The sequence below is a fragment of the Apodemus sylvaticus genome, chromosome 6 (genome assembly GCF_947179515.1).
Source record: "Apodemus sylvaticus chromosome 6, mApoSyl1.1, whole genome shotgun sequence".
NCBI lineage: Eukaryota > Metazoa > Chordata > Mammalia > Rodentia > Muridae > Apodemus > Apodemus sylvaticus.
In genome coordinates, this window is record NC_067477.1 from 99,399,753 (window position 1) to 99,469,653 (window position 69,901).

Genomic DNA, 69,901 nt, shown 5'->3' on the forward strand with positions numbered 1-69,901 from the left:
CTCTTCTGGTGTGTGTCTGAAGACAGCTACAGTGTAATCATATAAATAAAAATAAAATAAATCTTTGAAAAGAGAAATATGTGTTTATATGCAACTAAAGCAGTCTGTGTGGGGAGAAAAGACCTAGAGTCCAATTTAGTGTCAGAAGCCACTGCCTTCCTCAGCCTAATGGAGGCAAAAGCCAGGGGCCAGCTGCAGCTCTTCATGTTGAGGCATATGCATATATGTGCAAATCCATGTGTGCACATGTACATACACACATACCAGTGTATGTGCTATGACTTCTATGTTTGTATGTATGTGTGTGTATTTACACATATACATGTATGTATGCATGTATGTATGCATGTATGTATGTATATATGTATGTATGTATGTATGTATGTATTTATGTTATTGTCTTGGAGTACTATTGCTGCAATGAAACACCATAATCAAAGCAACTTTGAGGGAAAGGGTCTATTTGGCTTACTCTTCCATATCATTGGTCATCATAGAAGTCAGGTTAGGAACTCAAGCAGGGCAGGAACCTGGAGGCATCTGCTGACACAGAGGCAATGGAGGGGCGGGTGCTGCTTATTGGCTTGCTCAGCCTGCTTTCTTACAGAACCCAGAACCACCAGCCCAAGGATGGCACCACCCACAATGGGCTGGGCCCTCCCCTATCAATCACTAATTAAGAAAATGCTCTACTGACCTGGCCACAGCTGGATCTCTAGCTCGTGTCAAACTAGCCAGCATAACTATGAAAAATCAGCTTTGGAAAGATGCTCACTGCCAGTTGTCTTACGTGAAAACCACCAGGGAACACACTAGCCACTCACTGTGATAAGTCACATGTAAGTCTTGCCACATTATTGTTGGCACAAATGTGAAACCACCGGAACCCTCGCACAGCCACCATGTGACCTCCCTTGGGCATGTAAAATGGTGCAGTTCTGGACATGCTGACCACATGCGTTAGCACGGCACGCACGCTCACAGCTGCATTATCAGAGCACAAAGCAGCCGAGTGTCCTTCCATAGTGGATGAAGGCCTGAACAGACCTCGGTACGTCAGTCAAGGGTCTGCAACAGGGTGAGAGGAGGATCCAGTTACACACCAGAGCTGATGGATATCAGGGCACCTACACTAACCTGGGGGAGGCCTGAGAGAAGATACACCATAAGGATCTACTTCTGGGGCTGGAGAGCTGGCTCCACAGTTAGCACACACAACTGTTGCATAAGACCCAAGTTCTAGTCCAAGTACCCACATCATCTCAGGCTAACTGTCTATAACGCTAAGGGGTCCACACCTTATGGCCTCCAAATGCACCTGTATCCACAGATACCATACATATAAACATAATAAAAACAATTATCAGGGTGGTGGTATACATCCCTTTAATACCAGTACTCTGAAGACAGAAGCAGACAGATCTGAGTTCAAGGCCAGCCTGGTCTACAAAAGTGAATTCCAGGACAGCCAGGGCTACACAGAGAAACCTTGTCTTGAAAAACCTAAAACTGCCAGGAGGTGGTGGCGCATGCCTTTAATCCCAGCACTTGGGAAGCAGAGGCAGGCAGATTTCTGAGTTTGAGGCCAGCCTGGTCTACAAAGTGAGTCCCAGGACAGTCAGGGCTATACAGAGAAACCCTGCCTCAAAAAAGAAAAAAAAAGAAAGAAAAGAAAAAGAAAGAAAGAAAAACCCTAAAACTAATAAATAAATCTTTTTTAAAAAAATGTTCTACAACATGCAAACTAATTTCTAACCTGTGTGACAGACAACAGCCCAGGGGACACTTGCAAACAGGAGCAGAGGTAGGGTATATGCATAGGTGATAACATCTTTGAGAGAACTGTGGGGTGGGGAGATAGATGGTCATTGGCTCAGTGGTGATGGCCTTGTGGGAAGACATTTACATCAAACTTACTCAACAAAAGACTGAGGATCTAGCTCAGTGGTGGAGTGCTTGCCTAGCAAGTGGAAGGTCCTCGTTTCAGCCCCCAGAACTGTAAAACAAAGCAACCTTTTTTGTTGGGGTTTTGTTTGTTTGTTTGTTTTGTTTTTTGAAGACAGGGTTTCTCTGTGTAGCTCTGGCTGTCCTGGAACTCACTTTGTAGACCAGGCTGGCCTCGAACTCAGAAATCTGCCTGCCTCTGCCTCCCAAGTACTGGGATTAAAAGCGTGTGCCACCACCGTCCAGCCACAAAGCAACCTATTAGATGGTACACATTTGCTGTGTTCATCTGAGCTTGTGTGATGGGAGGGAGGTCCTCAAAGGATTGCCATCCGGTGAACTAAGCAAACCTTTCTTTTTGAAGTCAGCCTGCCTCTGGTGTTTCACTCTAGCGACAAAATGATACAGTATTAAACTAATACAACATTAAACAGGTACCAAGTGTTTTATATCAATTGTATATCGATAAGTCAGAAAAAGGAGAAAGAAAATCATCCCAAAGGAGGGAGAAAGCCAAACGGAATACGAACTGTCTTTGATGTATATGCCTCCAAGGAACACAAGAGACAGAAACTCCAAATCAAGCACAAGTCCAAGGGCTGCGGCTAAGCCAAAAACAGGGAGCAGGGCTTTGAGGAAGCAGCAATCAGAGGGCCCACTGCTCACCGGTGTCTCTTTGGCCTCAGGGACACACGGGCTCACAACCGGGGCGAGCCTGACTCAAGCAGAGTAAGCCATGGTTAGTTTTAACTGTACATGTGGAGATCCCAGGTAAACCATGACTGTCTGAAGCAAAGCGGGGAGGAGCAGAAGAAGGAGGAGGAGCAGGAGGAGCAGGGAGGGGAGGAGGGGGAGCCTTTGTTTCTGACAGCCCTAACACTGTGAGTGCTATGAGACTTGGTAGGACCTGGTCCCTCCTCAGGCAAAAGAGAAAAAGCATGCAGAATGAATCTACACAAAGCTGCCGTAGGAGTAGAAGAATAAAAAGGAGAAAAGGGCAGGAAAGGAAAGTGGCAGGTAACTAGTGAAAATGTCACCAGAACAGATGAAAACTGCCACTGGGCCTTTCACTGTTAATTAAACAAACAAAAAACTGAATAAAGCCGGCACCTAGAGAGCAGGAGAATTCAGGGGCGACTTCAGAGCTTGGGAGCTGAGGAGGTAGCTCACAGTTGGTAGAGTGCTCATCTAACATGTATGAAGCCGTGGGTTCAATCCTCTGCCCTATATGGATCAGGCACGGTGGGCACACTCGTAATCCCAGCACTAGTGAGGTGGAAGCAGCAAACCAACTGTTCAAGGTCTCAGCCAGCTACGCGGTAAATTCAATACTGCCTGAGCCACATGACCAAATGAGACCCTGTCTCGAAAACAAAACAAACTGGGCTTAGGGGCACACACCTTTAATCCCAGCACTGGAGGCAGGAACAGGTGGCTCTCTGAGTTCCAGGCCAGCCAGGCCTACACAGAGAAAGCCTGCCTTGAAAACTCAACCAATAAAACATACAAACAAACGAAAATAAACAAGCCAGTGATTTATATGAAATGCAAGTCTGATGGTGTGGCCTCGGCCTGAAGGATCTCAGAACACACTGTACAAACCTTCTCCATGGTTAGTTTTAACTGTACATTTAACACAACCAGGAATCATCCCAGGAAGAGAATCTTACTGGCAGCTCGTCCACATCCGTGGAGGACTATCTGAATTAGGTTGATTGATATGGGAAGAGCCAGCCCACTATGGGCGGCACCATTTCCTAGGCTAGGCGTCCTGATCTGTCTAAGAACGGAAAAATGAAGCTGAGGACAAACAGGCAAGCCATTGCACTCATTTCTCCTTGCTCTTGACTGGATGTGAAGTGACCAGCTATTTGAAGTCCCTGCCTCGACTTCCCCACAATGATGGACGGTAACCTGGAATTGTAATGAAATAAATGCATTTCTCTCTTAAGTTGCTTTTCTTGTCTGGGTATTTCATCACAGCAACAGATGAGTCTTTTCAGACCTGGCCCTGCCCCCCTTGCCCATTTGGTGCATGAGACAGTGACCACATTCCAGCCTTCCTCTTATACAGATTTCTACTTACCAACATCAGACCACTCTGTGCTCCAGTTAGTTTTCAAAAGTCACCATCAGCTGGACATGGTGGCACGGGCCTTTAATCCCATTATCAGGATGCGGAGACTGATGGGTCTCTGGGAGTTCTAGGCCAGCCTGGTCTACATAGTGAGGTCTAGGCCCTGTTCCAAAAAGTCACCATCACCCTGTGCTGCCACCCTCCAGCCTGAACATGAGTTTGCACACCTCCTCACCACCACACTCTCCCCCACCACCCCTCCCTCAATGCCGGAGCACATGAACGCTGATTGCTACTGCAGTCTTCCCCAGAGGACAACCCTCTCCTCCCACACATGCCTGCTGACTCTCCCTAGATAAAGATGACCTCCTGAAATCCACAGAAGCAAATATCTGGAAGCTTTCTGTTCCAATGTCTCCAACAACTTAGCTACTAACAATAGCAGTTCCACCTACAGGCCAATTTGTTGGGGATCACTGAAGGGCCAGAATTGCAAGTTTGCTTTTGTGCTTGGAGCCCAGAAGAAGCTGGGAGTTTGGAGATGATGGACAGCTGTCTGCAGCTGGAACTGCACCTCAAGGCCCCGGGAATCCAGAGTAGCCCAGGGATGCCACATGATGGTTTGCCAACAGTTCCATATAGCTCATTCCCCCTCACCCCCCATCATGCAGACACTTGTGCAAGTCCTGGTTCCCGAGAAAACTGCAGACGGAACAAACTGCTTCAGCAAGAGTTCCGTGAGCGAGCTTGCCTCCGCCCCTGGAAGAGCCCAAGGTGCAAGAGGAGAAAACTGACTACCACAAACGCTGGAACTAAGGACACTACACAGGCCTGGCCCAGAACTCAGGGACATGTGGAGAAGGACAAGCCAGGGGAGCAGGGACCCAGCCTTCACCTTAGCTTCCTGGCCCCACGACCTGAAGCTCCAGCTTCCAGCCACTGTGCAGGCTAAGGGGGCTGCCATAGCAGACCTGTGAAGAGATTCCAAAATGGGTATGTGCAGCGGGCACCCAGAGGGATGGCAGCGGGTAGGGACGCAGGGGAAGTGGAAAGCCAGAGTACCTACCACCCACTCTGGTGCCAGGGCTCTATGCTCGCAACTTCAGCTGGTCCCTACGGTGTGACCCTCATGCTGTGTCAGACACAGAAGCTTTCCCAGGCCAGGTGCTCAGTCGTCAGTCGTTCAGAAAGCAAGTAATGAGTCTCTCTTGGTGATAAATTTAGGTCTATACTGTTTTAAAGGCTCAGAGGTTACAAAGGGGGTCCTGACTCAGCCTGGGTAGGTTCTTAGTGGCCTCTATGTCGAGGCCTGAAGGGTTGATAGTTTACAACCAATGAAGAAATCCAGATAAACACAGGGAAGATGAGAAACGGCCCAGGCCAGGGAGATTCCAGGCAGGGTGGGGAAAAGCCCTGGACACAGGCAGTACTTGTGAAACATGATGTGGGGGGAGGAGGTCATGCAACATAGTGGCATCTGCCCTGCATCTGGACAGATGGATCATTCTGGACTAGAAGAGGGCAAAAGCTGGGCATGAAGCTGGGCCATGAGTGGGGACAGGCCGAGGTGGTGATGATATCTTGCAGACGGTACCTTGTAGGCAGATGCTGGCTGCCTGCTGAGGGACATGGGAAGGCAGGGGCTCCCTCTCCAGGCCACAGGTATAATAGCAGCTGCCAGCGAGGCCTGAATTAACCTTAGCCTGGAGGGTGTTCCATTTCTTGAACTGGGAAACAGGAGATAAGAGAGCAAAGCAGAAAAAGTGGGTCACACCTGTGGGCATCCCTTATTGTTGGGTCCACTCTTAAAGGGTGGGAAGAAATGGGGGCCATTCTAGCAAACTCTAGGGACAGTGATCCTGGCCCAGTCTACTTCCCCTTTGGGACATCCACTCAGCTCTTGCTTAGTGGCCCTGCTGCCAAGCTACTCACCAGAGAGGGGAGGAATGATCAGGACTCCACCACCTCTGCCTCCTCTCTGTCCTGGCAGGACATTTATGTAACCACATACTGATAACAAACAGATCTGGGAAGTCATAGGTGGCATAAGCACCTAGAATCAGGTGCGGCCTAGTGGCCACCTAGGAAGTGGTTTCAAGCCCTGGTCTAACACTGCTGTCTGGCCCAGCAAGCCCATGGTGAAGACCCAAGGATGGAGGAATGAAGGTCTAAGAGAGGAGGTGAGGGAGAGAAATCGAGAGAGGTCCTGAAATACTGGTATAGCGGTGCTCGCCTTTAATCCCAGCACTCAGGAAGCAGAGGCAGGCAGACCAGTCTGAAGCCAGCCTGATCTACAGAGGGAGTTCCAGGTCAGCCAGAACCACACAATGAGGAAGACCCTGTTTCAAAATGAAGAGGGGTGGGTATGGAGGTGGAGGACCAGCAGAAGACAATCCATGTGTTCCCTGGAGTTCTGACTTGCTCTAATTCCCCAGAGGCCCTAGAGAATTAGTACCTTAGAAACTCCTTGGAAGAGAATGTTCCATGCCTTTTTCTGGCCAGCAGAACCAAGGAAAACAGGAAGGTGTGGAGAACCCTAGTTCTTTTAATCTCCCTTCCTCCACCAAGAGGAAACTGAAGTCTGAAGCCCCAACTCTAGAATTCAGTGGGCAAAATCTCCCTGAGAAGTTATTTTACATATGAATCAGTTTTTTATGCAAAATAGTCTATTAGTCATCAAAGGGGGAAAAAAAACCTTCATTCCATAAAATGCACCAGCTCCCTGCCTGGCACTCCATTGCCACCTGTGGCTCTCTCACATTCTAAATGACCTCATAGAAATAAAATCTGACACCTTTGTCAATCATTGCTTCTGTCTGAAAGCTGCCAAGCCAACCCTAACACGTTAGCTAAACGGATCTGGGTTACCCATCGCTACAGAGGGAGACACAGCTGTATTCCCTCTTATGCCCAGACAGCAGGATGGTATCTATACCAGGGACTGTCTTATCTAAAGAGGCCATACATCATCCTTCTGTCACATACATTCAAAGCCTGGGACATCTTGCTAAACAGAACCATTATCAAGAGCTCCAGACTAAGAGTAGGGCCACTGTTGCCCAGGAAGAGATAGTCCCTCAGCCAAATGGCATTAGCAAATCATCTTTGTTTCACAAAAAGCAATTACTCTTAATGACCATGGCAATGCTTGGTGGCAAAGGGGAAGAGAGGGAAAGGTTTCACAGACCTGTCCTCAGTAGACAAGGTCTCTATTCCCATGCAATGAAATGCAGCCTTATATAAGCTTGTTAGAAAGAAAAAGAAAAAAAAAAAAAAAAAAAAAAACAACACTCAGGATGAATGCACATCCCACACTGAAAGTCCTTAGTTTGAACTTTATGTCAGGAAGTCTATATCTCTTCCATATCTAAATGCCTAAAATTTCATGGGGTGAGCTGATATGTTCCCCAAGTTGCACCCAAGATCAATTCAGTTAAGGCCAGGAGTATTCAGATAGCCTTTCCTCTAGGACACAAGCAAGGACTGCTTTATGACAACAGTAGAAACTAAGTCTCAGGTCTGTCCACTGCAAGTAGACAGGTCGTCATGAAGGTCCTTCCCCCAGTGGGTCTGCTCACAAGCTGGCTTTCCAGTTGTCAGTCATTATGGATACCACTGGGATACAAAGGCAGTGCACTCCCAGGCCTCCTCTTCGACAGACCTCAGTCCTTTTCTCATGCACCTGGCACTCAGCCTTGAAGGTCCCATGCTAGGCAGCATAGGTGTGCTGAGCATGGGGGGGGGGGGCTAGGGGGGGCAGAAGCCCCACCACCTCCACACCACTGTAGAAAACCATCACCTTCTTTTCCTCTTTGTACTTCAGCTTCTTTGTCAAGATTCACTTGCTCAGCAATTCTAAAATCCCTGGGGGGGGGGGGGGACTTCTGGGTCACCAAAGTCCAGAAGAGCCCAATAGGGCTGTTAGGTGAACCCAGCACGGCTTGACACAAGTCCTTGATCTCGAGAGATCAAGAAACGGCAAGTTGGACAGTATCTCAGTCCTCAGTGGCTGTAGAAGCAGTGGGGAGACAAGGGCAGACCCTTTGACAGAGACTGACCTGAATCCAGACACATACAAGCAGAGCTAGAAGCCCACTTGAAAGCCCCATAGCTGGACCCTTTGAATTGTGAAAGGGGCTTATGACCAAGGCGACCAGACCAAAAAACTCAACATTTGGAACCTAGAGGCAGAACCAGGAATTCAAGGTCATCCAAGTGAAACCTAAAGTGCTACACACCCGTAATCCCATCACAAGAGGCTAAAGCTAGCCTGGGCTATAGACATGGTTCCACTCCATACAGAGGCCCAGGACAATCTGTCTCACTGTCCTATGTAAGAAGAGGAAAAGGGCCCCAGAACTGACAAAAAAAAAAAAAAAAAGCTTCAAATGGGGGTTCAAATAAACCCCCAAAGCTTAAATGAAAAATTTTCTAAAAGCACAATGTAAATTTTGGAGGAATGTTCTCTGTGAGGGGTGGGGTGACCAATCAGGGGATCAGCATTTGGGATGTAAATAAAGAAATGCAAATTTTACCCAAAGAACTGACATTAAAGTTTCAGTTAAACCATTTAACACTTTTGTGCCATGCAATTTTGAGACTTGGAGTTTATTAATTTTAAGTAACAATAATTTATAAGGTACAATTGGTTCTCATATTACAGAAATATATCTATACAATAAAGAAAACTGACCAGGGTTATAGACCAATATATAATATCAGCTTAGGAGAAAAATAGAGATCATTGTGAATTACCTCAGGGAACACTTATTCTTGCTATTTTGATTTTAAGGAGAGTCCCACCTATGTACCCACACCTGGCCTCAAACTCGCTAGGTGAATTCTGGCGATGGCTCCCTTCCCTAGACACAGAAAGGCAGATCAAGGTTAACTAGCTGTTAGCTGTTATCTGAAAGGAACACACATTAACATCTCATACAGTGCTGCTTTTCTGGTATTTAGGAATTCACTGGGTAAAGCCAGGTATGGTGGCAGAAACCTTAATTGGCAAGTTTGAGGGTAATCTGGCCTAGATAGCCAAATTCCAGGCCAAGCCAGAGTTACATAGTTAAGACCCTGACTTAAAAAGCATTTGCAAACTTCAAGATAATACTGAGCATCTTAAAAAAAAAGCAGAGGTAAAACCTCTTAAGATGTGTACTTTAATTTTTCTAATTTAAAATAAGTGGATCAGGTTTCAAGAGCGCCCCTCACACAACCAAAATGAGGACAATGAGTGGATTTCAGCTCTGATTTTTTTTTTTTACCACCGACAGGACCAAGACCTTGCAACAAGGGTCATTATTCAAAGCCCTGCGAAACCCTTTCAGGACTTCGCGCTAACTAGAAATGGGACAAAGCACAACTTGGAAAAACAAAACAAAAAAACAAAACAACAACAAAAAAACCTGCTTTTCACAAGCAAGTGTCCCAAATCATGTCTAAGTTTCTAGTGACTCCAAGTCGGAAGTTCTCTACAGTGAGCTCTGCTTAGGAACTGGCCTGGCACGGGGCAGGCAGGCAGGCAGGCCAGTGAGTGCCTCATTACACAGGACTGACTTCAAAGCTGATGGAGCATTTCACTTCACTGGAGAACAAAGCCTGGAAGTGGCTTGCTTGTTCACCACTAACTTAGTCACTTAGACTTTGAATGGGACTGCCCTTCGTGGTAAATGGAACACTTCCTGCTCAATCTAGAAACCAAATAAAGCAGGCTTCCCCCCCTACACACAGTACTATGTTTGTGTGCAAAGTGCCAGTTTTATTTATAAACTTTGTTAAGTAAACTCTATATGCCTGACATCTTTAAACAGCCCCATGGCATCTAAATGTTTAAGCCCGCCTGCTTGAGGGTCACTGCTCATAGAGCCTGGCCCAGCGCTGGGAGGACTCTGATGAGGTCAAAGGTGACCAGCTACTTGTATAAAAGCCAAGGACAAGATCTCCCTAAGGATCCAAGGACCCATTGTTTGAAGCACACTTTCTTCTTCTAGGGACAAGCCTAGCAAACAGGACTGAGGTAGCTACACAGCTTTTAGATACCTGTTAACAAATTCAATGACAATTCATGGGGTAGCCAGGCAGTTAGTTGTTTTTGCTGCTTTCTTTTAATGACAAAGGGAGAGAAATCAGCAAAGAGCACACGACCAGTCACTTAGAAGTCAGCATCCAAGGTGAAGGAATTCTCTGTGGAACTGGCCATGACTCCCATCCTCTGATATTCTCCTACTCGCTTCTCAAAGAAGTTTGTCTTTCCTTCTAGTGAAATATTTTCCATGAAGTCAAACGGATTTTCTACTCTGAAAATCTGAAAAAGTCACATCGATATATAAATGCTGAAAACAAGTGAAAGAAAGGAGAGAGAGAGAGAGAGAGAGAGAGAGAGAGAGAGAGAGAGAGAGAGAGAGAACACAGTGGAAGGGGGAGGCCTTAAATAACTTTACCTTGTTAAAGCCCAGCTCCAGCATAAGCCGGTCGGCTACAAACTCAATGTACTGCTTCATCAAGGTGCAGTTCATCCCGATGAGCTTCACAGGCAAGGCCTCCGTGAGGAACTCCTAGAGGACAAGCCAGACCGCTGAGCACCGGAAGCCTGAGGACCCCCCCCCAGCAAGGTCAAGAGCAAGCCGCACCCCCATCACTCACCTGCTCTATCCTAACTGCGTTGATGATGATTTCTTTCACTCTCTGCTCCGATGGCTTGTGTACCAGGTGCTTGAACATCAGGCAGGCGAAGTCACAGTGTAAACCCTGGAAGAGAGGGGTTCAATCAAGACCGCTGCGAGGCTGGACGCTCCTGCTGCTCACGTGCACACACGTATCCACCCTTCCGATCTCATGGAACTCGTGCGGCCACACTGAGAGCACTCAGCCTATCCAAAGAAAGTGGTCTACACCTGCAATCCTACCAGTCTGGAGCCAGAGACAGGATCACCATGAGTTTAAGGCCAGTTCTTCTTACACTGTTCCAAGTCGGCTAAACCAGGCATTTATCTCCCAACTATGAAACCAAGGAGTAGGCTAGCCTAACAACGAGGCTGCCACCTACTATAACACAGGGCTGGAAGCCGTGCAGTGGTGGCGCATGCTTTAATCCCAGCACTTGGGAGGCAGAGGCAGGCGGATTTCTGAGTTCGAGGCCAGCCTGGTCTACAGAATGAGGGCCATTCCCTTCTGATACCCAGAGGCTTCACTCTGCTCAAGTATCGTCATAGCCATAAACTCTAGTTCTCAACAAGGAAGGCCAGTTAGCTTTCAGATACTCAGGAGTTAGGTACAATTTCAAATGATGTAAAGCAGGGAGTCTTAGCACAGCACATCCTGTCCCAGTAAGCCCCAGGCGTATCGTCCTACAAGGAAGGCAATCTTGCCCTGCCACTGGGCTCCAGCTCGTTGCTTTTCAGATCTGACCAACTATTAAGTACAGACATTTCCTCCTGCCTTTCCTCAGTCCACTCCAAGAACCTACATGGAGCCCAAGCAAAGACTTATCTATCAGGAGGCTTACCAATGAACTCGGAAGTACAAAGAAATGCAATCGATCACACATGACACCCTAAACATTCTATCAAGAGCTTTCGGTTTATGCATTCATGCCTACAAGATAGCAGGAATGTACACTAGGAAAAACAGTAGTTTTTAATACATTACTTAAGGTATCTTATTCTTTGCTGAGTATTATATGACTGAATTCACATATTAAGTGTGGATACAGGGCTGGGAATGTGGCAGAGTATTTGCCTAGCCTTGGAATGGCTAACAGTTATAAGGAACATCTGCAGCTTTTGCAGAACCCAGGTTCAGTTCCCAGCACCTACATCGTAGCTCACAACTATCCAGTTCCAAGACCCTCCTCCCTTTTGTCCTCTGCAGGCAAAACATTCACATATTACAATCCCTTTTTTCAAGAGGACCACACCTCGTTTCTCAAGTCCCCCATCACAGAAGGTCACGTATCTAAGAGCCACAGATGAAATAGCTATTTTACACTCACCTCGTCTCTGCTAATAAGCTCATTGGAAAACGTAAGGCCCGGCATCAATCCCCGTTTCTTGAGCCAGAATATCGATGCAAAAGAACCAGAGAAGAAGATCCCTTCCACCGCAGCAAAGGCCACAACTCGTTCTCCTAGCAAGGGTCAACACGAAAACGTTTCTAATGAGGCCTCGGTATTCTTAGCATGGGCCAATAATCCAGTGATATTACTTGGTCGATCAAGTCCGGTCTTAAGAAGGAAAGAGGAAAATGTCCTCACCATATGTAGCCTCCTTGTCCCCAATCCAACGCAAGGCCCAGTCAGCCTTCTTCTTCACACAAGGCATTGTTTCAATAGCATTGAAGAGATATTCTCTGTAGGCAGAAAGTACAGTATGAAATGATACCGCAGAGCCCTGGCCATACGGTGTAGATTCACTACTTCTACATCCTGATGCCCACTGGACACCATAACCCCACCAGTCCTTTCCTGACTAAGGGGTCACAGAAACATCTGCGGACAGTCCGTTTGTCATTCCGCTCATTTCCCCTTCACGATCAAAAATCCTTGAGGTAAAACAAGAGAGGTCCAAGCACCAGGGCAGCGCATGTGGACACTTACCTTTCTTTGGGATCTTTAATGTAAGTGTCAATAAGGAGACTGTACATCTCCGAGTGAATGTTTTCCATGGCAATCTGGAAGCCATAGAAACAGCGGGCCTCTGTAACTTGAACTTCTTGGCTAAACCGCTCCACCTAGTGGTAGTAAAATAAACCAAAGTTAAAACTTGGAAAAACTACGGGGTTGCTTCACCTTCTCCACAGGCCAGTCAAGTGGCCTCGCCTGCTGGCTTTAATCCTGGCTCTACAGCAACAGTAGGTGGGAATCTGAGTAAGAGGTCATTTCTGTGTACTTGCTGAGTTCTGTTCAAGATCAGCCAGGAGTGCAGTGAGACCTTGCCTCAAAAAATGTAAGTAAAACAAAACCAAAATTCCAGGTATATACTTAATACAATTTAATCCTGTATTTTTCAATACAATTCTTCATGATTTGTAATAAAGCTCATTAATTTATGTCATATGCCCAATTTACTGATCAGTAATTATTATCATTCCTAGTTTGCCAGTTATTTTAATAAAACTGTTAGGTGCTTGTCAGCCTCCGGGCCCCACAGGGTTTAACATTCTGTTATTCACTAATTCTGTTTCAGTTCATTCCAAGGACCCCCTTACAGCAAGAAATATACATCTAAAGTATTAAAGAAATCCAGGAAAAGCTAAGCATGGTAGGTACAAAGAGAGAAAACTTACAGAGGAAAAATCTAACATGGACGTTAACATATGCATTCATAGTTCTTAAAGGTTTTGTTTTGCTTGTGCGCGCCTTTGAGTCCGTGCATGTACAGGCAAGTGCCCAAGGTCAATGTGAGTTGCCAGAGCCCTTGGAGCTCACAAGGAGGGTGAATCAGTCCAACATGGGGACTCATAAAAGAACCTGGGTCTCCCGCCCAAGCAGGAAGTGCGTTAATCAGAGTGGAAAGCAGAGTCAGCCATCTATCTCCCCAGGCGCCATTCGGGGCCTAAGATATAAAACTAAGCGCCAGTTCAGGGTCTAAGTGGATTTACAGGTATTCCATGCAAACTCACCAAGTTTTCATTGACTATGCCATCACTCGCTGCAAAGAAAGCCAGAACATGAGATATAAAATGTCTCTCATCGGGTTTCAGAGCCTCCCAGTGCTGAATATCCTTGGAAAGGTCCACCTGAAGTTTAGAAGTTCACAATTTTAGCAGGTATGTAGGGCTCTCTCTCTCTCTCTCACACACACACACACACACACACACACACACACACACACACACGGGCACGTTTTAAAACTTAAGTCCCCTATACCATCTGATTACTGTATTCTTCACATCCATCATCATCCCCTTTGTTCCCCAGAACACCCGCTATCTCAGTGAGCTACCAATCCAAGGGGAATCTAGGCCCATCTTAAAAGTTGTGATGGCCATGAGGCGCCTTCTGACTCAGCAAGTCCTGAATGATTACCTCCTCGGCAGTCCAAAAGGAGGCCTCAGCTTTCTTGTACATCTGCCAGATATCATGGTATTCGATGGGGAAGACAACGAAGCGTCGGGGGTTGTCTCTGAGCAACGGCTCATCCTCAACGCTGGGGTTAGTAGGCGCTTTACTCTCCTGTTGGATGAAGAGTGCCAAGTAAACCGTATGAAACTGCTAGGGTCTCAACAGATCGAGTGCTTTTTCAACGACTGGCCATCTCGTGTGGGTTGGCTGTCACGCAGAGTGCTACTGTTACCATAGGCCGACCCCAAGCAGGACATTCAAGTGGGACACTTTGGCGGGAAAGAAGAGTCAAATAAGTCAGCTGGGACAATGCAGCTTTGGCGCCATCGGCGGGCGCCCTCTGCTGGCAGCCTCAGCGACCCACCTCAGCCCCACACGGGCCACTCACCAGCTCGGCGTCGTCCTGGAAGATTCTCCTCGCAGCCTTGCTGGCCAGGACGCGGGTGCTGCTGAGGGTCGGGGGCTGTAGGGAGGAGACACGCGTGGTGAATGGCGGCAGGCACCCTCCACCTCCACCCTCCCGGGTCCGGGAAGCCACCGCAGCCTGCCAGTGCACACCCAACCCAGCCGGCGCCCGGGCTGCCCTCACCGTGTTCTCCTTGTCAGCCAGGGTGAGTCGCTTCAGCGGCGACAACTGCAGCTGCTGCGGGTCAGTGATGGTGGCGAGCGGGGTGCGGACGGAGAGCATGGCGAACGAGAGCAGCAGTAGAGTCGACGAGGGTCAGGAGGAACAGCTGGAACCCAGAGCACAGGCGACCACCCGCGTCCGCGCCCTTTAAAAGGCGGCCGTAAGGCGCGCGCCGAGGGGCGTGGCCTCGGCTCCCATTGGACGCGGCTGGCCCCGCTCACCGCCCCGCGCGGGAGATTTGAGTTGCGCCGCCGGCCTTCCGCACAAAGACCTTTAAGGAGTCTGCGCCGCCCCGTGCGCGGGCGCTCGCGGGGCCGGAACCGGCTGGAATTGCAAAAACCCTGGGGATTGAGAGCCCTAGGGGACGCCGGGCGTTGCCGCTGAGGTCGGTGCCGAGGGTCGAGCGCCTTGACTGTCGCTGTGTCCCTTGTCTAGGGGTGCGGGGAACCCTGGTTTCTTAAAGAGATTCGGGGTCCCAAGTAATCGCACGGACCTTGTGGGATGTGGAGGGTCCTCGAACTAGGGTTCCCTAAACAAACCTGCCTTCAGACTCATGAAGGGGTACGGACGCAGCCTTGGGTGCAATTTTCTACCCCCTCCTGTCAAGGCCCCTGTCCCCTGGGTCCCACTAGTTGTAAAAGTTGCCAGCCGGAACGAAAATTCCAGGAAGCTCAGAGGATGATTACGAGTCTTTCGTTCATTTTACGACTCTGGGCGTCCAATGGTCAGAAGACGAGTTTGAAAATTCCTGTGGTGAGGGTGGAGACAGGAACTCAAGTTTCCCTCTGGGTTTGTAGGTGGCTTTCTGATGTGCCCTGCGGGGTCCGAGATAGCAAGGATAAAGTGCAGAGGTGGGACGCTGAGATCCCGGGAAGAAACGTGGGACCTGGGAAAGCCCCACTGACTCTCCCAGGTCAAATATCTTAAAAGACTGGGAGGTTCCCCTCCGCTTGTGTCCTAAGTTCACTCCCTGATTAACTGTAGATGCTATGAAAAATCACTGAACACAACATGGCAGCTCAAAGCTAAAGCGGGCGATTTAGTTACTAAGATATAAATACACGGAGGCAAAGAGCAGACGTTCTCGGTTTCGCACAGGCACACGCTAGTGTACCCAACCCTTCCTTTACAACAGCCTAAGTCTATCCTAAACTGGCCTCTAACTCGGTATGTAGATCCTCTGAGGGAACCCGACCTCCCTGCCTCCAAGTACCGAGGAGCCTCCACCGCTGCACAATTTATATGGTGCTGGAGACAAAACCCTGGACTTCCAATGCTAAGACAACTGAGCCTTATCGATAAATATTTTAAATCCCCTCTAGCAAAACTGTCAGGTCTTTCTTTTAATATATAATTCCTAACTCACATTCTACTCCTCAGTTATCAGACTCCGAGGATCCTCTAGCTCCTAGTGTTACTCAGTACAAATGATGTCTGGCTACTAAAATAACACTCAGCCACTGAGGGAAGAGGGGGGAAAGGTCGCCGCCATTCTCTCCTCCTGACTCACAACCTCCTCCTAACGCCTTTTCCTCCCGCCAAGCGGGTTGAATTTAGCGGGCAGCCCCGCCTAGGCTCCCCAGAACCGGACCCGTCAGGAGCTGAGAGCTTTTGCTTCTGGCGCGAGTTTTGACTTCTGCTCTGTGGTGATTGGTTGGTTCCACTTCAACACCATTCCAAGCCCCACCCGCCCCTCTGCCCGCGCGCTGCGGTCACTCAAGGGCAAGTCGTCTTTCAGGCGACCTTAGACGTGGAACCAGGGTCCCCGGTAGGCATCCAGCGTTTCCCCGCCAAATCTACTCAGCTGTCAGCGTCACAGTGACATACAAACAGGCACAGTACTCACAGCCCCTGTACAGCTTCATCAGGTCATGTACATTTTTAATCCAGATGAAAAGGGAAAAACCGATATTTTTAGGCCTGTTTTATAGGTAAGGAAGTAAAGGTCGGAGGTTCCTAGAAACTACCCCAGGTCCCACAGTACTAGACCCTCGCTAACTCCTTTTCTTTTAAAATTAATTTTGTATGAGACGAGGGTCTAGTGGAAGGTCAGAGGCCCACTTCCGGAAGTAGGTTCCCTCGTATTCTGTGGGGTCCCAAGGATGGCACTTATGAGGTTAGGGTTGGCTGCTAAGACATCTTGCTAGACACCGCACCTTTTTCTTAGGAATGTTCCCAACATACAGAAAACCCAAGCAGGGCATGATGGTGCACTTCTTTAATCCTAGCATCTGGGAGTCAGAGGCAGGCAGATCTGAGTTTGAGGCCAGCCTGGTCTACATAAATGAGTGCCAGAACTACGTAGAGAGACCCTATCCCAAAAAGTATAAAAAGAAAGCAAGAGAAAGCGAACTCTCCAGAGTTGGAGCACCAGGGATCATTTGCTGTTTCCAATTTGGTTTGCCTTATTCCCTCCTGCGCACGTGCGAAACTCATAGCTTCCTTCACAGCACTTGAAAGCGACCTGTGCCCGAGGTGGTGGCACTTGCTCTTAATCCTAGCAATGTTTTCCTTTCCGTAGGACTGTTCCCATTGTACAGAAAAGGCGAGCGGCCAGGTGGGGACACCTTCATCCCAGCACGGGGAGGCAGAAGCAGGTGGTGGAGCTCTTCTGATTGCGAGGCCAGCCTGGTCTACATAGTGAGCCCCAGGTCATCTTAGGCTGCCTAATGAGACTTGATTTCTAAATACATCAATAAATAAGAAAGAATTTAGGAAACAGAATAGTTGGCGTGGTGGTTGAGAAAAACTTGCTCTCTCAAAGGACCTGGGTTTGGTACCCTCCACCCACTTGATGGCTCACAACCATCCAAAATTGTAGTTCCAGGAGATCCAACCTGGTTTTCTAACCTCCTAGGGCACCACCATGCCTTAGTAAGAGAACAATCCGTTGCCAGGGTGACTAACAGTCCGAGGCTGAACACATGAGACAGATGTGCTAGCAGGGCACTCGCTGTGCTCACAAGCTTCTGTGGTTCTGGCCTTCCTCGCTGTAACAGCACACCCTTCCTTCGCCACCTCCTGGCCTTCTTTACTGGGTGAGGCTGACACAAGCTACCCTAGTTTGATCTTGGCAACTTGCATTTCTTTCACCACTGAATACTATTAGATGATACTGAGAAATGTTAGTCAGGTATAAATGTGGCCTTGGGGTGTTAGAGAACTTTAGTTTATCATCTACAATTTGCTTTAAAAAGAAAAAAAAAAAAAAGGAGTGTCTCACGATGTAGCCCTGGCTAGCCTAGAATTCATTATGTAGACTAGGCTGACCCTGAGCTCACTGAGATCTGACTCCTGGGATCAAAGGTACACCACCTGTCCAGCTTACAGACCACTTACTTTGTACTTTTTATTTTATTTCATTTCATTTTATTTTATTTTATTTTATTTTATTTTATTTTATTTTATTTTATTTTATTTTATGTGTAGGAGTGTTTTGCCTGCCTGTATGTGTGCTTGAAGATGCCAGAAGAAGGTGTTGAATCCCCTGGAACTGGAGTTAACATGTTGGTACTGAAAACTGAACCCAGGTCCTCTGCAAGAACATCCTGTGTTCTTAACTGCTGAGTCATCTCTCTAGCCTCAACCCTTTGGTTTTCGGTTTTTGTTTTGTTTTGTTTTGTTTTTTAATATTAGCAGGGCTGTGGTGGTGCACACCTTAAATCCCAGCACTTGGGAGGCAGAAGCAGGTAGATTTCTGAGTTAGAGGCCAGCCTGGTCTACAAAGTGAGTTCCAGGACAGCCAGAGCTACACAGAGAAACCCTGGCTTGAAAAACAAACAAACAAACAAAAAAAAACTTTATTTATTTACTCATAAGACGGGGTCTTATGAATCTCAGGCTGGCCTTCAACTCAGCATTGTAGCTGAGGATGACCCTGAATGTCCGCTCTTCCTGTCATCACCATCTCTGCATTCAGGTCACAGGTGTGTGCAGCTATTGCCATGCCTTGTTTACGTCATAGCGGTTTTAGATGGTGCTGGGAACTGAACCCATGGTTAGCACTCTATCACGTCTCTTCTTTCGTAATACAAGGTTTATGTTCTGTGCATTCCAATCTGGAGACCTGGAGAGACCTATACAATGGGAATCCACCCCCTGAGAGGAGGAGGGAGGGGCAAAGTCAGATGTGGAGAAAACTACTGTGGCCATTCTGACTACCCACTTAGCTGTACAGTTATTAAGTAAGAGGTAACAAGCGGAAATGCAGGGAATCAGCCTTGCAGTGAGGCAATGATGAACTTCCCAGAAGCGTAGCTACAAGAGCGGCCCGTGGATGGAATGAGAGCCTTCGAGGGAGGGGTGGGCTGGAATGTCCTTGTCACTCACCCTCGGGACACCCTTGACCCACTCACTTGAGATCTCTCTCTCTCTCTCTCTCTCTCTTCTTTTCTTTTCTTTTTCTTTTTTCTTTCTTTCTGGTTTTCTTTTCTTTTCTTTTTTTTTTTTTTTTTTTTTTTTTTTTTTTTTTTTTTTTTTTGGTGTTTTTGAGACACGGTTTCTCTGTATAGCCCTGGCTGTCCTGGAACTCACTCTGTAGACCAGGCTGGCCTCAGAACTCAGAAATCCACCTGCCTCTGCCTCCCAAGTGCTGGGATTAAAGGCATGCGCCACCACTGCCCGGTTCTTTCTTTCTTTCTTTCTTTCTTTCTTTCTTTCTTTCTTTCTTTCTTTCTTTCTTTCTTTCTTTCTTTCTTTCTTTCTTATTTGTTTGGCTTTGTTGTTGTTATTTTGAGACCAGGTTTCTCTACATAGTGCTGGCTATCCTGGAACTCACTCTGTAGACCAGGCTGACCTCAAACTCTGAGATCCACCCACTTCTGCTTCTGCTAAGATTAAAGGTATCTGTCACCCATCCCTACAACCCTCAGTTCAACATGAACTTTTAAATATTTTTTTTAGATCTGTGTAATTTTTAATGTGTGCATTGTGCCTATATGCGCGTATCTGTATCACGTGTGTGCATGGTGCCGGAAGATCAGAATCTCCTGGACCTGGAGTTACGGGTGGTTGTGAGCCACCCTGAGAATGTACTTTATAGAGACATTTTATTGGGATCACAGTATAGAAGTTGGGACGAAATTGATATTCATACCTGCCGTGTGTCACATAACCCCTCTGATGGAAAACACTGAAAAGTTTAACAAGCTGGGCAGTGGTGTCGCACGCCTGTAATCCCAGCACCTGGGAGACAGAGGCAGGCGGATTTCTGAGTTCGAGGCCAGCCTGGTCAACAGAGTTCCAGGACAGCCAGGCCTACACAGAGAAACCCCGTCTTGAAAAAAACAAACAAGAGAGAGAGAGAGAGAGAGAGAGAGAGAGAGAGAGTGAGTTTAACAGGTTAGACTCCCTCGAGGTGTGATAACTACAGGGACAGAGCCTAAGTCAGCACCTTTGGACTCCAAAAGCTTGGGCAGAGTCTTGCCTCTGCAGAATTCCTGCTCGCCTGGTGTGGACTCCATCATGTAAAATGGGCCAGCAAGATGGCCCAGTAGCAAAAGCCCTACCACCTGAGTTTGAGTCCCAAACTGAATGCTGAGTACAGGGTAATAATAATGTTTAGTTTTTTTTTTTTTCCCAAGTGGGCTATTAATACTCAACAGCTCAACAGCTTGGAATCTGAAGTGAGGCAGCCCTTGTGGTGTCTAGCAAGTTGTGGGAAGCTGTTGTGATGGCTGCGAGCCTTCTCCTAGGTTCTCCAGGGTCGCCATTACCCAGCATTCACAGAGTCCACAGGCCTGACAGCTTCCAGTGTTAGCACTGACAGGCTTATCTGGGGTGGGCCGGCGGCTGAGTAAAACAGGCAGGAGAGATAGCGATGTGCCTCAGGAGAATCACACTTGGAATGGGAAGAAATAGCTCAGCAGGGCAGTGTCCCTGGGAGGGGACAGACAAAGCACAGCGCGGCCAAAGCACAGACCCAGAGGTCAGATACCTGCCTGGGTTCCACACTCCCATCAGGCACAAGTCTAAGAACTCTCTAGGCCCATTTCTGTCCCCAAGCATCTCTTCTGAATCTAGCCCCTTGCCTGCTTCCCTCTGGATCCTCACTGGGACACACACACACACTCACACACACACACACACTCACACACACTCTCACACACACACACACACACACACACACACAGCTTCCTGAGGGTCTCTGACACCCTCGTTCCCTACCTCTTACAAGCCTCCACTCAACAGTCTCCCTCTCAAGCTTTCCAGCACCACTAGACTAATATAAACTACCCACACAGGAAAACAATAATAAATGGCGCCTCGAGCACACACGCCAGGTGTTTCGCCCCCTCCGTCGACCCACGTCAGCTTCCGGTTTGCTCTTCCCCTCTGCAAACCTCCTCAGCCCCGTCATGGCCAGGAGTGTGTTCCTACCAGTGCTGTCCGGTGTCACGATACATCCAAGAATGAGGTCCATTAACACTGCAGTCACTTGTTAGCTGAGCCTTTATCGATGGGGACACAGCCCTGGGTGAGAAAACGGCAGAAGTGAACCCACGTGACTCTGCGTGTCTTTAATCCCAATATTCCACTCGAGGCAGAGGCAGACAGACCTCTGTAAGTCTGAGGTCGACTTAGTCTGCGTAGTGAGTTGCAGGCACTTTGGGGCTACGCAGTGAGAGCCAGCCCACTCACCCTCCTAAAAAAGGTAAATGAAAGAAAGAAAATGCAGGAAATGCAGCTCTTGCTCATAAGGTGTCTGCAGCCCAGTGAAGAAAGGACCACACGTGCTTTTGGAAGTAGAAGAGTGGCCGGGCAGTGGTGGCGCACGCCTGTAATCCCAGCACTCTGGGAGGCAGAGGCAGGCGGATTTCTGAGTTCGAGGCCAGCCTGGTCTACAGAGTGAGTTCCAGGACAGCCAGGGCTACACAGAGAAACCCTGTCTCGAAAAAAAACAAATCCAAAAAAAAAAAAAAAAGGAAGTAGAAGAGCTCGGAGTTAGTAAAGTTTTATTTTATGCTTCCTGCAAGGAAACCAATCCATCTTTGAGGTTGGGAGTAAGGAAAAAGAAAAGGAACAACTAAACCACTGCGGTTTGAATTAACCAGAAATGTGTGGGTTTTTTTTTTTCCTGTTTGTATGTGTTGTGTGCATGCTAGCATGTTCCATGTTTGTCGGCGTCCACGTGAAACACCCATATCCCACTGTGTAAGCAAGAGAGATTTTTTATTTGTATTAATTTTATGTATATGAGTGATTTGTCTGCATGTATACCTGTGTGCCAGAAGAGGGCACCAGACCCCATTATAGATGGCTGTGAGCCACCGTGTGGTATCTGGGACTTGAATTCAGGACTTCTGGAAGAGCAGGCAGTGCTCCTAACTGCGGAGTCGTGAAGAGAGCTCTTTCTATTCCAGCAATTAGACTGTGACAATGGACCGACCAAATGGACATCATCCCTGGACATGGTCCCTGAAGGGAGAGTGCCACCTTCTGGCAGGGCAGTGCTGGAAATACCCCAGGCAGTGTGACAGGGGCAGCCATGGCTGTGGTGAGTTGTCCTTGTAAGGGTTCCTGTTGCTGTGGTAATAAAAATGCCATGACCAAGCAACTTTGTTGAGGAAAGGGTTTATCTGGCTTAGGAGTCCCAGGTCACAGGCCTTCAGAGGGAAGTCAAGATAGGAACTGAAGCAGAGGCGGCCATGGAAGAGTGCCGCTTACTGCCTTGCTCCCCAGTGGTTCCCTCAGCCTGCTTTCTTATACAGCCTGGACCCCCTATGTAAGGGTGACTTGTGCACAGTGGGTTGAGTCCTACATCAATCCATCAAGGAAATGCCCTACAGACTTGCCTGCAGGCCCATCTGATGGAGGTGTTTTCTCAACTGAAGTTTCCTCTCCTCAGATGACTCTAGCTCCTGTCAAATTGACCAAAAAACTATAAAGCACACATATCCTGGACTGATGGTTCTGAGGCATGACATGTTTTTAAAGATTCATTTTTATTAGTTTTAATTATGTGTAAGTGTGTGTGCACACGGCTGCAGGTGCTGCAGAGCTCTGGCCTGGACCAGAGTTATAGACACCTGGTGTGGTTGCTGACAAGTGAACTCAGGTCTCTGGACCCAGTATATGCTCTTAACTGCTGAGCCTTCTCCCAGCCCCCAAGGCATGCGCCTGATACATCTTGAATTCGCAGGTGTGCAGGGTATCTTGGTTCCCGCTGACTTCCTGAGTTGGCTTCTTTGGTTTCCTCGTCAAGACCAGTCTGCTTTCGTGCAATACGCTAGCTAGTTTTATGTCAACTTCACACAAGAGGCATCTGAGAAAATGCCCGCATAAGACTGGGCTGTAGCTGGGCAGTGGTGGCAGACGCCTTTAATCCTAGCACTTGGGAGGTAGAGGCAGGCGGATTTCTGAGTTTGAGGCCACCCTGGACTACAGAGTGAGTTCCAGGACAGCCAGGGCTACACAGAGAAACCCTGTCTCGAAAAACCAAGGGGAAAAAAAGATACTGGGCTGTAGGCAAACCTCTAGAGGATTTTCTTAGTGATTGATTGGTAGGTGAGGGCCTAGCCCATTGGGTGGTGACATATTTGATCTGGTGGTCCTGGGTTCTATTAGAAAGCAGGCTGAGCAGGCCATGGGAAGCAAGCCAGTAAGCAGCGCCCCTCCACGGCCTCTGCATCAGCCTCTGCCTCCAGGTTCCTGCCCTGCTTGAGTTCCTGTCCTGACTTCCCCCAGTGATGGACTATGGATGAGGACGTGTAAGGCAAACAAATGTTTTCCTCCCCAACTTGCTTTCGGTCACGGTGCTTCATCCTAGCAACAGGAACCGTCGCTAGGACAGGCAGTGTTCATCTACCCAGTGCAGGCTCTGTAACCAAGAGCCCTGATAGCCACTGGCACCAGTGCCCTTTGCCCTCCAGAATATTCCCCAAACACCCATTTGATGGCATCTAACCCCCAGCTACAGGCCTGCCGTTCTCTCTACACCAGGAGGTCTCTGGATCCTCCTGGCCTCTGCATCCCTGGGTCCCAGCCTGGATGCTAGGCACTGGTGACCGAGAGAGTTAGTCATGTGATCTGAGCAGGCACGCTGCCTGCTGCCTCTGGGTTATTCTCCACCACCACTGGGCACTCGGCAGGCCCCGCCGACCTCATGCACCAGTGTTGCTGTCTCTTTTTTTTTTGGATTTGGTTTTTTTGAGACAGGGTTTCTCTGTATAGCCCTGGCTGTCTTGGAACTCACTCTGTAGACCAGGCTGGCCTCCAACTCAGAAATCCGCCTGCCTCTGCCTCCCAGAGTGCTTGGAATACAGGCGTGTGCCACCACCGCCCAGCTTTTGGGTTTGTTTCCACCCCCCATCCCCCCCACCCCCGATCTCCTTTGAGAATCTGTTCCCATCCTCTCTTGAAACAGGATCTCAGGAAACATGCTATAGAGACAGGGATGACTGAACTTCTGAGCTTCCTGCCCCCACCCAAGTGCTGGGATTACGCAGTACCGCATCTGGTCTGCACCGAGGATCAAACCCAGACTTTCTGCAAGCACTTTGCCAACTGATCCACAGCCCAGCACCCTCCCTGCGCCTTCCCAGCACCATGGGGCATCAAGACAGAAGGAAGCCAGAACTCTTCTTTGATCCACTACAGCCCATCTCCCGCTCTGGGACTTCTCTCCCTGGTCAGCAGTTAGGATGGCTGCCGACCTCCCAAGCAGACATGATGTAGATGTGCAGCCTTTGTCAAGATGCGTTTTTGCACAGATGTCATTTAGAAGCAACCAAATGGTAACACATGGTGGGTGCTCCTCAGACTAGAGGGAAGAACAGCTGTATTTAATTTACTAGACTATCACAGTCTTCAGCCCAGTGCCTTGACCAAGGAAACATCATGAGGTGGCTCTAAAGGAAGAAGCCAGTGGAGGCTGCAGAGAGGCCTAGGGGGGTCACACTCTGCTCCTACTTGTGCATCCAGTGTAACCCTAAAAGGCTCATGCAATGAAGGTTTGGCTCCAGTTGGGGGCTCCAGTGAGAGGTCCCTGGTTCATGAGGGCACTAATCTCATCAATAGACTGAGCAACCCTTGGATACTGAATGGCCTGTTAGGAGCCAGGGTATAACTGAAGGTGTTCTGCCTCTACCACAGGTCCAGAAATGATGGAACTAGCCCATCACTGACTGAAAACCCCCAAAGCCTGTCTTCTTTTGTTTTTGCCAGACATTTCATCATGGTAACAAAGCTCACTGATGCTCTCTCAAGCCCCTCCTCCTCCACTCAGGCAAATATGGGATCTGAACGGTGCTCTGTACAGAGTCCACTAGAACCACCGCTGACCTCGTCTTCTCCATCCCATCCACTTCCAAGGAGACAGAAGCCTCTGACAGGCGAGACTTCCACTAGAGGCCACTAGAGGGAGCTGTTGGCCTACAGGATAAAACGGACAGCCTTGCCTTTGAGGGGTGGATGACCAGTCCCTTCTCTGCAGTCTAAAGGACAGATCTGAAAAATAATAGGAAGGGGCAGGGAGAGAACAGCTGCTATAGACTTGGACTCCAAGGTAATGACATGGTATTCATTATACAGAAAACATCGGAACACATTTGCACATCTGTATTTTAAAGGAAGCTGCGGGTTTTGTGTGTGTGTGTGTGTTTGATTTTTTTTTAAAGATGTATTTATTTTATTTATATGAGTACACTGTAGCTGTCTTCAGACACACTAGAAGAGGGCATTAGATCTCATTACAGATGGTTATGAGCCACCATGTGGTTGCCAGGTATTGAACTCTGGACCTCTTACCTGCTGAGCCATCTCACTAGCCCCCGGAAGCTGTGTTTTGAGATGGGGTTCTTGCTTTGTAGACCAGGCTGTCCTTAAACTCACAGAGATAGGTCTGCCTCTGGAGTGCACCACCAAACCCAGGTCATAGGTTCAAAGGTAGCACTACTGGGGCTTTGTCTCCTAGATGTGAGGTGCGAGGAGAGAATGGATAAGAGGATAAGAGAAAAGAAGTCCCTGCCTCCCAAGGACTAGGATCACAGGCATCTCTACCACCCCTCATTTATGCAGTGCTGGCAACTGAACTCAGAGCTCTGTGCATGCTAGGCTGGCCCTCTGCCCACTGAGCCACATTCCCATGCTGCCAAGAAGACATTACCTGGCATCACAGGCAGTTCTGCTGAGTAGCAAAACCCACACCCATCTGAGCAGACTTCGATGGCACTTCCTGCCTTTCAACTGGCTGGGCCCGGGTTAGAGGGCACCTCTCCTGAAGCCACCAGGCTGTGAGTCACTGCACCTGTCCTCAAGCCATCCTTTTACCACCTGCGTCCTCCCCTGGCCACACCAGCCCTATGCTAACCTCCCCCTCCCCCCCCCAGGACAGCCTGCATACCGAACACTCTGGTCAGCTTGGCTACCAAGGCCTACTGACGTGTTCACGACTAGCAAGCAAGGATGGAGAGACGGCTGCATGGTCAGGAACACAGGCTGCTCATCCACAAGGCTCAGGTTCATTTCCCAGACCCCACGTGACAGATTACAACTGTAATTCCAGTTTCAGAAGATCCAACCCCTTCTTTGGACTCTGTGGATTCCAGCCATGCATGTATCGCATAGACATATATCCAGGCAGAGCATTCATACACATAAAATGAAACAGAGCTCAGAGTAGGAGGCAAGAGAATGCACTCCCTTGTGAGGTTGCAGGGTCCAGAGCAAGGGGAGGGGTGGCCATTCTGGACTCCTTCAGTATGGAGGGTTAACCCCCAGGGAAGCGCAGAAAGGTTGGGTCACCTCCCTGACATCAGCTACACCGCCTTACCCACTCCTCAGCCAGGGGACACCTGTCCGAGGGAGGGCAGGGTCTCCATCAAATTAATCTCTGACCCCAGTGCTTAGCATGCCAGAGACACAGGAGAAGCACTCACGGAACTCCAGACCACGCCCCTGAGATGCAGGTACCACTGCTGTGTGCTAAATGGATGCCCTTCCCAAGCCATCACTGGACCACACATGCTCAGTCTCCCCTTGTGAGCTAGCGGCCAGGCAGGCAAATCAGGTGGAAGGCAGTACTCACTCCCTACTCCCCCTGGCCTCACCCAGCATCCTGAAACACAGAGAGACAAGAGCGAGACCTCTGTCACCTGCTGCATCCCCACTCTGTAGCTCCAGCTCAGGGTGTTGCTTTTGACTGCAAGCTCTGGGAGAGACCTGATTGCCCGTTGCCATGGCAACCAGGGCTTGCTGTCCAGGCAGCTACTATTTAGGCGTCCATTTGGATTCCAGTGTAATAGCGGGCCTGCTGAAGGATGGCTCTGACGCCGCCCTAGTTCAAATGAACCCTCCCTGTAGTTGTCCCTGACAAGGGGCCAGATGGAGAGCAGGTTCAAACAACCGGAAGTAGACTGTGATCCTTTCAGGGGCTAGAAAATGCTGCTTCAAGGAACAGGCCTACTGACTTTATAAATTCACAGGAGCTCTCCATGCAGCAGTCTGCCAGCCAGCCAATGGTGCTGGCTTAGCCAGGATGTGGGGCGCAGCCAGAGCCAAGATTCCAATCTCAGGCTGAGAAAGAGCACCAACAAAGCACAGAGCTCCCAGTAAAGCCACCTCAGATTCCAGCACAGGTTAGCTCTGGACTGTGAGATTCCGGGCACTTGTCTATCACACAGGAAACCACGGAACCTGCTCCATGATGCCACAGAGTGGCCACCAGAGCACCACAGCCCTCAGATCTAAAACGTGTGGCATGTGACTTTAGGCAAGTCACCTCTGTCAGGACTCCTCCCAGTGCACACATTATCAGGGCTCCAGGCTTAGCTAGCTAAGCAGTAAACTGTGCCACGACTTGATAAGTGCATACTGTACCTGTGGGAGTCGGTCAACCATGCGGATTCCAGGAAGCAGACTCAGGTCATCAGACTTGGCAGCAGGCACCTTCACCTGCTGAGCCCTGCCAGCAGCCTGCCCCTGCCCAGCCTGCGGTAAGCATTCTAGATCATCGACGTCTGTACCCCTCCAGTTCATCCCGCATGCTTTACGAATGTTTGTAGAGCTGGGTGAAACAGGAGACAGAGGAGAGACTGTGTTTGTTCAAATAGATTGTGTTTCTTGCCTACCGGCTTCATTCTGGTGTAAGCTTATTTTCAGTTTAAGTTGTCAAGATGTATTTACATAAGTATTCTTAAGTGGATTAAGAATAACATTCAATGGAATTCTTACTTTCTCCCGCTCCTCTGTGCCTCAGTATGGAAACTTGAGAGCCTGAGTTCAGATCTTTAGCACCCCGGCTAAAAGCTGGGCATGGTGGCGAGCACCTGTAATCCCAGTACATGTGCACCTGTAATATCGCCACTTGGAAGTTAAAGCCAGGAGGATCATGAGGTCAAGGCCACCCTCAGCTACATAGTGAGTTCAAGGTCAGTCTGGGCTGCTCTGTCTCAACAAACAAACAAACAATAGTACAAAATCAATAAATCAATCAATCAAACAAACAAAAAAACCCAAGCCCACTGGACTGTCAACTAAAACAGGTACTGACAACCCCCCATCTCTCCACATCAGGCACTGATGGTAGGTCTCACTTTGAATTTGGGTGAACACAAATACCCAACCCATAAAATCCATGAGTATTCATGATGAAGATATGCCCTTCAAAAGGTGATGCCAGAGTCGGCCAGAGGGCTCAGCAGAGAGAAGCTCCTGCCACACAAGCCAGAGGCCTTGAGTTCAATCCCTGGAACCTACATAAAGGGAGGGGGAGAGAGCTGGCTTCATAAAGTAGTCTTCTGACGTATACATGGATGCCTTCTGTATTCACACACATATATCATACACACAGTAACAATAATTTTATTAATATAACCTTTATATTAGACATTGTATTTATAGCATTAATATAGGTATATCAAATTATAAATTAAACAAAAAAAACCTTGGACTAAGCAAGCATTAGGGTTCAGGCCTGTAATCCCAGCACGTGGGAAGCTAAGGCAGGCAGACTTCAAGTTCAAGGCCAACCTGGGCTACGCAGTAAAATCTTGCCTCACTTGTTGCACACAAAAATCCAAACTAGCTGTGCTGGACTGAAGAGGTGAGCAAGGTTTCCGATCCAGAGGGCAGCTTAGCAGAAGGAAAGCCTGGGTCTGCTTGGAGCAGGCTCGCCTCTCCGATTTCCTCAGCTCCACAGCTGCTCTCCCTCCCGTGCTCCCCACCGTTCACCCTTCTTTAGCTGTGAGGGGCCCTGAGTGGACAAAGGGAGTTATTTTGATTTCCTCTACAGCTGGGAAGGACAGGCGGCTACACGAGCCGGCAGAGAGCACCCTGCTAAACTAAGGCAATCAACAAGAAATGGTCACTTCTAAGGAAATGGAGGGAGACATATTGCTTCTCTTACCACTCAGGGAAATTTTGTCACTGTCACTATTATTAATTTTCATCAAAATATTCTGGCATTGTCTCAAACGTTCCTTTCTAAGAATGTTTTAGGCTAAGCCTGTGTATTAAGCTTACTCACATTTCAAGTACCTAGTGAGATTGTGTGGGGGTAGGGAGGAGCTAGCAACAGCAAAACCTTCATTCTTCAGAGTCTCCATAAACTGGAGGAAGATAATATACCTTTAACAAGCCAGCATCTGTAAAAGGGGTGGGGGTGGGGCACAAGCCCAGCAGCGTCTTGGGAAGTGTTGGCTAGATAGAGCATCCTTGCTTAGTAGGTATTGTTATTTTTCCTATTGCTGTGATAAAATACCCCAACCGAGACAACCTAAGGAAGAGAGGTTGCATTTTAGCTCACAGCTCAAGGTGATAGCCTATCATGGTGGGGAGCAGGCAACATTGCATCCACAATTGATAAGTGGAGGGGAGGAATGCTACCCTGTGCTCAGCTGACTTTCTCCACTGATTCCCTTACCCAGGGAGTGGCCCATAACTGTAGTGGTGAGTTTAGCTAAACTGCTTTGTGCTCCTGGCCAAGAGTTATCTGGATTCTTCCATGAATCTCACACACACACACACACACACACACACACACATACACACACACCAGTTGATTTTTAAATATGCCTTGATTGGCTCAGAGGCTGGGCAGTTCTAATCCTCCCCACGGATAGGGTGCATTTCCCTACTATAATCCTGGCTTAATGCCCTCTAGTTCTGTATTTTATCGCCATCCCCTGGCTCCTTCTGGGTGGTTCTCTGGTCTTGCTGCCCAAGATGCTTCTGGGCAGCCCTTCCGGGGGCCGCATCCCTTCTCACCTACATTCAGGATGATGTTCCCTCTGCAGCTCTAAATCTGATCTGTCTCCCTCTGAGTCAAGCTGATTCTCCTCCTTTCTCTCTCCCAGTCCCTAGCCCAGGCAAATCTAAAGGTCCCGCCTTAGTCTACCTGCCTAGCCATTGGCCATTAGCTCTTTATTGATCCATCAAAAGCCAATTGGGAACAAGGACCTTCAGAGTTCAGACAGGCAGATTCCTAATTTGGGGGGCCCAGATTAATCCATCATTTAAAGGAAAGGCCCAGGGGTGCCTGTCTTCCAGGGGCTTCTGTCAGGTTGACAACACCTACCATCATACCGGTGGAGGAGAGGGATCTTTCCAGGGACAGGAGGTGCTGTCAGCCCGGTGCTTGTATGGAGTGGCTTGCCATTAATGAATAACCTCAGAGGAGGCTAGAACGTCGATGTGACTTAATAGTTAATAAGTTACAAGTCAAAGCACCAAGACTCTTTTAATACTTAAGCCACACTTTAACTGGCGACCTCCTCCGAGCTGATTAACCGAGCAGGGAATTGTCAGATCTGTAACAAGAAGCAGGAAGCTTGTGTCCCCTGCAGCTCTCTGGGGCTGCAGGGCTGGCTGTGTGCAGAAGGGAGCCTCCTGATGAGTCAGGTTCCACCCTGGAGCTGCTCTCCACACTGCGGTGTTTGAGCGTACTCTCATTCTTGTCCCGTGCCCTATAGCCAAGGGCATCACCAAGACTCACTTCCGGGATAAACATTCCATATTATTAACGGTCAAATTGATCTAGGCCTGCTCTTTCCCTCACTGCCCTCTTGTCTGCCCTGGACGGTTTCCACAGTTGATCGCTCTAGTGGTGCCTAGAGCCCGTGCAGCATCCAAATCTCCCAGTGCATGGTGGGTGATGGGACAGTGAGCAATGGGTCTGCAGGGAGAAGGGACACACAGGGAGGGGACAACTGTGAAGGCCACCATATGCACTACTTGTCCTATCCAGAGAGCCTTTTCAATCGCTGAGTCCACACACCCAGGAGAAGGGATAGCCCTCCCCTATGAGGGACCGTATCCTAGCTCATGGCCAAGCCTGGGATCCTGAGCCCTGTAGCCCAGCTTCTTGCCTGTTTCTCCAATCAAATATTGCCCGTTAGCGATTCCCGTCTAGCCCAGCCCAGCCCAGCCAAGCCCATTCTCTCCTACCCCACTCTGCATCATACCGTCCTGAGCTCCAAAGGGATGCTGTGCTCCTGGGAGCATTCCAGAGAGAGAGAATCTCACGTTTATAGCAGCATAATGGAAGCACATAATCATGAACAGGAGGGGTAGGGGTGACACCCATGCCTTACATGAAGACCATCCACCCGTCCTGTGGCCCTGTCTCCAGCTCCTATGTATATGGACGGCTTCAGCTCCTCTGTTCCTGTCATCCGGCTGCTCCCAGGTATCAGCTTTCCACCTTTGAGGACGTGGTGAGACGGGTCATTTGAGATGGTCCCTCCCCGTCTCTCACAGCTCCGTTGTCTTCATTTCAATAGGGTCTCAAGTAGCAAGCTAAGCAGAAGCTTTCTTTATGAGGCAGACACCCCTGCTATCCCCTGTGGCTCGAACCAGAAGTCCCGAGGGTCTAAGCCTCTCACATAATTCAGTAGGCATTAAAAAAAGAAACTCAGGGGTGAGAACTGGGGATATAGCTCAGTTTGGGAGGGTGCTTGCCTATGCTTGAAGCTGCCGGGTTGATCCCCAACACAACATGAATGCAGTGTGGAGGTACATGCCTGTAATCTAAACACTTGGGAGGCAGAGGAAGGCCAGGGTCATCTTAGGATACGCAGTGAGTTCAAGGCCAGTCTAGACTACATGAGATCTTGTCTCAAAAAAAAAAAAAAATTACACTGTCTCACTGTCAGCTGAATACAATACTTTCTATTTATGATGCTGGGGGTGGGACCAGGCCTCAGAGGTGTTCTGACCCACACATTCTGTTTCGTTGTGTGTCTACTCTAGTCATCATTCCCATGACGTATACTTGTGGCATGCCATCAGTAAGGGAAGCTCTGGGCAGGCAGCATATAGCTGAGGTCCTTGAGGGAAGCGAAGTTGAACAGAACTTTGAAAGCGGGTTTGTTTGTCCATTGCAATTGATCCTTAGGGTATGACAGGGATAGGACCGGCTTCTTCAGATGCCAGACAGACTCTTCACCCACCCCCTGGTCTCTCCAGAATAGAGTGTGTGTGTGTGTGTGTGTGTGTGCGCGCACACACACGCATGCCAGTGCTCTCTAGGACTAAATGCAAGCTTTGAGCATGCCAAGCAAGAAGCCCAAACCCAGAAGTTCTCCTGCCTCAGCCTCCCAAGTGCTGGGACTATAGGCACACCATCATACCCAGTTTATCGAAAGGATATTCTGGACTGGAAATTATGTTCTGTCCTAACTAGGTTTCTCTGTTGCTATGATTAAACCCATGACCAAAACCAAGTTGGGAGAGAGAAGGGTTTATCTTGCTTATACATCCCAGATCATAGTCCATTACTGAAAAATGTCAGGGCAGGAACTGGGAGGCAGGCGCTGAAGCAGAGACCATGGAAGAACATTGCTTACTGGTGTGCTCCCCGTGGCTTGCTCCTTTCCTTTCCTTTCCTTTCCTCTCCTCTCCTCTCCTCTCCTCTCCTCTCCTCTACTCTCCTCTCCTCTCCTCTCCTCTCCTTTTCTTTTTGTTGGTTTTGCTGTCCTGGAACACACTCTGTAGACCAAACTCAGAAATCTGCCTGCCTCTGCTTCCCAAGTGCTGGGATCAAAGGCGTGTGCCACCACTGCCCAGCTGTTAGTTTATTTTCTTATTGTCTTATTTTAGATTTTATTGCTGTGAAGAGACACCATGGCCATGGCAAGTCTTCTAAAGGAAAATACTTAATAGGGGCTGGCTTACAGTTTCAGAGATTTATTGCATCATCATCACTGTGGGAAACATGGCGGCACACAGGCAGACATGGTGCTGGATTTGCTGAGAGTTCTATATCTTGATCCAAAGGCAGCAGTAGGAGACTGTGCTCCACACTGGGCAGAACATGAGCGTAAGAGACCTCAAAGCCCTCTCCCACAGTGATACACTTCTTCCAAGATCACACTTACTCTATCAAGGCCACACCTCCTAATAGTGCCACTCTCTATGGGTCAGACATTCAAACACATGAGTCTATAGGGGCCATATCTATTCAAACCACCACACTTAGACTTTCCAGTCCCACAAATTATTAATTAATAAAACGCCCCCACAGACTTGCCCTTAATCCCATCACTCAAGAGGCAGAGGCAGGAGGATCTCTATAAATTTGAGGTTAACCTAGTTTACATAATGAGTTCCAGGGGAGACAAAGTGAGACCCTGTCTCAAACGAAACAAAACAAAAGTCCACACGTGGCTGTAATATTCCTGCCTGGAGGTTTAGCTCTTGTCTTTTTTTGTTTTTTGGTTTTTTTGTTTGTTTGTTTGTTTGTTTGTTTGTTTCGAGACAGGGTTTCTCTGTGTAGCCCTGGCTGTCCTGGAACTCACTCTGTAGACCAGGCTGGCCTCGAACTCAGAAATCCGCCTGCCTCTGCCTCCCAGAGTGCTGGGATTACAGGAGTGCGCCACCACCGCCCGGCCCAGCTCTTGTCTTTTATTCTTTGAGATTCCTGGGACTAACTCTCTCTGGGCAGACCCTTCTCTACCCTTAGAAATGATCTTGGAGGTGTCTTGCTAGCTCAGGATCAGTGTGGGTCTTGTTTTCAGATGGTCTCCTGCAGTCCAGACTGTCCTCTCAAACTTTCTAAGAAAGTATACCTGAAGATGACCTGGGTCTCCTAATCGTCTGCCTCTGCTTCATGAGTGCTGAGATGACAGGCACGCAGTGTGACGTGTCCCTCTGTCTAGGCCTTCCAGACTCTCACGGAAGCCAGGGCTCCAAATGTGGCTGACATTATACGTGATCTCAGAGAGAACACAGGCTTTGGCACGACTCCTGTGTGAGCACAGCCACAGAGACAAGTCTGGGGAAAACAGTTGAAGTCAAGAGTAGAGGGAAAAATTTGGCTGCTCTGGAGAACACAGGAGCTCTGGCTATATTTAAACTCTGAGTCACATGACTAGACTCTACTTGGGCAGGAGTAAAATGTGTTTTCTTTTAAATGATTAAACTGAGTTGAACTTTGCTCAAGAAAAATTCATTCTTTTCTGACTTTTTCCCTCCCCCTGGCTTGAAGTTTCAAGATGAGATTTGTTTTCATAAAGAGAAAACTTAAGTCAGTAATTTCTAACCTAGACACATCTGTGCACTTGAAACACCCAGATGTCATCAAGTCATGTGTTTGGCTCCATTGCCTACACTTCCTCTTCTCTAGTTCTCTTGGTAATACAAACACACAAACATTGACTTGGCCTCGTGTGTATCTATCTCACTTCCGTGGGTATACGTTTTTAACGTCTATTTCTGAGGTAATGGAAATAATAAAATGTCATGCCACCATTGGGAGAATTTAGCCCAAAGTTACACTTTTACATTGGGTTGGCCAGTATGAATGGGGTTATTGGCAAGTCAAAACCAGAGAAAACCAAACTCAGGGTTTTTAAATCACCCTGCCTTGGAAAGTGCTGGAAGAGAACCAGGCGAAGAATCAGCCTATGGTAAGCCTCCAGAACTTGTCCCGTAAAAGCACAAATCTAGCCAAGCCAGGGTCGCCCCAGGCCTGTAGGAACCTTAGTGGCGACAGCTTTAGTAACCAGATCTATACCTGGAAAAAAGGAAGCCAGAGCCTGCGGTGAACAGGCCAGAGGAACTCCAATCGGAGGTCAGACAGGGGTCTTTCAACCTCTAAACTCACCCTGTCACGCCCCGGGGTCGGGGTCGCAATCTTCCACAATCTAACCACCCCCAGGCCAGGCGCAGCTTGCCCTCCCAAGTTCACGCCCACTCTAGTCTTCTCTCCTAACCTAGCGTCCCTGTCCAGGGACACGCCCCTTCAGTGTGCCCCGCCCAAGACCCTGGTACACGCCTCTCAACCAGCACTCAGGCTGGCCACCCTGAAGCTCTCCCCTCCTTTCCCCTCCCCTCCCCTGGACATTCTCTCTTTCTCACACACACGCACATCTCCGGCTCTCCTTTTCTGTGCCCCTCCCCGCTCACTTTGTCTCTGCCCTCTCAGACCTGTACCCGAAGTCCCAACGACCTCCTTTCCCTTAGCGCTGTTCTCCACCCCTGACTCCTGATCTTCCCCTTCCCTGGCATCAGGCTCTGCGGCAAGCACTCCTCCTCTGTCTTCCACGCCCAGCTCCCTTCAGCCGGTGTCTTGCTCCCCTTGCTCCCAGCATGACTCCCACCCGTGCTCCATGAGGATCCCCCAAACTTCCCCAAGATGATCCTCTCGCTCTGATTTCCTTCCCACCCGTCTACCCACCCTGCACCCTTTAAGGCTCCCTTCCATACAACACTAAACCTGTGCACCTCCCCACAGTACCACCCTACCACCCCTAACTTCCCACCTCCTGAGAGTCTCACGGCGGGTCACTCCCACCCTCCCCTCATCCCTCTTACCCTCCTTCCCCCAGGATCACCTTCCTCGTTTTCTCCTTGTCCCCCGGCGCTCCCCCGCCCCACTCTGTCCTTCCCCTCCAAGTCTTTCCCCCATCCTCCCATTCTCCCCCAGAGGAGCGCCCCCACCTCCGCTCGCAGCCTCTAGGTCCTCCAGCCTCCCAGCTCACCCTTGCCTCTCTGTCTCTTCCATCCCCGCGCCCCCCCCCGTAACTCCTCCCGCTCCCCCCATCTCTCATAGCTCCCATCCCCCGTGACCCCCCCATCCCTCCGCAGCTCAGTCCTCCCGAGTCCCCCTTGCTGCTCCCTCGCCCCATCCCGCCCGCCGCGCTCCCGCCCCAGTCCCGCCCGGTTCGCCCGCTGCGCGCTCCAGGCTGGGTGCGCGCCATGGGCAGCGGCAGCAGCCGGAGCGGCCGGATCCCGAGGCGGCGGCGCAGCCCTGACAGGCGTCAGACGGGCTCCGGAGAGACAGCCTCGGAGGGCGGCGCGGCTGACCAGGCCCCGACAGCCGCGGCCCAGGAGGAGATCGACCGCGACCCCCGCCCTGCGACGCCCCCCGGCGGCCGGGAGGAGACCCTGCGCCTGCTGGACCAGTTGCTGGCAGAGTCGGAGGCCTGGGGGCCCCAGGAGCCGACCCCACGAGGCCCCGCCAGGCTCCCACCCGCGGTGAGTGTGGGGGCCGGGCCCTCCACTCATCCCTCTGCATCCCTAGTGACTTCCCACCCAGGCCTCCGTCCTACTTGGCACTTCTGTCCCCAGCTCACCCAGAGTGCACCCCCCCTCCAGTCCTTTATAGGGTTTTGTGCCCCTTCCTTACCCCCACTCCTGCATATTCTCACTCTGCCTCCTGGGTGGGTGCCCGCTACTCTCTCTGTTTCGCGGTGACTTACAGAGACAATCTTAAAGGAGCAAGTACAAACAACAGTTGGCAGAGACACCTAGAACTTTCTTCTGGCTCAGGGTTTGCCTTCCTTTACCGGCGGGGCTGCTTGCTGTTCCGGTTGCAGCATCCTTACAGCCCAGGTGGGAATTGACCAGCAAGGGCCTCTGCTTTGGCCCGCAGGGACTACAGTGGGAGGAGGCGATAAGTGGGTGGCCCACCTGCCAAACAGTGGTTGGAAAAACCGCCCTGCCGCGTCGGACACATCCGGATCCTTGGCTGGCCAGGCAATTCCCATATTACAAGCTATTTTTAAGTTGCTTTCACTCTTTTAGCTTCCTTATCCTCTCTTGCTGAACACTTGTAATAACACCCCCGCTGTTCAAGAAAAACATGTCTTTGCTGGGTTGGCACATCTTCTCTGCTGCAAAGCTAAAAATCAGAGCGGGTCTTAGCTACTCCTGGCTGGAAGAGGGTGCCAAAGACAGTTATCTGGAGCCAGAGGTTTCTTCAGGCCGGCAGAGGTGGAGGGAATGTCTTCTTGGGCCCAGCTATCAGGCGAGCATCATGGAAAGGCCACTGGGATGGAGAGAAGACCTGGGTACAGAGAGCTCTCTGTCCGTCTGTCCGTCCCTCCTTCCCATGGCCCAGTCGAGGTTTAAAACAGGACAAGTGAGCTGTGGTGAGGACTGAATTATATAATGGGATTCCTCCAAGACTACATCAGCCTGCAGTTATGTAACACCAACGCTGGATAAACAGTTAAGGGATCTGGGAGAGATTTTGACATAGCAAGGAAACAATTTTTCAGCGTCATTTTCAAGCGCCTGGGAAACTTCCAAAGGCTCGGAAATAAACGGCCTTTCCCTCTATCTTTCAGAATATCAGCCTGGAAGAATATAACAGAGACAGGAAGTCCCAGCCACTGCTATAGCCCTTAAGTGGGGACTTGGTATCAGGGACAAAGACAGGTGCCCAGAGCGCTGGTCTGGGATCCAGGGGGAAGCGAGAAGTCTCAGGCTGAGGAGTCCACAGGAGGGAGTGACAGACAAACTCCAAGGGCAGATTGACTTGAGTCTGAAGTAGTCAGAGGACATGAGCAGAGGTGAAGAGTGGGCTCTGTGTGCCCATGATGGTTGGCACAGTTAGGTTAGCTGGGGTATGGCGTGAAAAGGTCTTCAGCTACATCTTGCCATGTTAGGGGTGTAGACTTTGTCGAGAAAGAAGTGGGCATTTGAAGGCTGAAGAGGGTGAGATTTTTGTGTTGTTGAGGAGATTACTCAGCAGTAGGAGAAGGGTGGATCAGACAGAAGAAAGCTTGGGGCACCATGATGCAGCAGGGTTATTCTGAATGTCCAACTGACCAAGTCCTTGAACCAAGGGGTGGCAGAAAGAGAGAGAGATGTGAGGAGGTAGGTTCAAGAAATGAAGTGTGGTCAGGGGATGGGTGGTGCATGCCTTTAATCCCAGCCCAACACTCAGGAAGCAGAGGCAGGAAGATCTCTGGAAGTTTGAGGCCAGCTTGGTCTACAGAGTGAGTTCCAGGACAGCCAGGGCTACACAGAAAAATCCTCTCTTGGGAAAAACAGAAAGAGCCGGGCAGTGGTGGCGCACTCCTTTAATCCCAGCACTTGGGAGGCAGAGGCAGGCGGATTTCTGAGTTCGAGGCCAGCCTGGTCTACAGAGTGAGTTCCAGGACAGCCATGGCTACACAAAGAAACCCTGTCTCGAAAAACCAAAGAAAGAAAACAAGGACAAACAATTACAACCACCCTTGACTGGAGTGCTTTAGGGCTGATTATGCAGACCCCCAAATTGTCACCCTGAGTTATACTGTATTTATAAATGTCACATCATGCACTCCAGTCCCACTCATCTCCCTGTCCCTTCCTATCTGCCCTCTGTCCTTGCAGCCTCCCCACATCCCTCCAACCCAAACCCAAACAAACATCTTGCCATGGAAGATGCAGTGTGTCACAATGCTTCCCACAGTGCACCCTCTGTCCACACTTCTTTGTTTGTGAATGTTCATTACAGTGAGTCACTGGTCTGGTTCCAGGCCTCTGGCTTCTGCTGCACTATCAGTACTGGATCCTCACCAGGACTCCTCTCAGATGTCCTGTTGTTGCCCTGTGTCATGGAGATCCTGCAGCTTTGGATCTGCAGGACCTGTCCCTTTACACGCTCCAGCAGTTCATGGATGGAGCAGATGTTGGCGTGGGTGGTAGCTGAGTTGGTCAGCCTGCCTGCGCTCCCGCATCTTACCCTGGATGACTGTTCTAGAGAGCTAGAAGGATGGCTCACTGGCTCTGAGTTCTTCCTGCTCTTGCAGAGGACCTGAGTTCAGTTCCCACCACCCATGTCAGGCTGCTACACCTCCCTGTAACTCCCTCCAGGGCGGTAGTTCTCAACCTTCCTAATGCCACAACCCTTTAATACACTCTCTCATGTTGTGGTGACCCCCAACCATGAGATTATTTTCATTGCTACTTCATAACTGTAATTTTGCTACTGTTAGTGAACTGTAATCTAAATATTTGTTACACAGGATTTCTGATATACAACCCCTGAGAAAAAGTCATTCAGCCCCTTGTGGGGTCATGACCATCAGGGTGAGAAGCATTGTTCCAGGGGATATGATGTTACCGTCTGGTCTTTGAAGATACTGCACTTGCTCAAATCCACACAGACACAGATACAAATAACTTAAAAAATAATAAAAGTAAAAGATACAGTTTTAGTTTATATTTTAATGAGTATTAATATTGATCTTGTATTCTTTCCATGTTTATAAATATTTTTAATATATTTTATTTTTAATGACATAATAATTATACTTATTTACAGTGTACAAGATCAAAAACTTGCTTGGATTACGGGTGTTTGCTGTCATGGCTATTTAGACAATTTTTAAAGAAAGATTTATTTACTTATTCTATGTATATGAGTACACTATAGCTGTCATCAGATACACCAGAAGAAGGCATTGGATCCCATTTCAGATGGTTGTGAGCCACCATGTGGTTGCTGGGATTTGAACTCATGACCTCTGAAAGAACAGCCTGTGCTTTTAGCTACGGGGCTGTCTCTCCAACCCCTATTTTGACATTTTTTGAGGTTGGATTTGTCTGTTGTTTTAGTTTTGCCAAATTGAGAGTTATAAAAAAAAGATAAAGGTAGGGATAATCTTTCTAATTCTTTTATTTTATTTATGTGCATTTGTATGTATGTGTGATTCTATTTTGAATTGTCCTGCTTGAACCATCTTATAAACAGACTTTCCCTGTATGGGCCCAACCCCCTCTCCTGCTCCTCTTTGGGATTAATTTTTAATCTCATAGCCACATGAAGTGCTCAAGGCAGAAATCCTTTCCCGGAGTCATTAAAACTCGAACATCAATGGTATTAGTTGGGGTATTTGAAACTTCAAATTCTGCAGAGGGGGAAGCTGAGTAAACCTAGGGATTTGAATTGGTGTTTTTAAGTTATTTCGTAATCTTGAAGGACACAGCGGAGGCCCTGTCAATCAGTCAGCCTCTTCCTGGGTAAAGTGAGCTGTATCGTATTGATCCATCCGTGGAGTGTGGGGGAGGGAACTGAAGTGTTCTCTCACCTTTTAGATGTTTGTTACAATGCCATGGCAGTGTGTGTGTGTGTATGCGTGTGTGTGTGCGCGCGTGTGTGCGTGTGCGCGTGTGTGCGTGTGCATGTGCGTGTGTGTGTGTGTGTGTGTGTGTGTGTGTGTGTGTAGGATTCGTCACAAGCCTGTGTAGGACAGTGCTACCTTCTCCTGAGGCTGAATGACGCCTTGTTTACCACTTTTGCCAAGTTCATATTTGCTGGAGTCAAAAGGGACTGGGGGCATCTTGTCTGTTGCCACCAGGCAAGCAAGACTTTAGGGTGATCATGGCTGTGGACTCTGAAGGGAAGAAGCAACAGAAAGGAGCTCACAGCTGCAAAGCAGACTCGCCAGAGGGACTTAGGGATGCTGGACTCACAACAAAAACAAAACAAAGAGCTCGCAGACAGCACCAGTCTGCCTGCAGTGAAGGCTACAGCAAAGAGCACACGTGTAAATAGCATGAAGTGGGGTCTCCACGGCACATCCAGAAGAGCGAGAGAAGCTCATGGCTGACTCCAAGAACTCACACAGTGCTAGGAAGGCCACGGATGGGAGTCCATGTTGCATCAAGGAGGCTCTGAGGAAGGAACAGAAAGACAGGGCCAAGGAAATGCCAAGGAGTGGAGAAACCTCAGGCAACGGAAGTCTCCTCATTGTGACAGGTGGCAAAGGGGGCACTGTAGGAGCCCAACAAGAATGGCACATTGCACCAGAAAGCCACAAGTGGGAAGCCACTGCCATTGCCTTTCTAAGCCAGGCTGTGGTGGCGCACCCCTGTAATCCCAGCACATGGGAGGCAGAGGCAGGCAGAGTTCCATGAGTTTGAGGCCAGCCTGGTCTACATAGGGAGCTCCAGGCCAGCCAAGGCTATTTTATGGGACTCCATCTCAAAAAAGTCAGTTCTGAATAGAAACAATTTGAAAATGGAAAGAAAATAGAAAGGCAGATGCTCCTTTCTGATCTTATGGGCAGGATCCTGGGAGATCGTAGCATCAGTAGGACACCAGGAGTAAGATTTTTACAAGCTAGAGGTGCAGTTCCTGGGGTGGAAAGGCACAGATGGGCCTTGCTCCCTCCGTGGGGTTCCCAGCTCTGTTAGGGTCAGGAACGGAGGCTCATGTGCCTCGCTTGCTATTGGGGTCTGGTGGTGGTTATGGAGGATTGGGGCTTTCGGTGAAGCCACAAGGAACACTTCCCAAGAGGCCACTGACACTGACCACTGTGCTGGAAGACTAGTGCCCTCTGGTGGTGAAGAGCGGAGTCTGCCTGGCAAAATCCTGAAAACTGCCCCCTGGTAATGCTGGAGGTCGCTTAATATTTTTCTGTCTGTAAAGTGTTCAAAGTTGCACAGTTTTAAAAAAATTAAATAATTTTTTTAAATTTAAAATTTAAAAATCAACCAAACCAACCCCAACCTGGGATTCAGAGAAAGAGAATTCATAGAGAAGGCAACATCCAAGCACACAGGAGTAAACAGGAGTTCGTCAGCCAGTACGGGTGAACAGCACCGTAAGAAGTCAGGTGGCAAGAAGGCCACTGAGGCTTCCGTTCCTCTGGAGACCTGTCTGCAGTGGCAGAGTACATTAGGAGCGTCCTCGGGGAGGGGCAGGGACGAGAACATGGTGTGTGTGTGTGTGTGTGTGTGTGTGTGTGTGAGGGGGGCTGTGAGCTTTCTTATGCCCACAGTTTAGTGGCTGTGGCTGCATCTCTACATATGTTTATGAAGACTGTACGAAGCTGTGCTCCTTAGCCACCCGCAGTGCCCCATATGCATCGCACATAACATTTGTGCACACGCACGATCTATACATACAAAGCTGATCAACCAAGGGGAGAACATTCCATCGAAGAGGCAGGATGTATTTTGGTAAGGGAAGTAGGCAGTATATTTCTAAATATGTGTGTGTGTGCCTGTGCAAGTGTATACATATATACACTTATATATATATATATATATATATATATATATATATATATATATATATATATATATATATATATATATACACATATATATATACATGAGTGCACACTTACAAATACATTCACATGCATGCGCGCGCGCGCACACACACACACACACACACACACTTGTAAGAGTCCAAGGAGACCTGAAGAGATGCCACCTTTTCATCTCCTCAGGTTCTCTGTTCTTTGCACGACTGTGCTTTGTTTGTCTAAAGCTTCCCTGAGCTGGTGAGCGGAGCTATGCCTTCTCCTACCCCAGGGCGCATGCTCACAAGCACATGCTACCCCAGGGCGCATGCTCACAAGCACATGCTACCCCCCAGGGCGCATGCTCACAAGCACATGCTACCCCCCCCCAGGGCGCATGCTCACAAGCACATGCTACCCCCAGGGCGCATGCTCACAAGCACATGCTACCCCAGGGCGCATGCTCACAAGCACATGCTACCCCAAGGCGCATGCTCACAAGCACATGCCAGAACACAAACAGCCAGAACGTGGCTCTTCTGATGCCAGTTCTGTGGGCACAGTTCACATGGCAGTGAGGTTCTGTCATCCTGGCTGCCTCCAGGGAAGGTCGTGACGCCCTGTTATCATCAAGCAGGTATTGCTATGAGCAGCAAGTCCAGGGGTTGATGCTGGATTCCCCCTTGGATCTTGTCCCCTGCCTGGTCAGAAACCGTAACAAACCTTACAGTCCTAATGAGAGGAGAAGCAGCCAAGCAGATGATGACCAAGCTGGCTCCAGCGAAGCTGAACCGAAGAGATAGGTGTCCGAGTAAGAGGCCTTCATAAAAAAACAAACCACCCGGGCTGTTGTCGTGCTCGCCTTTGATCCCAGCACTTGGGAGGCAGAGGCAGGCAGATTTCTGAGTTCAAGGCCAGCCTGGTCTACAGAGTGAGTTCCAGGACAGCCAGGGCTACACGGAGAAACCTGTCTCAAAAAAAAAAAAAAAAAAAAAAAAAAACCTAACCAACCAACCAAACAAACAAACAAACCAGCCTCAGCAGGACAGGAAGCTAAAGGTTATGGAAAGCTGTAGGATGGGCGATTGGTGTGAATGTGAGAAAGGAATTTCATGCATACCCGGAAGGATGGAACATGTTGTCCAAAGAGATTGGCTCACAGCATGTTCACAGAAGCATCACCACCACAGATCAGACACGGCTGGAAGCAACACCATGTCTATCTGCAGGTAGATGAAGGGACCACACGGGGACTATCCACTGGACAGGGTGGGTTTCACTCCTTAGAAGTTCTGTCAGACGTCGCTCCATGGATGGATGGGCCTTAAAGTGTGCCCATCACCGAAGGACAAAGGACAAATCTATAGGAGTGACTACCTGTGGGTCCTCAGACTAGGCAAAGATGGGAAACACCAACCATGGTCGTTACCAAGGGCTGGGAGAGGCCGCAGGGAGTTAGTGTTTAGTGAACTTTCAGTTCAGCAGGATGAAAAGCCGTGTGGCCCGTTGGTGTGTCATGATGTGAATGTGCTTAAGGGAAACACACGCTTGGAAGTAACTAAACTAGAAAAACAAATGTAGGGAATGTGTATTTTTTTTAGGTTTTTATTTATTTATTGTATGTAAGTACACCATAGCTGTCTTCAGATATGCCAGAAGAGAGCATTCGATCTAATTACAGATGGTTGTGAGCCACCGTGTGGTTGCTGGGATTTGAACTCAGGACCTCCAGGAGAGCAATCAGTGCTCTTAACCACTGAGCAAACTCTCCATTTCTTGCTCCGGCTCCACTTGCTCCAGACCTGCTTGCTGTAGCTGTCTTCAGACACCTCAGAAGAGGGCATCAGATCTCATTACAGATGGTTGTGAGTCACATGTGGTTGCTGGGATTTGAACTCAGGACCTTCGGAAGAGCAGTTGGTGCTCTTAACTGCTGAGCCACCTCTCCAGCCCAGGAATGTGTATTTTTACCACAGGTAAAGTGTTTTGTTTTCTGGGTGTTATGTTTTCTTTGATATTGGAGACTGGGTCTTATGGAGCCCAGGCTGGCCTCAAATTCCTTTTGCAGCTGGGAATGGTTTTGAACTCCTAATCCCCCTGCATCAGCTTCCTGAGTGCTAGGATTACTGGTGTGTGACATTACCCTCAGATAGATTTTAAAAATAGTACTCATTTGTGTGTGCATGTGTTTGTGTGCGTTTATATGTAGCACAGGCATGCAGGTGCCTGTGGAGACCAGAAGGCAGCATTGAATCCCTGAGGGCTGGAGTGACCGGGAGTTCCAAGCTGACAGGAGTGTGGTAACCAAACCCAGGTGTCCTATAGGAGTAGAGAAAACTAGCTTGCCTTTTTTTTTTTTTTTTTTTTTTTTTTTTTTTTTGGTTTTCTGGATTTGGTTTTATCGAGACAGGGTTTCTCTGTGTAGCCCTGGCTGTCCTGGAACTCACTCTGTAGACCAGGCTGGCCTCGAACTCAGAAATCCGCCTGCCTCTGCCTCCCAGAGTGCTGGGATTACAGGCCTGCGCCACCACCGCCCGGCTCTTTTTTTTTTTTTTTTTTTTTTTTAAAGATTCATTCACTTCATGTATAGGAGTTACACAGTCGCTGTCTCCAGACACCAGAAGAGGGCACTGGATGTCATCACAGATGGATGAAGGCCACCATGTGGTTGCTGGAAATTGAACTCAGGACCTCTGGAAGAGCAGTCAGCTCTCTCAACTGCTGAGCCATCTCTCCAGCTCATGCGAACACTCTCAATCTATACTGCAGTATTAGTCAGGCCTCCCTAGAGAAGCAGAATATATAGAATGAATCTCCTTTTCTATATGTATAGAAAGGAGATCTATTAGAGTCACTTACAGGCTATGATCCAACTAATCCAACAATGGTGTTCTACAAGTGGAAAGCCCAAGAATCTAGAAGTTGCTCAGTCTACAAGGCTGGATGTCTCAGCTGGTCTTCAGCAGACACTGGGATTCCAAAGAAGTAGGCTCTGGTGCCAGTGAAGGAATGGACTTGCTAGCGAGGGGAGAGCAGGCAGGCAAAGAACAAAAGCTTTTGGCTTTTTTTTTTTTTTTTTTTTTTTTTTTTTTTAGGTTTTTTGGATTTGGTTTTTTCAAGACAGGGTTTCTCTGTATAGCCCTGGCTGTCCTGGAACTCACTCTGTAGACCAGGCTGGCCTCGAACTCAGAAATCCGCCTGCCTCTGCCTCCCAGAGTGCTGGGATTACAGGCGTGCACCATCACTGCCCGGCTGATTTTTTGTTTTTTGTTGTTGTTTTTCCATGTCCTTATACAGGCTTCCAGCAGGAGGTGTGGCCTGGATTAAAGGTGTGTTTTCCCTGGTCTACATAGCTAGTTCTAGGACAGCCACGCTTACACAAAGAAACCTGTCTGGAAAAACAAACACAAACACAAACAAACAAACAACAACAAGGTGTGTCTTCTTGCCACACGTTCTGGTTCAAAGACAGCATGTCTTCCCACCTCAAAGGTCTGAACTAGCAATGGGTTCTCATGCTTCAAACCGAGCAAAGCGATCTCTCAGGTGTGCCCTTGAGCTCTGCATTGTAGTTCCTTCTGATGTAGTCAGGTTGACAACCAAGAATAGCCATCGCAACTACCGAGTAATGTCTCCACCGACCTCTATCTAGAGTCAACAAAACAAAACAAGACAACCTTAGAAAGCTTCCCTGCGGCCTGGGGAGAAGGGCCAGTGAGCAGAGGGCCTGTGAGCGAATAGGAGGGCCTGAGCTCAGGTCCCGGCACCCACATAAAATCTGGATATGGTGGTTTGCACCTATAACCCTGAGTGCTCTGGGGATTGACACAGGGGATCCCTGGAGCCCCCTGGCCAGCCAGTTAGCCAGTATTGGAGATCTGGGTTTAGTGAGAGACCCTGGAGAAAAACCATACCAAGTCAACAGAAAAGTAGACAGTGATAGAGGTAGACCTGTTCTATACATGGATGTGCACATGTGTCACATATGCATCCACCCTACATATGCACATGTACACACACACACACACACACACACACACACTTTCCCCAGAAAATGTAATGGTCGATTAACTGAATGTTTGAATTTTTTGTGTGTTTGTTTATTCTGATGGATTCTAGAACAGAATTACAAATTGGAAACGGCTCTCCCAGGCTGGAGAGATGGCTCAGTGGTTAAGAGCACTGACTGCTCTTCCACAGGTCCTGAGTTCAAATCCCAGAAACCACATGGTGGCTCACAACCATCTGTAATGGTATCTAATGCCTCTTCTGGTGTGTCTGAAGACAGCTACAGTGTACTCATCATACATATAACATAAATAAATAAAATCTTAAAAAGAAAAAAAAAGAAAAGAAACTGCTCTCCCGAATTCCTGGAGCACTCTGACTCTGCTCTCCCGCATCCCTGGAGCACTCTGACTCTGCTCTCCAGGCTGCCACCAAGCAGAGCAGCCTGCTGCTGTCTCACCTACGTCCTTCTTGACTCTAGGCGACCAGTCTTAACACTTGTTGTGTTAAACCGTTATCTTTGGATCACTGTTGCTTCAAGTTGCTATAGCAAAATGCTTTAGGCTAGGTTACCTATAAGCAGTGTACATACTGCTCACAGTTCTTTTTTTTTTTTTTTTTTTTTTTTTTGGATTTGCTTTTTTCCGAGACAGGGTTTCTCTGTACAGCCTTGGCTGTCCTAGAACTCACTCTGTAGACCAGGCTGGTCTCAAACTCAGAAATCCACCTGCCTCTGCATCCCAGAGTGTTGGGATTACAGGCGTGCACCACCACTGCCCAGCTCACAGTTCTTCTTAAAGAACTGTAGTCGTTCCAGTTATATATATATATATATATATATATATATATATTGTGTGTGTGTGTGTACACTATAGCTCTCTTCAGACACTCCAGAAGTGGGCATCAGATCCTATTACAGATGGTTGCGAGCCACCATGTGGTTGCTGGGAATTGGACTCAGGACCTCAGGAAGAGCAGTCAGTGCTTTTAACCGCTGAGCCAGTCTCCAGCCCAGCATCCCACATGCTGGGATTACAGGTGTGTGCCCAGGTTAAACATGAATTTAGTGCATATTTGCTGAAGGGAAGGTACAAGGCTCTTGAGCCTGGATGATATCCCTGGAGGTAGGGATAGGATGGTCTCGTGCTAGGCACATTGGGACACTGATGTCTGGAGGTGAGAGACAGAATGAACCCCTAAGTGGTAGTAGTTAGGAGGCAAGAGATCTGAACTCAGTACTGCTGTCTCTTATTTATTTGCTTGTTCATTTATGAGTTTTATAAGTCTCTCCCATGGCCTCAGTTTTCTTGACTGTAAAATGGGTAACTGGGCTCCAGAGTCCGAGGAAAAGTGTCTCTATTCTGCTGTTTACAGACTCTGATTTAAACATGGTGGCTGTTGTCCCGTCCAGAAAGCCGGAGTGTTAATCCACTATACTGGTGACAAGTTTTTGATGCCTTTTCCTATCTCCCTGCTCAAGGTGTCCCCAGAGAAGGTTAAGGGCAGCCCTGAAGACAGCTGTGCCTCTGAGTAAGTATGGGGAGGAGCCTGAAGCAGCCCTTCCAGCCACTTCGAGCCTTCCAGTCCGGTGTCCTGCAGGCTGTGAGGCTCTTAACATGTAGAGCTGTGCCCTCAAGGGGCGTGAAGGGCGGCTTCAGAGCCTGGGCCCCACAGCAGCTCTGAAAGGCCTCCTGACCTGACCTAGCTTCCAGGTTTCCTGGCTCCCTCCCTCCCTCCCTCATGATCTGGCTTCTCTGTGACCACTCTGGACCCTTCAGGTTTGTTCAGATATACTTGGGTGTCCCGCTGTACTCCGTGGCTTTATCTGTAAAAACTGTCCTTGGCTGTAAAGATTTCACAGCTGCTCCAAAACAATCAAGAAAACGCACTTAAAACTCCCACAAGTTTCACATGCAGTACTGCCAGGCTGGTGGCTCAGCCTTTAATTCCAGCACTTAAGACACAGAGGCAGAAGCAGAGGCAAGAGTTCCAGCCCCACCTGGTCTACAGCAAGGTCCAGGCTAGCTAGGGCTACAGGGCAAGACACTGTCTAAAACAAACAAGCAAATAAGCAATAAAAACAACAAAACTCACCCCAAACCCTGTCAGTAGAGTCCCAGGGCCCGGGACTCTTTGCCTTTAAAACTCCTCAGGGGCAGGGAACACAGTCTAGTGGGAGCCTGCCTGGTGTGTGCAGTGCCTTAGGTGCACTGCCCAGTGCAGAGATAAAATGGGGGAGGCAGCAAGACGGCTCCACAGGTAAAGGAACTTGCCACCAAGTCTGACAACCTAAGTTCAGTCTCCAGAACCCACAAGACAGAGAGGGAGAACCCAACATCTGCACGCTGTCCCTCAACATCTATTGTATGTCACAGCATGAGCCCTTATACACATATGCACACACATACACAGTTAAGTAAATACACATAAACACACACACACACACACACACACACACACACACACACACACACGGAGAAGAATGTCAGTGCTTCTAGTCCTTAGAGTGCATGGGACACTGCGCTGCTCTGTCAGACTCCTGCTGCTCTGTCCATGTCTCTCCTGTCCCTTCCTCTGGGTATCCACCCGCAGGGATGTCAGCGTGCATAGTGGGAGAGGAATAGTGAGGGGAGGCTATAGCCACTTCCCAGCACCCTTGGATACCAACTGCTTCAGCTTTCACTGTCTCAGTTTTCATGTCTACTAGTGCCACGGGCTGGCAGGGCCAAGCCTAGAAGGGCTTGTTCCTGTTGAGGGTCTCCAGGATGGCAGGAAGCCAACTTCCTGCACAGTCCTAGCTTGTTCCGATGGTGTGGTGGTCCCTTGTATTCCTTTCTCTCTAACAGCAGTCAGTAGGGGACTCCAGAGGCAGTCAGGAGGGGTAGCCACTACCACTATTCCAATCTAGAGTCACACAGTGTATTAGTTTGGGTTCTCTAGAGTCACAGAACGTATGGATAGTCTTTATATAGTTAGGGAATTTGTCTTTGACTTAGTCTATAGTCCAATTCCCCAACAATGGTCAGCAGCAGCTGTGGATGGAAGTCCAAGGATCTAGCAGTTGCTCAGTCCCACGAGGCAAGCAGGCAAGAAAGAGTAAATCTTCCTTCTTCCAATATCCTTATATATGTCCAGCAGAGGGTGTAGCCCAGATTAAAGGCTATAGGTCTCCAACAGAGGGTGTGGCCCAGATTACAGGCGTGTGGGTCTCCAGCGAAGGGTATGGCCCGGATTAAAGGCATGTGCCTCCACGTCTTTAATCCCAGATGATCTTGAACTCAGAGATCTCCTTATCTTAATCTTCTGAAATTCATAGCCACTATGCTTCAAGATCTCCATGCCAAGATCCAGGTCAGAAACTTATATCTCTGAGCCTCCAGATTAGGATCATAGGTGAGCCTTCCAATCCTAGATTGTAGTTCATTCCAGATATAGTCAAGTTGACAACCAGGAAGAGCCACCACACACAGCTACTGTGCATCAAAGCCAGCTGAGTTCTGCCCTCCTCCAAAGCATTTGGATGTCCCCCTTTGCTCTGCAGGCACCGTAGGAAAGGCAGATGCTTTGGCAGCAGTCAGATCTCTGAAGGTCAAGCAGCTTACCTAGGACCCTCACTCTGTGTTTTGGGAGAAGTGTACAGAGTCCCGGATGTTGTTTTCAGAGGGTCAGCTAGGAACCTCAGATGGGCCTGGGCGTCTGACTTGCCCTGCTGCACCCTCATTGCAGGTCTTGGTGGATGAAATGGGAGGACAAGTGAAGATGGTCATGTCTATGTGCCGGCTGTGAAGGAAAGAGATTCGGATGTCCCCAGAGCAGAGGGTTTTGGTTCAGATGTCAGGATGGACCACTTAAAGACCACTGTGGTTGCTAGGGGAGATAGGAGTTTGAAGGTAGATCCACCAACGTCTGCATTTCTCACCCACAGAGCCCCAGGGAACAGCCCCAAGAGACCCGAGGGGCAGTCGGCCATCTCCTATGATTACTCCGAAGAGGAACTCATGGCGAGCATTGAGCGGGAGTACTGCCGCTGAGCTGGACGAGCAGCCCTGGACACCACTGCCCAGGCCTTGCAGGTCTTCGAGCTGGGGTGGAGTCAAGGGCACCAGCTTGCCCTACCCGTCCGTGACCTGGCCGGAGAGGAACCACTTCTAGAATACAGCTATTTTCCCAAACTGATCTTTTAAGATTCACGGTCGGAGTCCTGCCGATGGCCAGGCAGACCAAGAGTGAGGGGCATGTAGGCGCCAGGCCACAGGTGTGCGTGCCTTCCTCCTCTCTCTGAGGGGTAGCCTGGCTGTGTGGGCCCCCTGGGTTCTGAACGCTTGCTCTACTTACTCATTTTCCAGGTGGGGAAGGGTCAACCCCTCTTGGTATCTGTGCCACAGGCTTCTAGAAGTTTCCACCAAGGTATGTTCTCAGTCTTCACACTAAGATTTCTCCAGAGGGATGCAGCTACCTCCATGTATGTCAGTTTCTGTGGATGGCAGGCAGATGCTGAGCGTGTGGGTCTACGTGGGTCCAGGGATTGTATTTCGGACAGCTTAGAGGTAACAGCGAGCTGCAAGGACCCGGGGCCTGAGTCCCTTGGCTTCTGCCTTCCGCATGCTGGAGGCCCCTCCGAGTCACAGCATAACAGCCTCCCCTCTTGGGTGTAGTAGGAAGAGAGAGGGCTGGGGCCCAGAGGCTGCTTGGCATCCCGGTATTACACTAGCCTGCTATCACTTCCCTCTCTGGGCCTCTCAGTTTCTCTCTCGGGGAGAATCCTGGAGGTTCTGTGAGGTCTTTCAAGCCCTATCAGTTTGGCAGCCCTGTCTTCCAGCCCTGCCGTCTTCCGGGGCCCATTGTGCTTTATCCATCCCCGAGCGCGGAGCTGCGTTGGAACTGAGGGAGGCGGTGCACAGGGTGCACAGCAAAGGCCTTCATGGGAATCGCTCTCCAGTTTCCCTTCTGGCTGGCAGTCTGGCTAACACCATGAGCCTCTTCTCCTTCTTCCTGCTTTGGGTGGAAGGTAGTCACAATAATGATGTCAAAGGGGACCTCAAGCATTCCCAGTTGACAGACGGGAAAATATAGAAAGCCGGTGGGAAGGAAGGAACGGCTTGTGTGGTCCTGTGGGGCCTTGCTTGGTCTTGCGTGGGTGTGGAATCCTGGAAGGGTTTATAGATCTGTGAGTGGAGGGACAAGCCCACATCCCTGCAACCATCAGGCTAGAGACCTTAAGGCTGCATAGTGAATTCAAATGCAGCCTGGACTGTGTCCTGACAGTCTGTCAGAAAAGGGGGTAGAGAATCGGGAAACAACGGCAACTTTAGCTAAGGTCAAAACAGGTCTGCCTCCCCGGACCAAGGCAGCGACCTTCACCAGCATCTTCCCTCTGCCAGCCCATGAATCCTCAGAACACAACCTAGAGCATCTCAGGAACTGAGGAAGAATGGTCACTGAGACTGTCCCCGCACCTGCGGCCCTTTGCTGTCACCTGCAAATGATTCCATGAACTCGCTGACTTGACAGGAGTGCCTATGAGTTCTTGGCTGGGAGACTTGTGCTACGGTCGGAGCCCAGAGTCACTGTCTACCAGTCGGTCAAACACTCCCAGAGCTAGCAACTAACTGTCTTACTGGAGCCCAAAGGGCTGCTTTTGCTATGAAAATGAAAGCTGTTTCTATTTTAATAACACAAATATTAAAAATGCTTATTTTAAAAGAGGTTAAAATGTTACTTTTTTTTTAACCGAAGAACGGGATCAGGCTTTTGAAGTTGATGCTGTAAATATTTACATCTGTTATGTGTTTGTTCCAATGGGGACGTTCATGTGATTAAAAGGAAGATGGGGGATAAAAAGAGAGGAGAAAGACAGTAGTTCTGCATTTCCTAAGGAAGCCCTTAATGAGATCAAGGTGCTAAGACAGAAAAAAATACACCCCACAGAAGTTAACATTATCAACATGGAGATATGCATCTTCTCAAACCTAAGAAGCCACTGCTGTTCCCAGATTTAAAGAAAAAAACAAACCCAAACCAAACAAAACCCTAAGTTGCAGAAAAGGATCTACTGAGCAGTGGCCAGCCAAACCAAGTGAGTGCCAACTGATGAGCTGTGGTCCTGGGAAAATCAGGCTCCAGAGAGGCTGCAAGAGGTGGAGCTGGGTAACACTGCCTCCTACAGGAGCATTTCAGGTACTGCCCAGGTACCAGGTATCCACCTATGTCCCAGCTGGCTAGCCACACTGCTCAGCTCTAAGCAGATTGTGGGGTCTCCCACATAAAGCATGAACTGACCCTGTCTCCCACGAGGGTCTAAGGAACCACAGATGGCCACTGGCCCTGCAGCAGATCTTCCTCGAGATGTGTGAAAGCTGTGTTTGAGAAAACCCGAGTCCTGGTCAGAAATCACGGGTTGGCTTTCAGGACAGAAGGGCAGAGCCTTGAGAAGCTCCTGAATCTCTGCTCTTGTGTCCATGAGGTCCTGGGTCAGCTTGGCAGGAGCCTTCTCCACCAGCAGGGACTGGCCCAAACTGCCTGGTACAAAGTCTTAACAGCCTCTTTTTTTTTTTTTTTTTTTTTTTTGGTGTTCCAAATTTCCCAGAGCCACTTCATTTCCTGGAACGATGCCCTGAACCCTGGCAGGGAGTCCCACCCCTGGTAGATGCTGGGATTCATGAATGGATGACACAGTCCCCCTGACAGAGCTTCCCTCCTCACTGGGCTGCACTCTGGAGACCAGGTATCTATGAGCAGCAGCCGGGTGAGTGTTAGGTCCATGGGGTATTTTGCCTCCTGTCAAGAATTGGGCAGAAATAAAATGTAGGGTTTTGTTTTGATTTCTCAAGACAGGGTTTCTCTGTGTAGCCCTGGCTGTCCTGGAAATACTTTCTTTTTAAGGGTCAAGGAGATGGCTCAGCTGCTAAGTCTGACAACTTAAGAGTTCCATCCCAGGCGGTGACACACACCTGTAATCCCAGCACTCTGGGAGGCCAGCCTGGTCTACAGAGTGAGTTCCAGGACAGCCAGAGCTATACAGAGAAACTCTGTCTCAAAAAACCAAATCCAAAAAACCAAAAAAAAAAAAAAAAAAAAAAAACCAAACCAAAACAAAAGCAAACAAACAAACAAACAAAAAACCCAAAAAACCCAAACAAAAGAGTTCCATCCCCAGGGGCCCAGTGGTAGAAGGAAAGAAGCGATTCCTACAGGTTATCCTCTGACTCCCCACATGCAGCCACACCATAGGCACCGTCTGCCCCTGGGGCCGTGCAGCTCAGGAGTCCTCCTCAGATAGGAACTAGTTTCCAACTTAAGACTCTCAGTAGACAGGTGGGGGATCTTTCACAGAAGGGGGTTCCTAAATCAAATCTTCCAGACTCAGGGAGACTATGCTTAGTAAGTTATTGGGACACAGGAGGAAGGAGCCCTTGGGTGACTCTGAGCAGTAAGAGCATAAATCGCATTTTACTTTAAAGAGTTTTAATCTTTGTGTGTGCATACACACAAGCATGTGCGTGTGTAGTATATGGGTGTTTGGGCTGTGGTGCACGTGTGGAAGTCCAAGGACAATTTGTAGGAGCTGGCGCTCTCTTTCCACCAGGCAAACTCCAGCCCTGGGCTTGGTAACAGGTGCCTTTACCCATTGAGCCCTCCTGCTGACCCATAAGTCACATATTAGACCCTGAAGGTTAGTTCCCTCCTTTAGGAAGGAGGCTCTATAAAACTTTTTTAGGGTGCTAGCCTGGACTTTGGGGTAAACTTAGACCTTAAAAGGCAGGAACTCTTTCACGGTGTAAAGAAATCCTTCATTTGCTGGACAATGGTGGCATGCCCCTTGAATTCTCAGCGCTTGGGAGGCAGAGGCGGGTGGATCTTTGAGTTTGAAGCTAGCACAGTCTACAGAGTGAGTTCCAGGACAACTAGGACTACAATGGAGGAGTTGCCAGCTCTAGGCATGGGGCCCTAGGAAAGACAGAAAAGTACTTGAACCCCCAGTAGTAGTTGAACCATAGCTTGCAATCACAAAATTGCTGGTGCCTCAGGATGAGACCACACAGGAGACTAGAAGGGTGGGCCCTAAAACTACACATCCAGAAACTGAAGCAACAGTGTGTGGTTGCTTGTGGTACTGGAGGACAGGTTTGACTTCCCAAGGTAAACACACAACAGTAACACCATGTGCTCTTGAGAGAAGCAGTGGCTGCCCGGAGTAGTAAGAAATCCTTCTGGGGGCTAACAAAGAACCCCCCAAAGGTTAGGCTAATTCTTGGGGAAGGAGACCACCAACAGGAAAGAGGGGGCATTACATCTGCCAGAGCATCTGGGTCAATGCGGAGAGTCCGGGACACCAGGGCTATACAGAAACCTTTTCTAGTGCTGGCATGGGGTCCCAGGCAAGGTGGAGAAATACTTGTACCCCAAAGTTGCTGGTGCCTGGATGAGGCATATATGTATGTATGTGTATATATATATATATATAAATCATATAATCTTTAGACTACTTGCAGTCCAGATTACTGCAAGAGCAATTCCTGTTGTGGAACATCTATGACAGACAAGAGGACACAGTTCATGCCAGGCTTAGTGCAGCCAGGCCCTGGACAAATAAAATGAGAGGTGAGGTATATTATGTGTCCAGGAGGCAGAGATCGATGGGTAAGCCTCAGGCACTCATTAGGAAGGGTGGGTGTCTGGACTCACACCCTGATGACCCCAGGTCAGTCTCTGTCTACAGGAGGCCAGGAGCAACAGGGGAGACCTCACCCTGCTCTCTAGCACACAGTCTCTCTGCAGCAGTGGTACCCATGTCTCCAGAGTCCCAAGGCTACTATGGGGTCTGACTGATGTGTGCTCTGCATTGTATAGGCCAGCTGGGTGCCAAGAGGTGGGCAGGGAGGACACACGGGGAATCTTGCCCTGACCCTTGCTATAGATGGCTGGTACTGGCGGAGATGGAAGCCAGTCTCCACTACTGTTAGGCAACACTGCTGCAAAGATTCTTTTGGGTTGACTTCTTTGCTTTTCAGAGAAAGCATTGTATTACTTTCTCTGAAACCAACTAGAACCACCCAGTAAGAGTTCAAGTTAGGCCAATACATGATGAATCTTCCAGACCTACATGAACACAGTTATATAACACAGTACTCAAGTCTTGTCTGCGAACCAAGAGAGTTTTATACAATTCAAAGAAAAAAAAAGTTACATTACACATATTCACTTAAATAAATCAAAGCCTGTTACATAAAACAAAAGTAGTTAACATTTAAATTTTCATTACTAAAACTACTGAAAGGCTCAACAAAGTAAAAAAAAAAAATCAAATCAAGAATTTCTCAAGCGATAAAGTGCAGAGGTCACCACCACGCTGTGGGGAGTTGGGAGGGCCTCAAGGGAGCAGCCACTCCTGGGACTCTGGGGCTCAGGAGTCCTTTTCAGATAGGAACTGTTTTCCAACTTAGTCTTTCAGTAGACAAATGTTAGGGGCTCTTTCAGAAAAGGGGTTTCTAATCTAATTAGGAAATGGAAACCTAATGGTATTGCAACACATCAGCCATTTAGAAACAATACTGGTCAGAGAAAGTTCTGTGATGAGCAACCAAACACTCCAGGGCCTTCTGTTAGCCACAGAAATGCCATGACAAGGAACATCTCTCTGCATGTTACAATGAAAAAAAAGACATTCACGTTAGATGTCGTTATCACTAACACAGTTGTGGATGCTGACTTAAGACAGGTGCACAGGCCCAGGACACACATAAGCTACGTATAGTTAGTTCTCCTGCACTCCACTATGTTGAAAGACAATAGCAAGACTGCCTGGAGAGCTGTCTGGACAGTTCCTAAACATACGTACATATAGAACTCGGCTACCAAAGGCAGCTTAACAGGGATCAAGTAGCATACAATATATGACCACATAACGGTTACAGAAGGCTCAAAAGACCTGAACACAAACACCTCATTTTATCTAACTGTTTAATATTTCAACCTTGCCATCAGTTAATGAAGTTAAATGCCAATGATTAAAAGGTGAATATAAAACCTAATACATACCACACAAAAATATTTTCAGGCTGCTCAAACAGAGCAATATACCTGTTCTCACACTATATTGCCCAAGCTTCCCAAAATTTAACTAAAACCATTATGTGTATGTGTGTGTGTGTGTGTGTGAGAGAGAGAGAGAGAGAGAGAGAGAGAGAGAGAGAGATCACCTGGATGCGGGACACATGCTCATGAGGTGTAAAAAGCAGTGCCCGAGATCTGTTTTCAGGCAAGCTACAAAATCCCCATTCCATGTCTTGTTTGAGCAAAATAATTTCCTTCACACACAATGACTGGAAAAGCAGTTAGGTGGCAGTCACTGCCATTTAGTAACACATTTCTCAGTGTTTTGTCCATAAAAAGAGAGGCACCCAAACCCTAGAGCCGACTGTGCACAAAGGCCTTGCTTTGTGGAAGTTGCACTCTGGCGGGACGTTTAACCAACCAATAAAGACATTTCCTTTTCTCTGTGCGGTCACTCAATCTAGCATGCAGTACAAAACCACAACAGAAGACATTGGGCAACCTACAAAGTTTGTGTCTATATTCTTGGTTTTGGTACTTAATACAGACTGGACATGGGATCATTTGCTCTTAGCAGACTGATGGCCCAGGAGTCAACATCCCACATCCGCCCCTGCTCAGCTGGCCAGCAGTCCAGGCAGACCCGGGCACAGCCCCCACTGGGACATCAGACTCATATGATTCCTTCTACCCATGCACAACTTCAGTTCTGTGGGCTACAGGATCCATTGCTAGAATTTCCCCTGAAACTGATACAAAGAAGCTAACTACAAAGTTTATTTTTCCCGTTAAGAGTTCTTTATTCAACCAGTTCTGATCTAAAATATTCACTATAAAAGGCTGGTAACAAACTTATTTTGTTTCTTTCTAACTACCAGGCTTACTCTTAAGCACGGTTATTACAAAACTTTGTTATAAAACATGGAAAAGGAGACTGTAAAATTTTCTATCCACAAACTGGTGATTTGAGCACAATATAAATATTTTTATAAAAAGTATAAAAATTAGTACCCTGTCACATTTCTACAAAACATGAATAGAAAGGTATAAAACAAAAAACAAAAAAAAAACCCAGACCTTGTAAACTTTATTGCAGAAATATTTGTTTGAATGCTGGTGATTTAGATCAAATTTTCTTCCATTTCCTTACAAAAGAGAGAGAGAGAGACGGACAGAGACAGAAACAGAGAGACACACACAGAGAAACAGACAGGCAGAGACAGATAAGAGTTCTGAAACTACAAAAGATATTGAACAGGGTCCCAACCAGAAAAGTAAAATTAATATACTTCCATCAGAACCAGCTCCCCACTTCAATAGCCCAGAGACCATGTTTATTTTTGGAGAGGAACACACAGGTTCCATTCCTGAAGAGGCTTTCCAAGAAGCCCACAGGTGACGGATGCCACAGGATGCCTCAGCCAGAGGCTGGCAAGGGTTCAAGGATGCTCCCAGGGCTCTCTGCCAGGGCGATTCTGTTCAGCTTGCCCACCTCCGCCTGCCAGCCTGGGATCTTCTTGGTTGTCATGTGACGACGAGCATGCTTTGTCAGGTGGTCACTCCGCATGAAGCGCCGGTCACATACAGGACACACGAACTTCTTCTCTCCAGTGTGAGTTCTGCGGTGGCGAGACAGTTCGTCTGACCTTGCAAACTTTTTGTCGCAGCCATCCCAGCTGCAGGTAAAAGGCTTTTCCCCTGGTGGAAGAGCACAGTGAAATAAATGTGCACACTCAGCACCTGACTGAGACGTCCCTGAGTGTCGCCCACAGGTCTGTGCTAGCCCTGGGTGGCTTACAGCTCAGCAAGCCCTCTACAATGCATGGCTTTCTACCCCATGATGTGATATGCCAAAGGCTACAGATTTTGAGTTTATCTCAAAAAAAAAAAAATTAACATGTCCAGATCTATTTTGCTTCACAGAGAGCCATTATGTGGCCTAGGTTGGTCTGGGACTTGGAATTTACTTAAGTGCTGGAGTTATAGGCACATGTTGCTGTCCCTGGCTTTTAAGAAGCATTTTAAAATAAGAAAAGACAAATCAACTATTATACTTGGGGAAGACTTTTTGAGACAAGGCTCACTATGTAGCCCTGGCTGTCCTGGAACTCCCTATGTAGACTAGATCTTAACCCCATAGAGATCTGTCTCTGCCTCCCAAGTGCTGGGATTAACATCCTGGATATTTTTTCTTTGATAGGGTGTTGCTTAGTATAGCCTAGGCTGGCTGAGAACTTGAGAGATCTTCCTATCTCTGGAAAATGCTTTTTTTTTAGAGACAGGGTTTCATGAAGACCAGGATAGCCTCCAACACCCCATGTAGCAGGAAGGACACTGAAACTCTGAGTCTCCTAACTCTACCTCTCCAGTGCTGGGATTACAAGTGTGCATCCTCAGTTTTATATGCTGGGGATGGAGCTCTGCCCATGCTAGGTAGGCACTCAAGTGACTACCATCCACAGATGTGGGAGAAAAGTTCTTTAAAGAAATAATTCTTTCTCTCAGGACAAGTTGTACACACCCTAAAAAAAGTCCTTCCAAGGCGTTCTAAGATTTCTTATAATCATTGGCTCTCACACTGATAAGGAATATAAATAACAGACTACATCAGTTACTTTCCATGGTGCTGACAGAAGCAAGTTAAGCAAGAGCTCGGTCGGGCTCTGTTGGAGGGCAGAGACCCACAGCGGCAGCGCACGGTGGGCGAGTCTGAGGCAGCTGCTCATACTTTGTCCATAGTCCAGACATAGAGAATGAAATCTGCTGCTCAGTTTTCTTTTCTCCCCGTATCCAATCTGGAATCCACTTTAGTTACCCTCCCTCAAGGCCACTCTTGTCTACTAGGTGATTCTAGAGCCTGTCAAGATGACAGTCAATACAAACCACCACACAGGTCAGAGTTAGAAGATGGCAAAGTTTGTGTTCTATTTCTTTCTTCCTTCCTTCTTTCCTTCCTTTCTTGTATTTTGAGACAGGGTTTCTCTGTGTAGCTCTGGCTGTCCTGGAACTCACTCTGTATACCAGGGTGGCCTCGAACTCAGAAATCTGCCTGCCTCTGCCTCCCAAGTGCTGGGATTAAAGGCATACACCACCACACTGTGTTCTCTTTCTAATAGAGCCTTTCTAGTCAGAAGCTTTAAGTGCCTATTGACCTCTAGAACAAGTGCCTCAGAGTCATGAAGCCTTCAGGCAGATAGATAGCATACCCTCTTCAACAAACTCCTGTTCCAACCAGCACAGGATCAGGCCCTTCTCTGTTTCCTGAAGTCTCCATGCCTGACCATGACAATCATAGACTGCATGCATGAGAGATGATTTGCTAGACAGCTACGCACTGCTATGTGATCTGTCTCCTTGGATTTCCTATATAGCATGTAGCAAATAATAGGTCTGAAGAGACACCAATTCTGATAGATCTCAGAGTTGAACAGAAAATCCAGCAGCGAGGCTTCATAGTCTGTGGATTTCAGAATTTTCCATGACAAGCAAATCAAACCACACAAATGTGGTTTTATTATGACCCCAAACTTCACACCTTGGAAATGTAATTCTGAAGTCATACATCACAGATACTTAAGAGGTAGTAGGATCACTGATCACTGATTGGGTCCTGAGCACTGGAATTATAGATTAACAGAGTCCCAGTAGTAGCCTTGTTATAAAAGCAGGCTCTCAGGCCTACTAACCCTGCTGCACTAGGTGATGTTCTCTGACAAACTGGAAAGATCCTACAGATAGTGGCACGTGCTTTTAGACTCACAGCTCCAGAGCCTGGAGCTTGGTGATATATTCTTTCTCACTGTCTTAGACACCATCAGAACATCCAAAAGCAGATGCCGACAGCTGCCCATCCTACCCCTGATCTCCCACGGTCAGTAACATATACAATGCCCAGGGGTGCACAGACAATGCCAGCCCCTTGGCACGTGATTTACCAGATTCCTTGTATTCAGCCAAAATGGTGTACCCTTTCACCTGACCTTCTCCATTTAAAGAGTGTTCCGGTTGAAAGGAGTACTTGAAAGACAATCTGAAGTAAGCCCACCTGACATTTCCCTGCTTCGGAAGACTCCTCGGAGAGCTGGTGAATGGCAAAAGCAGCGGTCGCCTCGGAGCCTCACACTTGTTTAAACTGAACTTACTTCTCTGAGAAGCATGGAAGGAACTGGCTCTATCTTAGGTTTTGTGGGTCTGTCAGTATCTCTACCTAGGGAAACTGAGTAAACATGGAGTCCCGTCACCCCTCCAAACATGCAGTCTGTGCTCTGGTGTAGTTCATCTAGATAGAACAAGCAGAAAATGGAGGCTTTCCTGCCAAAGAGCCCACCCACGTGAATACCACAGGTCACTCCATCATCCGACGCAGCTACCACAACAACTTTGCTAAAGGTGGCTGACCGTCATTTATGAGTGTGACCCCGGGAATTTGTATCCAGTTTAGATAAGTGATGATAAAACAAGGGGGAAGGACTCCCCGATTTAGCGTGCTCGCTGCTCTTGCAGCAGACCCACAGCAGACCCCAGGACTCACAGCGGCAGCTTACAATCACATGTAACTCCAGCTCCAGGGGTTAAATCTATAGGCCGCTGCACTCACATGCACACACCCACACACCCACAGAAACATAATGGGTGTGGTGACACACCCCCTTTAATCCCAGCACCCAGGAGGCAGAGGCAGGTGGATTTCTAAATTCAAGGCTAGTCTGGTGTACAGAGCAAGTTCAAGGATGACCAGGACTACATAGAAAAAAAACGCTGTCTTAAAAAACCAAAACCAAAACCAAAATAGTAGTAGTAGTGATGATGATGATGATGATGATATCCTAAAACTGGAAAAGCATAAATGAAGAAACAAAGGAAATGGCGGTGAGACACAATAACCCCCATGGTCAAAGAACACGGATATCAACAAACACTCAACTGATGTGGGGCAGGCCCTGAAAGGATCGATAGGCAGAACTGGAGAGGGCTGAGGCTGATGTGTGGAAATGACAGATAGGTGGGAACAAAAGAGTCTGTGTTTGCTCTGACAAGGAGACAAGTCCAGGGCGGCAGTAAGGTCCACATCCTAAAGCCGACGTCGGCTCCAGCATATGAAGGAACAATTCTTTCTGGAATGTCTGCGTACCAGACTGCACACTGTTCTAAAGTGGAGTCTGCCATGGCCAGTATACACTGTGCTAATTAGAAGCCAGACTATATTAACCCATTTTGAAATAAAAAGCTACAGCAGGAACCTTCTCCAGGCCTTTCCTGGATCATAGTCCTCGATCTAGACATCCTAATGGGGCCAAGGGGCGATGTTTCAGGGTTGAGTTTAGGAAGCATGCTTTACTGCAGACGTCTCATCTAAACATGTGCTTACATGTAAATACGTGATTCTCTCAAGTCAGGTTTAACAAGACTAGACTATGTAACCACGGGACCATTAAAAAAATGCCAAACACAAGCCGGGCGTGGTGGCGCACGCCTGTAATCCCAGCACTTGGGAGGCAGAGGCAGGCGGATTTCTGAGTTCGAGGCCAGCCTGGTCTACAGAGTGAGCTCCAGGACAGCCAGGACTACACAGAGAAACCCTGTCTCGAAAAACCAAAAAAAAAAAAAAATGCCAAACACATCAACTCACAGAGTACCAAAGAAATGCCTGCTCTACTCCACCAAGCGATTCCTGCCAGGTGGCTCTCAGTGTCCCTGATGGACAGCATGGCAGTCACCAGCTCCTGAAACTGTTTGAGTGTAAAGCATCAACTAATGAGAATGTGCAATGCAGTTCTCAGTCAAACCACCCCTTTTCAAGTGCATGTGACTAGTGGCTATCCTAACAGCCAAAGAATGTTTACAAAATAAACTCAGGAGGTTATTACAACTTCTTGTGTGACTTTTCAACCTAAAACTCTATAGTCTCAAACCAAACAACAAAAATAAAAACAAGCTGGGCGGTGGTGGCGCACGCCTGTAATCCCAGCACTCTGGGAGGCAGAGGCAGGCGGATTTCTGAGTTCAAGGCCAGCCTGGTCTACAGAGTGAGTTACAGCCAGGGCTACACAGAGAAACCCTGTCTGGAAAAAACCAAATCCAAAAAACCAAAGGAAAAAAAAAAAAAAAACCCAAAACCCTATACTCTTAAAACACTCTACAGTTGAACTTTGATGGTTTGAACACACCTACAAGTCACGCTGACATTTTAACTGATGCCTACTGTAATCAGGTGAAGAGTACCCTAAAGCCATTACAAGGCCTCATTCCCTTCTCCAGCAGGTACCTGCCTCTCTTAAAGGAGGCCGAGGGAGCTTTCTTCCCCTGAGCTCCCATACACCAGGCAACCCATTGCAGAAAGAATATCTTATGTCTCTATGGATGTGGCACCTGTCAATAATAAATCTGATGGCCTACGGCTTAGGTAGGAAACAGGAGGTTGGACATCTGGTGAGAGAGAATTCTGGGATAGATCCAGGCATGAGATTCACCAGGTAAAGTCTACTATAGTCTCTCGCTGTGAGGGAAGCCACAGCCACATGCACTTGAAATGAGCTGGTTTACTGAGAACCGAACTACACATTCTCATCAGTCTGAAGCAGACATGGTGCCTGAGCACAGGTAAGCAGCCATGTGGCAGAATGCAAGTTAGAATAACTGGGTTTTCTAAGTTATGATCTAGTCAGAATAGAGCTTAGCTATATGGCCAAGGTATTTGTAAATACATTTTTGAGTCTGAGTCTTACTTCTGAGAGATGGGGCTGGGAGGAAGAACCGGACTTAACTTACCTGTGTGAGTCCGAAGATGAGCTTTAAGGTGGGAACTTTTGAAGTAGGTTTTCCGGCAGCCTGGGAAATTGCAAACATAGTTCCTCCTTCGGGAAAAGTCTACCTGAGGGGCACAGTTCTGGCTGGAGGCAACGAACACTGGTGCAGGGGCAAGGGGCAACAGCTTGGTATTTCCAATGGCCATGACACTGGATGGACAGGCAACAGGCTGGGAGAAGGTGCTCTGTGGCAAGACCAGCATCACGGTTCCCTGAGGCACAGGCGGGCCCATGAACACAGGCTGGGACATTGAAGCAGCTTGGGGTAGGATGGTTTTGGCAGTCCCTGCAGGCAACTGGGTAGGAGGCTTCAAAAAAGCTGAGAACATGCCATTTTGTCCAGCCACAGGGATCATCTGGCAAAGGACAGGGGGACTGGAGACAGGGATCGAAATAAGAGGAGTGGTTTTCCTTGACAAGTCACTTTCAGGATTCTTTGGTAAGCAGGTCTGAACAGCAGCGGGCCATCCTGTCTCTTGGCCTTTGTCAGTAGGGAACGGGCCACCAGACTTGTACAAGCAAGGCTGACAGGAAACCAAGTTAGTGACGAGTAAACCATCTGCCAAGCGTGTGTCCTGCAAGGCTTCGAGGTGGTCCAGCAACCGTTCCTGCCCTCCTCTGCTGCCGGATGCTTGCTGCTCTTGAGTTGGACCAGCTGGAAAGCACGAAGGAGCAGGGCTCTCCCCAGTGTGACGGATCACACTCGTCACCACAGCCCTGCAGGAGGACCCCGAGGCTGGCTCCAGCAGTTCCCTCTTGCTCAGTGTTCTGGGGCCCCCAGGAGAGGATGGAGGGAGGGCGGTGACCATGCATCCTTTGGAATTAATTACTTGGGAAGGAACAAGGGTCCCTGTTGATGGCTCTGTGAGCTCTGGGCTCTGAGGAGGAGTTATACACTTTTTAAAATAAAAAAGGTAAGAAAGAAAGAAAAGCACCACATCAAAGGTTGTTTTGGCCAAAAGAGCTGCAAGGGAATGATCTGACTGTACTGCTCCACTGCCTGCACTGCTCTGCTGCCTGTGAGCGCTGAGCTGACCCAAGGGCGCTCTGGCGACTCTGCTGTTCCCACTTCTCCCCATATGGACTGTCCCTTTCCAACAAGCCTATGTCTTGTCGGAAGGAAGGGTGGTGTCTACCCTAGGTCATACATAGCTACTGAAATAAGTAGTTTAACTACAAGGACTGCAAAAATAAAACAGATTCATACTTTAAAATAAAAGCTCTTTATGATGTTTCAGTTCTTAAACCAAGAAAAGACTGATTCTCCTGAACCAAGCCTCTCTGTGCTGGCTCCCAGAAGTTCGTCAGCCACCTCACAAAAACCCAAGCCTGAAACCCTGAGGGGCTACTATGCGCAGCCCATACTCCCTCCAGGCCTCACGACCACCTACTCCTCCAGTTCTGCCTTCCATTCGCTTCTCCACAGAAGTTCCTGCCCAGGCCAGTCACCCCTCAGCTTTATCACTTTCTTAGCTTTATTGCTAGCAATCTACGACCTGACCTCTCCAGCCAGGGGGCACTTTTGTCGGTGTTGTAAGTTAAAACCTAAAAATAAAATACTGATTTACCAACTCCAAATTACACTAGTTGGCTGTCCCGGGAAGGCAGAGGTGACATGTCTCCACTAAGCTAAAGGTTATCTGATGTCAGAGTGCGTGTGTTCTTGTTTCCTATAAATCCTCATCCTAGTCTGGGACAACTCAGGACCCTACCTTAAGACTCCCAGAAAGCTGGCATAATACACCTTTCTGCCACCACCTACAGGCTTTGTCCCTGATCATCTGTCAGCAAGCTATGTCCCACCATTGAAAAGAAAACACTTTTAAGAGAGGAGTTTCCACACTTTGGCATCCATATAAAAGGAGTATAGGCAACCAACGTCCTGGCCAGCACCATTCGTTAATCTTCTCACAAGTTCCTCAGCATATGTTACCTAAGCTATTCTAGGCAGTTCACAAAAAAGCTTCTCTCCCCCACCTCCTCTTACCAGAGTCGAAAATGAATGGAAGTCCTTTGGTAGATCAGGTGCAGCTGTGTCCATAATCACAGCCGTAGTGACATCACCGGAATCAGAGACGGGCGTGAGGGGTCTCACCTGGGACCTTTGACCCCACGAACTCATGCAAACAAGAGCTTCCACAGCTTCGATGTCTGTCTGCTCCAGGACGCTGCACGTGGACCTTTCGCTATCATGCCGCTTCCTCTCTAGGATCGACTCACAAATGTCCATGATGTCAGCCTAAAGGCAGCACAACACAGTGGCTTCTTAGTTCAGGAGAATGAAGGGATGGTAACCCTGACAGGCAAGTGGATGTACCACAGACACGTGCTGCACCCTTAACCAAGCAAGAGACTCTGTCTTGGAATAAAAAGACCTGAATGGGACTCTCAACATAACTTTGCTTCCAAGCTCTGAAGATTGGGCTTAGTTGAGAAACAATGTTCACAGCTGGGCGGTGGTGGTGCACACCCATAATCCCAGCACTCTGGGAGGCGGAGGCAGGCGGATTTCTGAGTTTGAGGCCAGCCTGGTCTACAGAGAGTTCCAGGACAGCCAGGGCTATACAGAAAAACCCTGACTCGAAAAAACCAAATCCAAAAAAGCGAAACAAACAAACAAAAAGAAACAAGTTTTCACAAAAAAAAAAAACAAAAACAAACAAAAAAAAACCCCTGATTCATAAAAAGGTTTCAAGGCTGGGCTATCACTCAGTAGTTTTAATGCCTGACTCCCTTATGCAGGAGCCTAAATTCAATCCCCACAGCTGTAAAATAAAACAAAACAGGTTACTAATTTCAAGATTTCCCTTGGAGAAATGATGAAGATGAACTCTAAAGGTATACACCAAAGTGGTTAGTAGGAAGGGATCATGGGAAAGATAAAAGACAACGTGGCAAATGAAACCAAGCAGCCAGTTAGCTGGTGGGTGAGATCTTCTAGCTCAAAAGGACCAGAGCAGTGTCCCTAAAAAAGGAAGCATTACCCCAAGCTTAATTTCCCAGTGGCTGAACCTAGGTTCCACGGCAGCACATGGTGACTGTCTACTTTCTCAGCAGATGAAGAAACATGAAGTCACTTGTTACTACTGACAACGAGGTCGGGTGAGAGGAACAGCGTGAGAAAGCTCAACCACAATCCGGGAAAGGCATCTCGTCCTGTATTCCACGTCACCTTTACACCCAGGAGTGGGGTTGGAAGGGATTGGAATGCTTCCTTTCCAAAAGAGAAACTTAAACCTACAGACACATATTTCCATACATATTTTTTGAGCTTCAAAACTTCCTGTCTGTCCAGATTCCCCTTCAGTGAACAGGCGAAGAGACTAGCTTTGCAAAGGGGCTCATCCAGCATCATGGGGGCCAGACGACCTCCTGGGAGGATATTTTCATTTTGATCCATCAGGTGGACTGTCCAGCCCCATACTAGGAAAGGATGCGTAGGTAGGGTCCCTTGAGTCCATGCACTGAGTCCATGCGCTGTGTTCTCGACAGAAACCTGCTCTGCACCACTTCTCTGCCCTCCTACATTTCTTTCAGCTTCTGTTGCTCTGCACCCTACACCTTCTGACAGAGGTCCCTGCCATGGCTTCACTCAGTCCCTAGACCCAAGCCTTACACTCCTGCCAAATCCCATTACCACACCCCTTCTCACTTAGTCCCTACCACCTGCCCAGCTCTACAACAAGCCCACTAAGCCAGGCTGACACACCTACTCGAACTACACCTATTCACCTATCAAGACACACAATTGCCTTGCTCCACCTCATTCCATCATAACCCCATCCTTGCACTCTGGCCACACCCTCCTGAGACACCTTTAGTTTGGCTCCACCCACAGCCCTTTCCCCTACACTCCCACCAGACTCACCACACTCCCACCCTTTGCCTTAGCCTTTGCCCGCCCCTAGATAAACCCCCATCAGCTCTCACTAAGCACTTATATTGGCCCCGCCCCACAGAGGCTCTCACCAAACTCTCCAGTTTCGGCTCCGCCCTTACCCCTCTTATACTACTACCAGGTGCTTTCATCGTGCCCTTCTCCTTGGTCCCATCTAGCTCCCCAGCATCTCCTCCAAGCGCTCCAGCCCACGCCCTTGCTTTGGTCCCGCCCCTACACTACTAGCCGCTCTCGCCACGCCCCCTCATGCTGCACCCATGCATTGGCCCCGCCCCTGACCCGCCCCCAAGTTCCCGCCAGCCGCGCCCACATCCAACAGCGGTCCTCCTCTGGATTCGGGTGACGTCATGGCTGGAAATAGCCGCGCCGGGCGGGGCCGCAGCGGACAAGAGACAAAGCTGAAGGCTGGCTGCCGCGCTAACACACCCCCCTCCCCGCCCTGACCCGGCGGAGCCTCCCGGTCCCTTTCCCGACCAGAGCACAGCCGCAGTCCCCACCGCAGCGAGAAGTCGCCATCCCTCCCGCGTCCCCTGTCTCGCCCCGCGCTCAGCCCCATCACGTACCGCGCGCGCGTCGCCCGAGTCGGTGGAGCCCGGCGAGTGCATGGTGCCGTACGGCCTGCAGGCAGCAATGCTGCGAGGCAAGAGCTCTTCGTGCGGCGGAGGCTGCACGTGTGCGGCGGACGGCGTTGTCCCGAGTGTCTGTTCCCGGCGCGCACCTCAGCCCTCCTTGCCGCGCGGCTCTGCCTCCGCGCCGCCCGGGAGGCGCGGGAGAGGCGGGGCGCCGCGGAGGGAGCGGCCCGGGGCGGGGCGCGCGGGCAAACCAAAATACACCGCTCCCTGCTGGGGGCGTGCCCTCTGACGCCAGCCAATCGGCGCCAGGCCGGCAAGAAGCGGGCCAATGGGCGCCGCGGGGGGGCGCGTGATCGGAGCCTGGCTGCGGCGTGATCCGGCGGGGCGGGCGGCGGCACGTGTTTTGGTCCGGGCTAGAGGCGGGGCGTGAGGCCTGGAAAGTAGGGGAAAGGTCCCGGCGGCGGCGCGGCGGCGCTGCGGCAGTCGGCCGCAGTAAGGTCCTCTCCTGCCGCAGGGGCTGCTCGCAGAGGTCGCGTGCTGGCCCCACGCAGTATACGGATCTGGTTGGCGGGACTCACAGGGACGGCCTCACCCCGTCTCTAATTTCTTTTAAGCTGTCGCTGGCTCTTCGGAGCGCACCTCTGCCCAGGAAGAGGCTTGAAAGCTGCTTGGGTTTAAGGACGACTTCCGCTCTTTCCTGCATGGCGCCAGATCAAAAGCTCTTACTACTCTAATCTGCTACAGCCTGTAGTCAGCCACCTGACAAGTACCTAATGAGGTCTGCGCGTCCTCCCCAGTAGCCATACAAAGGCCACCCATGTAAGAGCTGACCCAAATCCTGCGTACCCATTTTCCCTCTTGGGTCTTTAGGTGTGGTTATTTAAGTGTACTCATCACAAGTCTTGAAGAGCAGAGGTCATGCAGGCAGTATCGTGCCTCCCCCCCTCCAACCTACAGTGCAGCAATAGGACACCCCTCTGCTAGCCCCCTCATGCCTCACTGCAGAGCCTTGAAACCCGTGGAGGTGTGGGAACGTCATAGCCGATAGGAGTGGGACAGGAGTTGGGCGTTATCCTGCCTATTTTTATCAGACAATCGAGCAGGTAGGCAGGTAGAGAGCCTGGCCTTAAGCTGGTGAAGCCTAAGGATTATAGCAACCCTGATTCCTCACAATTTTACACGGGCATGACAGTGGGATTAAGGGGACCAAAGAGAGAGGGAGTTTGTTGAAACTAAGTGTGAGTGTTTAAGAGTGAATTCACATGTCTAACTACCGGGGCAATCAACATAAATGGAGTTAGTCTTCCACTCGGGCCTATTTAAATTATTTTTGCTTCATTTCCCCATTGAATTTCAACTCCCCCATGTTCACCCTTGCCTGTATTGCCTCCGCCCCATGCAACGAACGTCCAGAAGGGCATCTTCAAACTTTGAAGTGGCCCCACTTCTACAGCTCTCTCCAGTTTCTCTCCCTTATATGGTTTTATGCATTGGAGAATAATCTCCAGAGTAATATGCTAATAATATTTGGAGAGGGAGCCTTTGAAGGGTGATTAGGAAAATAAGAGAGACCAGCTAGCTTGCTCACTCTACCTGACCACATGACACTACTGTGTCATAATCCAGGAGGAAGACCCCCACACACACATCAGAGGGTGCGCAGAACGAGTCTTCCTGGATGGCGAAACTAGGAGCAGAATGGACTTTTTACACAGGAAGTGGAGGTATGTGACTTGGTTGGTGAAGAGCTTGCATCAAGAAGACTGGAGGTTAACCTGCAGAACCCAATAAAAGCTAGGCGTGGTTGTGCACACCTGTAATCCCAGCATTGGGGAGGCACTGACAGGAAGAAAACACTAGGCTTCACTGGTCAGTCAGCCCAATGAGATACTCTGTCTTAAACAAATCCAACAAAACCAGGGTGGGTGGCTCCTAAGAAATGACACCGGAGGATAACATCCAGTCTACACACACACACACACACACACACACACTATATATATATATATATATATATATATATATATATATATATATATATATATAAAAACTTCCTGGTCTCAGATGTGTTGTCATAATACAAAAATAAGATAAGCGTCAAGGGCTCCTCTAGGTCACCTGCCCCATCAACCGCTGTCTCCTGGGCTCAGTATTTGCTGTGACATTACTGGCACGTCTCCCTTGGCAGCCTCTCCCAGCATACCTGTGGACTCAGGCTGACCTCATGGCCTCACTGCTGTCTCTTTCTTACCTCCTCACCCACTCTGCATGCTCTGCGGGATTTCTGTCTCTGTGAACTGTCTGTCTCTTCTGGGATGCGGAGCGTGGCTGATTTACACATGTCAGCTCATAGTAACTGTTGACTTAATGAGTCAACATTACACCAGCCCTGTCGACCCTGCTGGCTTCCGTACGGAGCACCTCACAGGCACCTCTCTCTCTCATCCAGCATCCATGGGAGTGAACTTGTATTTACCCCAACTTGATGTCCTCACTCAAGCAGGGCGCCCCTGGCCATCCTGCCTCTTGATCTACTAACAAGGCTCACCTTCAGCTCCTCCCTTTCCTGTGTTTGTTCTTTCACTAATGACATCACCGTTTCTTCTAAAATATCACTCCAACTGTTCTCCTCTCCTCACCCTTCCCCTCGCCCAGGCTGCTGCACAG

At 48.9% G+C, this 69,901-nt stretch overlaps 3 protein-coding genes and 1 long non-coding RNA gene across 8 annotated transcripts; 2 read left to right on the forward strand and 2 right to left on the reverse strand.

Annotated features, from left to right (window-relative positions):
- Positions 1 to 8,610: 8,610 nt before the first annotated feature.
- Positions 8,611 to 14,849, reverse strand: Rrm2 (ribonucleotide reductase regulatory subunit M2). The gene is made up of 10 exons (XM_052186038.1): positions 14,674 to 14,849; positions 14,473 to 14,547; positions 14,049 to 14,195; positions 13,643 to 13,759; positions 12,618 to 12,751; positions 12,276 to 12,370; positions 12,015 to 12,148; positions 10,667 to 10,771; positions 10,465 to 10,578; positions 8,611 to 10,328 (listed from the first exon to the last, which is right to left on the reverse strand). Exons 1-10 carry the CDS (start codon positions 14,770 to 14,772, stop codon positions 10,176 to 10,178), a joined length of 1,173 nt encoding a protein of 390 aa, XP_052041998.1. The 5' UTR covers positions 14,773 to 14,849; the 3' UTR covers positions 8,611 to 10,175.
- A 160-nt stretch (positions 14,850 to 15,009) lies between these two features.
- Positions 15,010 to 25,396, forward strand: LOC127687430 (uncharacterized). Its single transcript, XR_007978384.1, has 4 exons — positions 15,010 to 15,097; positions 18,142 to 18,242; positions 22,074 to 22,207; positions 24,077 to 25,396. It is a non-coding gene; the product is annotated as an uncharacterized LOC127687430 (long non-coding RNA).
- A 9,568-nt stretch (positions 25,397 to 34,964) lies between these two features.
- On the forward strand, positions 34,965 to 51,610 carry Cys1 (cystin 1). Of its 5 annotated transcripts, none has more exons than XR_007978386.1 (5): positions 34,965 to 36,126; positions 47,386 to 47,435; positions 49,831 to 50,160; positions 50,252 to 50,312; positions 51,287 to 51,610. XR_007978386.1 is itself a non-coding variant. In XM_052186041.1 (4 exons), the coding sequence occupies exons 1-3, from the start codon at positions 35,848 to 35,850 to the stop codon at positions 49,934 to 49,936; spliced, it is 435 nt and encodes a 144-aa protein (XP_052042001.1). In that variant the 5' UTR covers positions 34,965 to 35,847; the 3' UTR covers positions 49,937 to 49,978; positions 50,252 to 51,610. The 5 variants fall into 5 exon arrangements, 2 of the variants coding, with proteins under 2 accessions (XP_052042001.1, XP_052042000.1); XR_007978387.1 differs by having other exon boundaries at positions 49,831 to 49,978; XR_007978385.1 differs by having other exon boundaries at positions 49,831 to 50,312.
- A 3,441-nt stretch (positions 51,611 to 55,051) lies between these two features.
- Klf11 (KLF transcription factor 11) lies at positions 55,052 to 67,442 on the reverse strand. Its single transcript, XM_052186042.1, has 4 exons — positions 67,226 to 67,442; positions 64,752 to 65,003; positions 62,727 to 63,660; positions 55,052 to 57,656 (listed from the first exon to the last, which is right to left on the reverse strand). Exons 1-4 carry the CDS (start codon positions 67,265 to 67,267, stop codon positions 57,376 to 57,378), a joined length of 1,509 nt encoding a protein of 502 aa, XP_052042002.1. The 5' UTR covers positions 67,268 to 67,442; the 3' UTR covers positions 55,052 to 57,375.
- Between the last annotated feature and the right edge of the window lie 2,459 nt (positions 67,443 to 69,901).

Bases quoted from the DNA above. Each gene is read 5' to 3' on its own strand.
- Rrm2 (XM_052186038.1), bottom strand. From the start codon at position 14,772: ATGCTCTCCGTCCGCACCCCGCTCGCCACCATCACTGACCCGCAGCAG. The intron at 14,548-14,673 runs GTGAGGGCAGCC...TCCTCCCTACAG, and splicing joins TGGCTGACAAGGAGAACACG to CCCCCGACCCTCAGCAGCAC. The intron at 12,371-12,617 runs GTAAGTGTCCAC...TTCTGCCTACAG, and splicing joins ATTAAAGATCCCAAAGAAAG to AGAATATCTCTTCAATGCTA.
- Cys1 (XM_052186040.1), top strand. From the start codon at position 35,848: ATGGGCAGCGGCAGCAGCCGGAGCGGCCGGATCCCGAGGCGGCGGCGC. The intron at 36,127-47,385 runs GTGAGTGTGGGG...TCCCTGCTCAAG, and splicing joins CCGCCAGGCTCCCACCCGCG to GTGTCCCCAGAGAAGGTTAA. The intron at 47,436-49,830 runs GTAAGTATGGGG...TCTCACCCACAG, and splicing joins GAAGACAGCTGTGCCTCTGA to AGCCCCAGGGAACAGCCCCA.
- Klf11 (XM_052186042.1), bottom strand. From the start codon at position 67,267: ATGCACTCGCCGGGCTCCACCGACTCGGGCGACGCGCGCGCG. The intron at 65,004-67,225 runs GTACGTGATGGG...TGCTGCCTTTAG, and splicing joins ACTCGGGCGACGCGCGCGCG to GCTGACATCATGGACATTTG. The intron at 57,657-62,726 runs GTAAGTTAAGTC...CTCTTCCACCAG, and splicing joins TCATCTTCGGACTCACACAG to GGGAAAAGCCTTTTACCTGC.